General features: G+C 44.6%; 2 protein-coding genes across 2 annotated transcripts; one reads left to right on the forward strand and one right to left on the reverse strand.

Moving 5' to 3' along the window:
- Window positions 1–30084: 30084 nt before the first annotated feature.
- TMEM182 (transmembrane protein 182) lies at window positions 30085–46465 on the reverse strand. Its single transcript, XM_035115314.3, has 5 exons — window positions 45694–46465; window positions 45238–45337; window positions 43173–43271; window positions 36774–36911; window positions 30085–32464 (listed from the first exon to the last, which is right to left on the reverse strand). Exons 1-5 carry the CDS (start codon window positions 45832–45834, stop codon window positions 32241–32243), a joined length of 702 nt encoding a protein of 233 aa, XP_034971205.1. The 5' UTR covers window positions 45835–46465; the 3' UTR covers window positions 30085–32240.
- Window positions 46466–48664: 2199 nt separating this feature from the next.
- SLC67A2 (solute carrier family 67 member 2) lies at window positions 48665–60329 on the forward strand. Its single transcript, XM_035115310.3, has 6 exons — window positions 48665–48997; window positions 49913–50000; window positions 53943–53986; window positions 55007–55136; window positions 56613–56822; window positions 57278–60329. Exons 1-6 carry the CDS (start codon window positions 48773–48775, stop codon window positions 58066–58068), a joined length of 1488 nt encoding a protein of 495 aa, XP_034971201.2. The 5' UTR covers window positions 48665–48772; the 3' UTR covers window positions 58069–60329.
- Window positions 60330–60948: the final 619 nt, after the last annotated feature.

Consider the following 60948-nt stretch of genomic DNA (forward strand, 5'->3'; position numbering starts at 1 on the left):
TATTTTGTAGAAGCCGCCCAGAGTGGCTGGGGAAACCCAGCCAGATGGGCGGGGTATAACTAATGAATTATTATTATTATTATTATTATTATTATTATTATTATTATGACGACTCAAACTTTGGCTTGTTAATTCCTCCTCTTGAGAGCCCAGTTTCTGCCACAAGCAAAAGATCCAAACACATATGATTTGGGTACACATGTATATTCTGTCATGTTTAATAATCTATTTTTAAGAGCTCCATACAATTGCAATAGTGAATTCCATAGGTTAAGTGGGGTTGCCATATTTTGAAGAGCAAAAAAGACACTATGACGACTCCATTTTAAATACCCCTACTATATGTAGGCTATAGAAGCTGTGATATATTGCTGGGGGGGGGGGGCAGGAGAGAAGAGGAAAGCAAGTCTCCAGCCACCAGTTACGTCTATCATCCAGAAAGTATAGCCTAATTTTAAAAATCCACCTGGACAGAAATTTTAGCCCTGAAAAGGAGGATATGTCCTGGGAAAAGAGGACACATGGCAACCCTAGGAGTGGTATAAAAAAGTACAATGGTACCTCGGGTTACAGACGCTTCAGGTTACAGACTCCGCTAACCCAGAAATAGTATCTCAGGTTAAGAACTTTGCTTCAGAATGAGAACAGAAATTGCGCAGCGGTGGCACGGTGGCAGCGGGAGGCCCCATTAGCTAAAGTGGTACCTAAGGTTAAGAACAGTTTCAGGTTAAGAACGAACCTCCAGAATGAATTAAGTTCTTAACCCGAGGTACCACTACTTCTTTTTGACAGTACTGAACTATTGCTAATCAGCTTCAGTTACCATTCTATATTTTGAGGGACAAATTCCTTCTCTCCACAAGGGTCATAGATGTATAAATACCTGTCACTCCTCACCATTGTTGGAAGGACAGAGAGCTTGTGGCCCTGCAAATGTTTTTGGCCTTCAGCTCCCTTTAGCCCCAGCCGGCATGACCACTGGTCAGGAATGATGGGATTTGTAGTTCATCAAAAACTGGATGGTCACAGGTTCCCCTCCTCTGTTCCAAACTAACATGCTCAGAACTCTTTAGTCTTTACTCGTTAATTTTAATAGTCTTTTTTTGTATCATTTCTAGCTGTGTGAGATGAAGAAACCAGAATTCCAACAAAAGTGCATTTAACGCCAAATAAAATCAAATTAGAATGCATGTGGTTGCTAGATTTGTTAAAGTCCTCTTCTTGACTCAATCTAACGTGGGTTATGGCACCAATGCAACGTTGGCCACTGATCTTTTGATGAAAAATTAGACAGAGTTTCAAATCCCTGCACTTTTTAGGAATTTAGAGCATTTAGACCCAGCCGTTTTATAAACCAAACAATGCAATTGAAGAGGAGCCAGTGTTGAGACTGTAACAGAGCAAACAATTTATCACACAAATTTGTTGTGAATAATGTCTTCCCTTCCTCACTTACTACAATATTCACTGTTATTTTCCTCCCGCCCCGCCATGCAGATTGATTTCTGAACAGTTATCTGCTGGCATTCAATTGCTAATTATACTTGCGCGTAACACAGATTATAAAGGTTGCGTTAAATTTTCCCCTTAAGCAAAGGAAGAATGTTTTCTATCTCAGGAACCATATGAGGCAGAAAGAAAAGGAAAGCCACAGGAAGTGTGAAAAAAGCTCATATTCTCTATCCCCCCCACCCCCGTAGACTTTACTCCTTCCTCCACATCAAATTAGCAGACAATGAAGGCCTTTTGAATGTCTGATATATGTACATTCCTGACAAATTACTCTAAAATTTAATTGAACCTCAGTAGACCTTCACAAGGCAGGGACGTGGGTGGCGCTGTGGTCTAAACCACTGAGCCTTGGGCTTGCCGATCGGGAGGTCGGCAATTCGAATCCCTGCAATGGGATGAGCTCCCGTTGCTCAGTCCCAGCTCCTGCCAACCTAGCAGTTCGAAAGCACGTCAAAGTGCAAGTAGATAAATAGGTACCGCTCCGGCGGGAAGGTAAACGGTGTTTCTGTGCGCTGCTCTAGTTCGCCAGAAGCGGCTTAGTCATGCTGGCCACATGACTCAGAAAAACTGTCTGTGGACAAACATCGGCTCTCTCGGCCAGTAAAGCAAGATGAGTGCCGCAACCCCAGAGTTGTTCACAACTGGACTTAACTGTCAGGGGTCCTTTACCTTTACCTTTTTAGACCTTCACAAACATGTGTTTGGAACTCCACGGGAGGAAGGGAGGGGGAAAGCCACTTGGGGGACAATTTGGGTTGAGGAAGCTGTCCATATGCACTTGGTGGTTGGGGGTGAGGTTACACCTGTCAGGGCAAGGTTAACACCTGTCAAAATGAAACACAGTGTTTCATAAGCAGTGGAGCACATGAAGAGCACACACCTAAGGACTCACCACGATGTTCAAAGGGGCTAAATTTCAGCCTAAGTGGCATTATGGTTTGGCGAGTATTACGTCCCATCTAAATTCCCCTCCTGATACTCCCGTTGTCACTGGGGATGGGGGATAAATTGGCTTCTGGTCTCATTTAAAGGTGAACCTATGCAAATTGCACTTCCCGAAACATTATACAAACTGAATTGCAGCCATCTTTCAAAATTCGCTCTTCTCCAAATTTCTGCAATGCAGTTGTCCATCCAAGTAACGGGTACAAAGAAAAAACCCCACAAACGCCTGTTGGTGTGCATAAAAATGTGGAAAATAGTGTGCAAAATACGCATTGCACTAAGGGAAATTGTTTTGCAGAAATGATTATATTAGGCAAGGTTACACAAAAATGTGTGTATTGGGAGAAATACATACCAAAAGGTTTATTATTATTATTATTATTATTATTATTATTATTATTATTATTATTAAAATAGCAAACTGATGTGGAAATGTCAAGAACTGGACTGAAGATTCTAAAAATAAGAAACTGAGAGAAACCAAAATGAATGGATTCGCCCATCACTTGTGGTCATTTCTCTGATGAAGCCTGTTCTCCAAGTCTGTTTTTCTTGTCTCTCCTTGGTCCTGACTGGGTCTGCTGTCCAGTTCTGTCTGCCCTCTTCTTTAGCAATGGAAACAAAAAAGGAAATTGAGGGCAGGGCAGGGCAGACCACTAACAGTTTGCACAGAGGGGCTGTGTGAGGATCGTGTGCTCTGAAACTTTAAAATAACATAGTAGTTTAGCGGTGGAACAGAGAGGAGAAACAGTTCTGGAGAGGACGAAAGGAAACATATCTGCTATAGAAGCATATCTCTTTTCTTCTAGAAAATATTTACTGAAACATAAGCTAAAATGCAAGTGTTTATAGACACTGCAAGGATGGAATTTCCATGGATAACGTATCCTTGCTGAAAGAACATTGAAACCAAGAGTTTGGATTGCTCTGTTAGGCTGCAGTCCTCTTCACAATTACCTGAACTCAGTGGGGCTTACTTCTGAGTAGGCATGGATTGGATTGCACTCTAAATGGAGATAAATTTGGTGCACAATGCTGAGTTGGTGTTAGCCGCCCTGAGCCCGGTTTTGACTGGGGAGGGCGGGGTATAAATAAAAATTTATTATTATTATTAATGCATGTGTGCAATCCGACCCACGGAGGGATCTCAGCTGGAGTGAACTGGCCCAGGCGAGGTAAACCTTGCCGACCCCCAATGCTGAGTTGAAAGCCTAGGCCTTGGTGCCCTAGAATCTAATTTTTCCTTAATTTAAAATGAAAATTGAATATTCATACGGCACAGACTTTTCACGGCCTGTTTTGCACTGTATGACAGGCATCTTTTCCATGAAGCATCCACAAATAATTTCATAAAACTGAAGCTACGTTCAGGTCACTGTGAACCCTTTGAGCCCAAATTGGGGAAAGGATGTGAAAAGGTATCCTTCTGAACTCTTAAACCAACCAGGTACAAAATTCCATTTTGCAAATGTTCTTTGAAATATGTCCTACCAAAATTCGGGAAGGAAATTTGCAGAACGACTTTTAACCCAAGCTTTGTGGCTTTATGGCCCACACCTCAAAAAGAGAACAAAGATTATATAGACCTTAGGAGTTTGCCATTAATTATACAGTAATGTGTCTCACCTCATGTCCTATATATAAAAAGCAAATTATTCTGAGCAAATTGGAGGAGGTATCTGTATGGATGGATGGATGGATGGATGGATATGTGCTCCTAAACCAGCAAATACACACGCAGACAGCCTTTTTGTAAAGAAGTTTAGTTTCACTTGAGATTTGGCTCCAAGAAACTTCTAAAAGTCAGGAGTATATGAATGCACATCATATAGTGATGCTATGACCATTTAATCGTTTTTTCCATAAGAAAAGATTAAAATGCTTTAGTTATGCTAGATTAAATGCTTACTCGATAATTGCAATGGACAGTATGCTTTCAGAATAGGAGAATTAAATTAAAAGAAAGACAACTGCGGCAAATGTACTAGTGGTAGAATTAGAGAGTGTTTCATCAGCTCCCGATGCCTCCACTGTAATGAATCTGTCAAAAGATAATAATATTTTAGTGAAAGGTGTGATTGGATAAGTCACGTTATTTATTAACTGTTACCTTAAAATATCACTTTTGTCTTATTATTAAAGAGTGGTTAGAGTGCAGCAGGGAGGCCTGACATAAAGCATTAAAAGCGGATTATGGTTATAACAGGCCTTAGAGTATATTCACTGTGCTGTAAACTCTGTAGCAAAACTTGCTAATACCTGATGACTAGGGGCAGTCAAAGAATTGTAAACCAGCCGAGACTGTATCAGACTTCCTTAGATTGCTACCATAATTCATCCAGTGCATTTAGAGAGTTCCCTGGAGCTGGATTTGTCACAACTGTTTTAAACCAGCCAACATCAACATCCTCAGCTTCTCCTAACCTTGATTTTCAAAGTGCCGCAATTAAATGCACCCTTTTCTGCTTACAGAGGTGGGAGCTGATAGAAGGGGAAAGGAAATCGCGCCGTGGAAAAGGCAACTCGGAGGCTGCAGAAAAGGCATCCATCCTTGGCTCAACGAGTCTGAAAACCCTGAGTGGATCTTTAGGAGTCCAACAAGGGCAGATAGAAATGTTTCCATGCGGAATGTTAGAGCACTGAAATAACCATCTGTTACAGTGGTACCTCGGTTTAAGAACCGTCCGGTTTAAGAACGATTCGGTTTAGAAACTCCACAAAACCAGAAATAGTGTCCCGGTTTGAGAACTTTACCTCGGTCTAAGAACGGAATCCGAACGGTGGAGGGGCACCGGCGGCGGGAGGCCTCATTAGGGAAATCGCGCTTCGGTTTAAGAACGGTTTGGTTTAAGAACAGATTTCTGGAATGGATTAAGTTCGTAAACCGAGGTACCACTGTATTTAATCATAAGTGTAATAGGCAAAAACATAGCGAGAACTACAAACAGGGGGGAGGGATGGTCTTGTGAGTTACTCTCTTCCTCCTCCCTTAGTAGGCAAGGGGACTCTAGGTGGGCTGGTGGCACATGCTGGCCCTGGGTGTCCTAAGATGTGCCCTCACCTGGCAACTGGCCAGTCTTGGGACCACCAATCTTTAGGGGGCCAGTGGGCACATTTGGAATTTTGAAATAATGCTGTATCCACTAGTCACAAAATGGCTGCCATGGTGAGTGTGGTATGACACAAAATGGCTACTTTGGCTTTGTGGCATATCACCAAGTGGGTAGCAAATTTAAAAGAGCAGGGGGGGGGGGTATTTCATGAGGCAGTACCTGTAACCACCATCACAAATCACTTGTTTCATGAGCAATTAAAATCACAGACCTGGTGTTTTCTAGAGATTCCATGGCACAAAAATATAAATTCAGATGTAGATTAGGGTCCCCATAATTTTAACAAGGAATCTCTTCAAAACCACCATCCAATTCTACGTCACCTCTGTATTCACAGATGCGTTCTGTGATTGGTTAGTAGTTTCGTTGTCATAGGAAAAACAAAATCATGAAGGTTCCTGAGGGGTAAAGCCTCGGAATCAAGCTTTTGGGTGCTGGCAAGCTGTGGTGAAATCTTTAATTTTATTGTGGGGGTTTTAAGGACTGTGTGTAAAAGCATGCCAATTCGCAAGGACCTGGTTTAATTCCACCAGAGTCCATTTTCACCCACACCCTATGGAAAAATCAATCTGTGTTTGTATGTGAAGTGTGCACGTGTTGTGTAGGAGTGTGCTTTATTTCTATCTATTGGGTAGGAAAAGAGAAATAGCCAGAAGGGATGGTTCTCTCAGACTTCCAAATGTCCCCCTGGAATCAACAAAGTTGACAGCACTTTGTTTTAGCTCTAACTCTGGGTGACTTTCTCCAAACAGCTTCCTGAAGGTCTTTAAAAACATCTGGGATGAGATGGACCGCAGTGGCCATGGTTGGAAACACGAGTCCTGCAATTCCACTTTCTCCCTAATGTCACTGCAGAATAAACTCGAACCACCACAACACTCCCTTCCAGTCATACCCTGGGCTAAGCAACTCAGAAGACTTACCAAGGCAAATAGAAAAGGAAACAGAAATTGGGTGCTCCCTAACAAGAGGGCATGTGTTGTGGTGGAACCTGTCAATCAGACCCTGTGTTGTGGGTGGGAACTTTGGACTGGCCACAACACCCTATTGGTGGTCCCTCGATCTTGGGAGCAATTGGCCTAGAAGGACACCAGTCAAAGTGATTGAGGGACCACTACTTAACCCACTGCACGTGTCTCCCTATATTTAGGGCTTGCGCTTGACCTTGCTATGCCGTCATGTGTCGTTGGGACAGGGGCACGCCAGGAATTTCCCCCACTTGGCTGATTGGCTGGTGCCATTTGGGTTTCGTCTGCCACGTAGCAAACCGGCCCAATTTGTAAGGTTGCGGATAGGCTCTGGTTCAGGTGGATAGGGGTGGCAGGATGCCTAGCCATCCCTATGCGTTGGGTATTCCTTTAAGAAGGAATCCACAGACGCATGGTTGGTCTTCCCCGTGCGGGGTTGTACCCTGAGCTGAGTCCAGAGCTCATCTGGGTGGAGGCTGAGCAGACCCCCCTGTTCGCCACTGTCCCAGGTGTTCACCCAAGACTGGCTTATGGTTGCTGCCCAGGGCTCCTCGCTGCCTGCAGGGCTGCAGGTAGCTAGTCAAACCAGAGCCTATGCTATGCTATGCTATGTCATCAATAAAGTTGTGGCCTAAATTCTGCCAAAAACCAAACTAAAAATTTGAGTCTGTCTGAATTTATTTCTTGGGGGATGGTTAAAAGGTCTCCACACGCAAGTGCCAAAATTTCAAGGCCGCAAGTCACTTTTTCTCCTGATTTCCTTCCCACACAAAATGGCATTGGAAAGTGCATATTGATTAATAATGACATTCGTGGGTTGTTTTTTTTTTAAAAAAGAAAAAGACTGAGTGGTGCTGAGATTAAATTCTCAGAGAAAACATTATATTTTAGTGCTTTTTCACCTCACACTGAGACACTGAATTCTGAGTGATACATTCCCTCTCTCTTTCTCTCATCACTGCCGCCACCATTTCGGTCGCAGGCAGCCCACACCCCCTGGTCTATCACAGGGAAATCTATACGAATGCATAAGCAACTGAGCTGCCAGATTGTATATGTTAGAGGGGGAAGCAGCACACTGCAAGAATTCCTGATGCTCTCGCGCTCATGTGTATCTCTTTAGAAGGGGGACATTCTGCAGTATTTTATACATGTGTCAGTGGAGATGGGTGGGGGAGAAGGATATTTTACAAGGAGACTATAAAATAGTGACATTGCTATGTCCATGAGCAGGGATTGCTCTAAATGGCAGACACTTAGGTTCCTAACAATGTAGCCAGCTAGTCAAACAAAGCCTTGAAAAATGGTTCCGTGAGTTTTGTCCTTTTCGAGGTTAGAGAACTCGTCCTCATTCTCTTTAGCAAAAGCAATATTCTCACAGAACTCGGTACACTTGCCCTTCAGTCAGTCTGCAGGCAAGAAAAGGGTTAGCGTAAGTGATATTCCTCCTCATATTATTGTCGATTTGAAAAGTTGTAATTGGGGGGAAGAAGCAGAAGAGCAAAACAAAAAACAAAAACCCAAATACATGACAGGAAAGTGGAGATATGCCCACTGACAACACCCCCCCCCAGGACCATGTGTACAGTGTTAGTGAGAAAGAGGACTTTAAGATGTGTTCAAAGCATGTGACGGGGGTCATATGACTATCCCTAACGCGTCTGAATATAGGTGAATGGTCTTCATCCTTACTTTCTCAAGAGCTGGGACCCTTCTGGAAAATCATCCTGGCAAAATGGAACCCACTTCCAGAATCTCATGAAGTCGGGGGGCGGAGCTAGTGGGAAAGCATCATACCCTGTGTACAATACATTTGATATATACATTTCTAGGCACACTTTGCTTGGTATATGTGTTTTGTTGACTGCAAAATTCAGACAAGTGTGAATTTCAATGGATGGCTGTGGTTCTGTTTGCATGTCAGGATGCTGGCAGCAGCTCCCGGCTGGTTGCCCAGGAAAGTTTCTTACAGTCCTTTTTTATTTCAATCTTTTCAGAGAGAGGCTACAGAACTCAGCCTCTTGGATAATGGTGTTGTCCTGAGTGAATCTCCACCACCACCCCGTCTCTCCCACTTCCTCATTTGTCATCATCATCTCCTCATCTACGGGTCCTGATAAGTGCCCTCTGTCTTTGAGCTCTTTGCTCTCCTACTTTCAAGGCTCTCCAGGTTCTGGGAGATGGTGGGTCTGAAATGCTTTCTAATGACAACATGTCAGCCACCTGCTCTCGCTCTCCCACGATTTTCCAGCTCTCCCCCTCATCTGCCTCTGAGCTGTGACCTGCCTCAAACCCCTGTTGCAAATCTAAATTGTCTTACTCTTCCTCCTCCCTGGAAGGATCAGGATGGAGAGGCAGTCTCCACTCCTCCTTCTCTGCCCAGCCCCTGATATCACGGTTTCTTTCAGAAAGTGCGAATTTGGTAATTGCTACTTACTACTCCCCTGGTGTAGTAACCACTGAGCCTAGGGCTTGCTGATCAGAAGGTCGGCGGTTCGAATCCCTGTGACGGGGTGAGCTCCCGTTGCTTGGTCCCAGCTCCTGCCAACCTAGCAGTTCGAAAGCACGTCAAAATGCAAGTAGATAAATAGGAACCGCTACAGCGGGAAGGTAAACGGCGTTTCCGTGTGCTGCTCTGGTTCGCCAGAAGTGGCTTTGTCATGCTGGCCACATGAACTGGAAGCTGTACGCCGGCTCCCTCGGCCAATAATGCGAGATGAGCGCGCAACCCCAGAGTCGGTCACGACTGGACCTAATGGTCAGGGGTCCCTTTACCTTTACTCCCCTGGTGTACTACATTCCCTGCAGGATGCCTAGGTACTTTTAAAGGAAGTGAGCAAAGCGGACAGGAAGCACACACTTTCCACAACAAAGCACTGTTACCACAGGGGCTTCTTTTGGCCAAGCCCTTACTCCACAACATATTTAGCATAGTGGTTAACTCAGGGATAACGCCAGACCGGGTGCCAATGCTTTCCTCAACAAGTCTAAATAAACCCTGTAATTCTAATTTGGATGAGTTCCAAATAATTTGTTTAGGTGTGGGAGGATTTCAAATGGAATGACAGTACAGTAGTGAAACCAACCTTCCAAATCGAGTCTGGATCTCCTTCATATATTTTCTCTCTTTCAGACGTAACACACTTCAAATAAAATTTCTATTAACCGAGGCTCTAACCACAGATTAAATATTTCTTCTGACATTATTTGACTGATAATATCAATTTCAAAGTTCAAATTTTAATAAGGTATTACAAAGCATGGGAAGAAACAAGCTAATCAAGCCAAGTTTCATATTTCCTCCCTTTGTATAAAATGATAATTGAATTTAAAGCTATGCTTTGTCTCTTTAATATCTGCTAAATATGGATGAATTACTGAATATATATTTATTCTCAGACTCATTTGAAGGCAAATATTTACAAGGCTTTTCTCTTGTAATCTGATTTTAATATCTCAACTGAAAATGATTCATAACATGTGGCATCAAATACCCCGTAGTTAAGGAGGCCAAAAATTAATTAACTGATTCCAGCATGGGTTTCTTAAAACTAATGGTGCCATTTGTCTGATTATTTTAAATTATTGTTGCTTTCATTAGGTGGCAACGACCTGTAACTATCCTGCTCTGACTTTTGATGCTCCTCTGTGATGGCAGAAATATAGTGGTTCTTCCTCTTCCACCCAGGCACTGCACATTCTAGTCTTCCATCCGTGCCTCTCTGTTCAAAAAAGCTGTGGTTCTCCATATTTAGGAATTTCCAAAATGTACTGATGTTCAGGATGGAATGAGGGTTGGAATTAGAGCCAGGCCTGAAAGTGGGCGCCATAAACAGCAGCATCTTTTTTTAAAAAGGGGATTTTTTCCAGCCAGAACTTGCCGGAACTCGGTTCTGGCACCTCTCAGGTGAACAAGAGAAGTGAACAAGGGAAGTGTTCCTGGTGAGTTCCGGTACCTCTTTTTCTAGAAAAATAGCCTCCTTCATAATCATCATCAACATGTGGCAAACCATTCCACTTTCAGTATTAATGCAATATACAAGGTGGTGACTGGAAAGTTCGGTGAATGGTCACAGAAATCGGACAGCGAGAAATATTTGAATTTACAGACCTTACAGACCTTCAAAGGAGGCCTCCTCTGATACAAGGCAGTTCGCAAAACTGTTGGAAACTTCTGGAGAAGTCCTCTTTTCATACTGCTTTCAGTTCCCTCATCACAGCAGCTTGGACGTGTGAAACGTTGGGAAATTTGTGCCCTTTCAGTTCAGATTTCAGTTTTGGGAAAAGATAGAAATCTGGTGGGGCCAAATCAGGAGAATATGGAGGGTGGGACAACACAGTAACCTCAGTAACGATTTCACGTGGAATGTGCAATTCTTTCGCTGTTATTCGGACATACAAATGCTGATCCCGCATCAATAACTCATGAACTCTGTCGACATTTGCCACTGTTCTGCTCGCTGACGGTCTGCCAGACCGAGGGTCATCTTCGATGGTTTGCCACCCTTCATGGAAACACTTAAACCACTCACACACTGTCTTTTGAGTTGCACCTTCATCTCCGTACACAATTGTGAGCATTTTGTGGGTTTCCGATGCCGATTGTATGTTCAAATATTTCTCGCTGTCCGATTTCTGTGACCATTCACCGAACTTTCCGGTTGCACCTTCTATTTCTCTTTTGCTGCTGTTCCTGCTTTCCAAAAGACAAAAAAGTGCCCTTCTCACATGAGTGTGCTGCTTTACGCGAGGAGGTTTAAAAGTTGCTCGCTGTTTAACATGGGGGCTGTGTCAAAATAATCAGCAGCCGTAGATAGAAGCCTTAAACTACCTTAATTTATATTGTGGGGAACTTTGAGACAACAATTAACAAGAGCCCACGTTGTGAGGCTGGAGCCGCTGCTCTTCCCCCCTCCCTTCCCCCAACAGAAGCACTCTTGGCCAAGACAAAAGCAACTCTTCTGCCAAACCCTTTCCACAGCAATCTCAGACGGAGGACAAAGCAAGGTCTCGCTCTTGCAATCGTACCCAAATTGCCCTCCGTCAGTCAGATAAATAAAGTTTGGTTTTCCTAATGGTTTGTAATGTTCTGCTGGAGGTTTTATTGCTTCCCGCTACATTCTGCACATCTCAATGTTCTCCTTGAAAACCTCTTCGGAACATCGATGCAAGCAGGCTGAAGAGCCAACATCACCATAGATAAGGGGGCCTAACACAGGATGAAGCCTTATACCAGGCATCGCCAAACTTCGGCCCTCCAGATGTTTTGGACTACAATCCCCATCATCCCTGACCACTGGTCCTGTTAGCTAGGGATTGTGGGAGTTGTAGGCCAGAACATCTGGAGGGGCATAGTTTGGGGATGCCTGCCTTATACAGAGTCAAATCATTGGGTCACCTAGCTTAAAACTGTCCACACAGACTGGCAGCAGATTTTCAGGATTTTAGACAGAATTTGCAGCCCTGTTCTACCTGGAGAGACCAGGGATTGAACTTTCCTTCCTTCCTTCCTTCCTTCCTTCCTTCCTTCCTTCCTTCCTTCCTTCCTTCCTTCCTTTTAGTTTTTATGAAAGACTTTCTTGTGTTACAAAACAAACAAATAAACAAGGAAAAGTGCATACAGCCGTACCTTGGTTTTCGAATGGAATCCATTCCAGAAGTCCGTTCGACTTCCGAAAACATTCGGAAACCAAGGCATGGCTTCCGATTGGCTGCAGGAGCTTCCTGCATGCAATCGGAAGCTGTAGAAGCCGCGTCGGACATTCGGGTTCCAAAGAACATTCGCAAACCGGAACACTCACTTCCGGATTTGCAGCGTTTGGGAACCAAAACGTTTGAGTCGCAAGGCATTCGACAACCAAGGTACGACTGTATTGCATATCCATTTTCGATTCATAGAGTCTTTTTCACAGTTGGTTTACATTCGGTAAGAGACACTGTTGTCATATACATGATGTGTTTGTGGGGAAAGAAAGGAGAGGGAGAGAGGGAGAGAGATGAGGCTGATGTTCTTTCATTCTATTTCATAGTATTAGTGTAGGGCTTGAATCAGCATCACATGGATAGGTCCGTCATTTATACATTTATTTGTTCGTATTGGCATTGCGAGAGATTAGGGGATCCAGGACTTGATTGGTTGTGTTCAGTTGGTGCTGTGTGGCTTGCTTGTATCTGTGAGGGGGTCAGGTTAGCCATATTGATTCATATACTGTTCGGGGGGGGGGATAGGTCATTGTCTTGTTGTGCTGTATATGTGATAAAGGGGAGCCACACCGGGGTGATGGAAGAGCAAACTAAGTCTGGAAGTAAGAGAAGAGAATCAACCTGTCTTTCCTTTTCCATTGCTCCTCCCCGTGCTAGTTTATGTTTGTTGGTAAGCATTTCAGTACCAGTGGCCTACGTTCTCTCCTGATAGGTCCCTCCAGCGACTTTCTGCATGCCGAGCAAATGTCCTTGCCCCGCCCCTCCCGTGCCAGCCAGGCACGGCAGTTGGCTGCATGGCGGCATCACCCTCCACGACGGAGTCTCTGGCGCGCCTCTCGGTGGGCCGCCCGGCTGCCCTCCTGCTCGCCCTGCTCCTTGCCTCCCTCCCTCCTGTTGCGGGTTCAAGTCCCGGCCTCGGCCTGGCAGGTTGGGGGCATGAGGAGGATGAGAGGCCAGACACTGCGCGGCACCGCCCCCCCCCAGCAGAGGCCTCCGTGCCAGAGGAGGCGGCGGCAGTGCCCCGGAGGACGACCAGGAAGCCCGCCCCGCCCGCTGTGGCACCCCTGAGCCTGGCCCGCCCTCGGCGCCCGGCCTGCCCATGCCATGTCCCTCCTCTGCATCTGCAGTGAGTTGGGGGGACGGCGGAGAGACCTTTGCACCATGGCGTTCGATGTGGTTAAGACGGGCCTGATCCCTGGGAAGAGGGATCACTTGTTCAACCACTCTGAGAAGCATAGAGAGAACTCCTCGGGGCCGAGGTCCCTTTGCCCCTCCCCCCCATAAAATTTTTGAGAGGTCCAGGCCCCTGCAAAGTTGATGGACATTGCTGTTCAAATGCAGCATGTGTGCCGTGTCTTGTGGCCAATTATGCAACATTCTCCAGTATTCCCATGACTGCTCAAAGTGGTGCAATACTGCTTCAAATGCATTGTGTAGATGAGTCCTTAATGGCAGTGGGAGAACTCTGGTTGTTCTTCCATTTGTCTTTTTTTTCTTTCTTCCTTAACCATGGCACTCTCAGCAGCAGCCACTTCTACCCCCTAAAATCTCGCTTATTGGACAAATGGGCCAGGTTTGAACGCGTCAGAAGGAATGATTGGCGTCGGCAATGAACTCAGGCCTGCTTAGATTCGTGGGCAAAAGGGCACAAAAGGCAGGGATAGGAGCGACAGCTCTCAAAAGCCCCCAAATGTAACTTGTCAGTGTATAAGTGGCATGCGTCTTGCCGGGGAGGGAAAGGAGGAAATGGGCAGGGGCAGACGATAGCCCTGGAAAAGTTTCCAAAGCGAAACGATAATGTTAAAGCATCCTCCCTCCTTCTACTTTTGTAGGATAGGGTTGATAACAACAACAGCAAGGGAAACTATCCAGTTCAAAGCGCCATCCGCCACTTAATCAGCCACAGCTCTGCCCGAAATGTGTTTTGTCCCACACTTGCCATTTCTTCAGTCCATGCTGCCACCTGGTGGCCAAGTGTTAGACAAGCAGGCGCCTGATCCCCCGCTGCTAAACCCAGCAAGGGGTTGTGGAGTGCAAAAGGAAAGACGCCGGGGCAATCAAGCAGATTGATTCTCTTCTCTTCCTACCAGACTTAGTTTGCTCTCTCATCACACGGGAAGAATATCTATGCCGGCATGATTAATACTCCCCTCTGCACAGTCTCGCAGTCTTCAGTACCAGTGGAAATATTTCAGTCACATACCTGTGTCTGAGGCCCATAGGTCAGGGAGATGGTCAAATGCATATGTATGAATTATTGTTTTTGCTGCTGCTGCTGCTGCTAATATTAATTTTACTATTACTGCCCACCCTTCATCCTACTGTAAGATCCCAGCGCAGGTTATAACCATTTGAAATACAAAACAAGTTTTCCAAACTCACAATCAGGGCTTTTATTTTTTTCAGTCAGAGCTCACCAGAGCTCAACTCCGGCACTTCTCAGGTGGGCGTATCGCCATTCCAAGAGAACAAGGGAGACGTTCGTGGTGAGCTCCGTGCAGGAAAGGACCGTGTCTGCATGTGTTTTCCTGTGCTGTGTGTTTCTTGCTTCCCTTCCCCACAATAACAAGATAATTCTGCTTCTGATATTAATCTTTTCTCCTTTTTTTGCCCTCTCCACACACACACCACGTGCACACCAATTTCTGGAAGACTGGGGCTGCCAAGTGGAGTGTGTCAGCTTGGCACTGCGGGAGCGGTGGCGTTGCCCAATAAAAACATACACTTACAAAAATGGCGCCGAAAAGGAGTGGTGCAGAATGGGAAGATCTTACCTGTGTCCGTCAATGGAACCCCAGTGTAAGTGGCTTCCACAGGGGAGCTGCAGAAAGAAAGTGGTCGGTCAAAGGAGCCGTGGACTCCAAAAGGTTGAAGACCACTGGACTAAGGTTTCCACCCAATGCCTTCTCCAGCCTTGGCCACGCCAGATGTTTAGACTGCAACACCTGTGCCATCAGCAATATGCAGCAGGAACTACTGGGAGGTGTCCTCCAAAACAGCTGGAGGGCCACCCAGTTGGGGAAGCCTGTTTGAAACGGCTTGCAGTGCTGGCCTCTGCAGGTTCAACACACAAGGAAGTTTTATGGATCAGAGTTTGCTGTTTAAAACAGGAGTAGTGTGTACACCGTGGTGGTAGCATACGATAGGGGGGGAATGGGGAGCAAAGGATTTTGAGGTGCCCAAATCTGATCTGATTCCCAGACATAAAACATGGCAATCACTCATCCCACACACAAATACCGCACTCACACACACCTAGATTCATAGGCTTCCAGTCTTGGTTCTTGACACGTCAAGCCCCCCAGGTGTTGTTCTTCATCAAGCCCTTCTGCAAGATAAAGGCTTGGCTGGCCCCTATAATTTCAAATTGCATTAAACTACCCTGCTGTCTACTTAACCTTTGTGCTAACTGCTGTGCTGCTGCAATGTTTCCACCCCACCCCCCCAGCTTTCCTCTTCGCAATTGAACTGTTCCCTGGCCTTCCAGTATTTTCGCTCTCGTGTGCAGTTAATCCTGGGGAAGGATGTTCCTGATGCCCCCTTGACAGAGAGTTCGTTAGAGGAGAGGAGAGGACATTGATCAAATGCTGCGTCAGTGTCGATGCAAACGCAGAGCATGTGCACCAAAACCGAAAGCCGCCGCCTCCTCTGCGCGCTACGTCTTCATTTAGGAGAATGATGACTTTGGGAGACAAGTGACAAAGTATTTTAAAATAAATGACAACTATCACCATAGATTTCACTTGGCAGGGTAGTAATTTATCTGATCTGTTTTCGCTGTGAGGAATTAGGGGCGAGGGGGGGAACCAGTTAAACGTAAACAGAAAGAAAGCTTTGTCAGTTACGGAATTTCATGAAAATGTATTGTCTTGAAAGTATGAGCAAACTGAGGGATTACCCGAAGAGATTTCTAAAGCAGGGGGTCTTTTATCAGATGGTTTATTCTTTATGTTGCTGGTGACGTCTTCCTACCCTGCTAGGACAGAACACACTCATGCAACACACACACAAACCATACACACGGAGAGGAAGTTCTTTTGACAATTGTGTTTGTGAATTTGAAATTTTATACACAAACCAAGCCAGTCAAAGCCGTTCCTTAGGCTGTGGTTGCTGTCTCATGCTTCTGGGAGCCACAGGTGAGAGCTGAGTTCAGGATAGGGACCAAATGTGGTCAACTACCCCAGAAGGAGCACAACGTGCCCCCCCACCAAAAGTACTACCCCTCCTTTAACACCCTATGCACCCCCAGGCAAAATGTAGAGTTTTGGATTCAACACTCAAAATGGCAGACCGTCATATAAACATCTGGGCATTTCCACCAGGAGATGATAGCATACTTGCTCAATTAGACCAGGTTTTGTCTAGTCAAATGGTGGTCAGCCACAAGAAGGGTACAAGTAGGGATGAGGGTGGTGCTGCGGTCTAAACCACTGGGCCTCTTGGGCTTGCTGATCAGAAGATGGGTGGTTCGAATCCCCGTGACGGGGTGAGCTCCCATTCCTCTGTCCCAGCCCCTGCCAACCTAGCAGTACGAAAGCACACTAGTGCAAGTAGATATATAGGTACCGCTGAGGTAAACAGGAAGGTAAACAGCATTTCCGTGAGCTCTGGTTTCTGTCACTGTGTCCCATTGCGCCAGAAGCGGTTTAGTCATGCTGGCCACATGACCCAGAAAGCTGTCTGCAGACAAACGCCGGATCCCTCAGCCTGAAAGCGAGATGAGCACTGCAACCCCAGAGTCGCCTTTGACTGGACTTAACCGTCCAGGGGATCTTTACCTTTTACCTTTTTTAGGGTACAATAACCCATTGTTTGTCTGCAGCATCTGCTACTCAGAGGTATACTACTCAGAGGTATACCACATCTGTTCATAGAAGTTTAACTCAACTGTCTTGACTAATAGTCAATGATAGACCAATTATTTAAAAACCCACCCCTCTGACCTAGTCATAAGGAGCCCTTTTAAGGCTGGAAGCCATATTACCCTAGTAGAAATCTGTTGCAGGACACATCCAAATATCTTTCTTCCATCTTCACTTGCTATTTCCATACTGCTCGAGCCATATCCTGCCCCATCTCTCCATTTTTTCCATTTCTCTGAGGAAATGTGATGCACCAAGAAAATGAGACACCGCAGCTTCTATTTTTGCTGCTGTAAGGAAGCAGTATTAGGGGGCTGGTTGAAATGCCTGCTGGCTACCCACCAGAAACCCATTTTTTTAAAAAAAAACAACCTAAAGCAGTGGTGATCCTCAAAACCAGTGGTGAACACAATGAATTCCACAAATTAAGTGTGCATTAGGTGAAGACTCAGTGCCTGATTTACGTATAAGCTAAACGAGCTATAGCTTAGGGCCCCACTCTCTTGGGGGGATTAACATATAGCATATATTCAACACAAAAAACAGCGACAATTTGTTGATGACAAAGGACAGCTGGACATATAAAGGGCCCCATTACCTTCAGTAGCTTAGGGCCTCATCAAACCTAAATCCGGCCCTGGGTGAAGTATCTCCTTCTTTCTACGGTGAACCAATCAGTCTCATTGACTTATAATATTTCACACAGTAAAAAGGTAAAGGTAAAGGGACCCCTGACCATTAGGTCCAGTCGTGACCGACTCTGGGGTTGTGGTGCTCATCTCGCATTATTGGCCGAGGGAGCCGGTGTATAGCTTCCAGGTCATGTGGCCAGCATGACAAAGCCGCTTCTGGCGAACCAGAGCAGCACACGGAAACGCCGTTTACCTTCCCGCTGTAGCAGTTCCTATTTATCTACTTGCATTTTGACGTGCTTTCAAACTGCTAGGTTGGCAGGAGCTGGGACCAAGCAACAGGAGCTCACCCCGTCACGGGGATTCAAACCGCTGACCTTCTGATCAGCAAGCCCTAGGCTCAGTGGTTTAGCCCACAGCGCCACCTGGGTCCCATTTCACACAGTACACCCTCTCTATTCCACACATAGCTTTGCAGTCATTCATTGGATCCCGAACGCCTAGCAAGTTGAACGTTATGGCTCCCGAATGCCGCAAACCCATTTCTGAACATTTTGGAAGTCGAACAGACTCCCCAGATTCCATTCGACTTCCGAGGTATGACTTTATAGACCTCTATCACATTTCTGTCCCCCTTTTTCACTATCATGTTTTATTTCCTAGACTTAAAAGAACCAGACTTCTTAGCCTTTCCTTGTAGGAAAGATCCTCATGCCCCTTGATCATTTCTGTTGTCTGTTTCTGTACTTTCCCCTCACCAAATCCATGATTTGCGATGTGAAGAATACACAGCATGTGGTTATGGCATACAGAGTATTCAAAATGGAATTCTGACACTTCTTTCTCATTTTAAAACAGTAGTCCAGCAATGGCCCCCTCCCCAGATCTATATAACCAACCACCCAAAGATCTCCACCCATGATTATTATATAAACTAAGAGAAACAGGCCTGTGTGTTTGGAAGCTGGCAGAATTCTCTAAGTCATTCACAAATACCCTTGACAGTTCATTTCATTCTGTTTAGCACTTCTTCTTTTTTATTCTCTGCGGTCTATAAGCTCTTAAGCAAATGTAAGAGGGAGGAAAAGCTAATGTATCTGATAATTCACTATATCTGACTGACAACCTTGCGGAATTTCCCCCGTGGTGCTAGCAAAACACTGTTCCAAAAAGTAATAACATACCAAAAAGAAAAGGAAGGGGGGGGAGAAGGATCATAGGGCTCATGCCGTCAAATTTAATTTTGGAGAACAAAAATGTGTAAGATGATTTCTGTTTAGATCAGTCGCATGCTAGTTGGGGAAGCCGGTGCCAACTGCTGCAATGGGGTAATGTGATCTGAGCTTAAAATAGCTGCCAAATATACCATGTGGTGACTGGCACCATTAAATGTGTTGCAGTGCGAATGATCTCTTTCAAAGCAGAGCCACATAACATCAAGCCACGCTGGTGTAGAAAGGGAATGTTTTTCCATGGAACTCCCCTAAGGTTCGCGCTCCTGTACTTTTTCAGTCTTCCTCAAGAGCTGGCCATTTAATTCAGGCAAATTGTTATTTCTCAGGGCTGGGCTTCAGTTCCCACCTCTCGGACAAAGCCTTGCACAGCACAGGGGTAGAGCTTGCACACTGCGTACAGAAAGTTCCTAGGTTCAGTCCCTAACATCTCCAGCTAAAAGGATCAGGTAGGATCTTTGAGTGTACCTGTCCAGACAGGGATGCGGGTGGTACTGTGGTCTAAACCACTGAGCCTCTTGGGCTTGCTGATCAGAAGATGGGTGGTTCGAATCCCCGCAACGGGGTGAGCTCCCATTGCTCTGTCCCAGCTCCTGCCCACCTAGCAGTTCAAAAGCACACCAGTGCAAGTAGATAAACAGGTACCACTGTGGCGGGAAGGTAAACGGCGTTTACGTGAGCTCTGGTTTCCATCACGGTGTTCCGTTGTGCCAGAAGCGGTTTAGTCATGCTGGCCACATGACCCAGAAAGCTGTCTGTGGACAAACGGCGGCTCCCTCGGCCTGAAAGTGAGATGAGCGCCGCAACCCCAGAGTCGCCTTTGACTGGACTATACAGTCCAGGGGTCGTTTACCTTTACTTTTTACATTGGACTAAATGGACAAATTGCGTCTGACTTTATATAATGCAAGTTCCTATGCTCTAGGGAGAAATAGCATGGCCATACCCTCCAACATTTCTGCAATGAAAATAGGGAAGTCCTAAGGAAAAGCAGGACATTCTGGGATCAAATCAGAAACCAGGATGGCTTCTGTAAATCTGGGACTGTTCCTGAAAAATAGGGAACTTGGAGGGTCTGCAGAAGTAGCCACAATGCTGGGCGGCGGGGGGGGGGGGGAGTTGTCTAAGAACTGGAGCACAGAAAAGATTTAAAGCTGCAATCCTATGCATTTTGGAACTAAATGGGATTTACTTCTGTTATGTACTGAGCTGAATCCTAGAACAATAGGATTCAGAATCAGCGGGAGCTACCCAATCCAACTCCAGGTGGAAGTGAATCCGCAACCTGATTGGCCTGCTGGAGCAGCCAATCAGGCGGCTGGCAGAAGTGAATCTGCTACCTGATTGGCCTGTAGGAGCAGCCAATCAGGCTGCAGGCAGAAGTCAATCCACAATATAATTGGCCCACAGGTGTAGCCCTGAAGTAGCCAATCACGCAATGCCCATTGTGTAAATAATGTATATAAGTAGATGGTTTTGGGAAAAGAGCCATTCTTCTTCTCCTCTTCTCCTTGATGACTATGAGCTGAATAAAGAGCATGAAATTCACTCTCGACTCCGAGTACATTTCACTGGCGACGAAGGTGGGATCCTGCTGAGCTGACCGCCACCACGCACTGCACCGCAGCACCGCCACCTGCTGCACCGCTGCATCGCACCGTTCATCCAGGCTTCAGCTCCAGGACCCAAGGAACCCAGAATGGCAACCGACAGCAGCTTCTCGCCATTCAAACCAGCATCAGGAGACTGGGAAGGGTACGCCGCCCGTTTCAACTTCCTCCTGCAAGCGAAAGAAGTCACCAACGATGCCATGAAGAGGGCGACATTCTTCAGCGTCTGTGGAGAGGAGACGTTTGAAATCGCCCGGGCTCTCCTTGCACCTAGAGATGTCGCTACCGTCTCTTACAAAACAATAATGGAACGGCTGAAGGAGCACTTCTCACCACAGCCCTCGGTGGTAGCTTGCCGAAATGCCTTCTACGCAAAGCGGCAAGCCCCGGGGGAAACCATAACTGGGTTTGTGACCTCCCTCCGCCAAGCCGCCCGGCTATGCAACTTCTCAGAGTTGGAGAACATGCTTCGTGACCGCCTCGTTGGTGGCCTGAGGGACGAGATGTTGCAACGACGCCTCTACGCCAAAAAAGACCTCACGTTCCAGATTGCTCTGGAGGAAGCCCTGGCAACCGAAGCCGCCGAGAGGTCAACGCAAGAGGCACGACCGGCCCAGCCATCCCAACCGAGGGTCTACCACGAAGACCTCACCGACGAATCCGAATCTGACAGGGAGGAAGTACACCGAGTACAGCGGCGCACTCAAGCAGCACACACACCACAGCAGCCTTGACGAGAAGGAGGGAACTGTGCAAGCTGCGGGGAGAACCACGAGAGGAGGACCTGTCGTTTCCGCAACGCAGAGTGCAGGCAGTGCAGAAAATTGGGACACATCACCCGGGTGTGTCGGGCTCGACTCACCCGTCGACAAGCATCAGATGACCGACCCAGGAGCCCCAGGTCACACGGCACCATGCACCAAGGCAACTCGACGGAGATCACGGACTACCAGGTATTCCAGTTGCCCCATCCCAGCACAGAGAAAATTTATATAGAGGTACAGATAGAGGGAGCCCCATGCCGCATGGAGCTGGACACGGGTTCAACTCTATCCATAATCTCGGCCCGAACATTAAGGGAACTGTGCCCTAATGGGGGTCCCAAACTAAGGCCGGCCCCATTCACCCTCCGGGACTTCCAGAAACGTAAGGTCCCTACAATGGGGGTAGGGACCTCCAGGGTGCAATATCGAGGGCAAAAGCAACAATTGGACTTGCTGGTTGTTAAGGGCCCCTACGTTAGCTTACTGGGACTGGCATGGTTTGGACCTCTGGGGCTAGCCGTTACCGGGGTGAACCGCACTAGCTTACAAGTGGACGTGGACGCCATATGCAAAGAGTTTCCAGGGGTTTTCGATGGGGCATTGGGACGATATACAGGACCCCCCATTGCCCTACAGCTAGACCCCGCTGTACGACCCATCAGGCACAAGGCCCGCCGGGTCCCGTTCGCCCTGAAACCCAGCATAGACGAGGAATTGGACCGGCTCGTGGAGCAAGGAGTGCTGGAGCCGGTGCCCAACGCCCCCTGGGAAACTCCAATTGTCACACCCGTCAAGCCTAACGGTTCGGTCCGCATCTGTGCAGACTACAAATGCACCATAAACAAGGCTCTCACGGCCCATGCATACCCAGTGCCAGTGGTCAGCCATGTCCTCGCCACCCTGGCTGGGTCAAAAATCTTTGGCAAACTGGACTTGGCCCAAGCGTATCAACAGTTGCCTGTGGACGAAGCCACAGCAGAGGCTCAGACGATTGTGACGCACAGAGGGGCATTCAGAGTAAAGCGGCTGCAATTTGGCATTAGCGTGGCACCAGGCATATTCCAGAATCTAATGGACTCTCTCCTTAAAGGGATTCCTGGCGTCACCCCCTTCTTCGATGATGTACTGATCGCCGGGCCCACACCAGAGGAATTTGAGGACCGCCTCCGCTCCGTCCTGCACCGTTTCCAGATGGCGGGCCTCAAGGTGAAGCGGGAAAAGTGTTTACTGGGAGTGCCGCAGGTGGACTTTCTGGGATTTAAGGTGGACGCAGAAGGGGTCCATCCAACCGGTGACAAGGTACGGGCCATTTGTGAGGCCCCAGCGCCCAAGAGCAAGCCCGAACTTCAGTCATTCTTGGGACTATTGAACTTTTACCATGCCTTCCTTCCCCATAAGGCAGCGGTAGCGGAGCCCCTACACAGACTCCTAGATAAAAGGGCCCCTTGGGTGTGGGGCCAGCGACAAAGGGCCACATTCCAGGCAGTCAAGGACTTGCTCGTCTCGAACTCGGTCTTGGCACACTTCGACGAGAGGCTGCCAGTGGTGCTGGCATGCGACGCCTCTCCCTATGGCATCGGCGCTGTCCTGGGACACCAACTCCCGGATGGAAGAGAGGTGCCGGTGGCATACTTCTCCCAGACGCTTGCTGCAGCCGAACGAAACTACTCACAGATTGACAAGGAGGGTCTGGCAATCGTGAAGGGCGTAAAAAAATTCCATGATTTCTTGTACGGGCGGCCCTTTACCATAGTGACTGACCACAAGCCGTTGCTTGGCTTGTTTGCCCCCGAGAAGCAGACCCCCCAAGTGTTGTCTCCACGTGTCCTCAGGTGGTCAATTTTCCTTGCCGGCTACCAGTATGCACTAATCCACCGCCCTGGGAAGGCGATGGGCCACGCAGACGCCCTCAGCAGGCTACCACTACCAGAAACAGGCCCCGACCCAGCGCCTGCGCAAGAGGTTATGACCCTGGAGCTGCTTCCCGACCGACCCATTCAGGCACAAGAAGTTGCGCACCATTCCACAAAAGATAGGATCATCTCCCGGGTCCTGGACTGGGTGTGGCGAGGATGGCCCAGCAGCAGCCCCGGGCCAGAATTCGCTGGCTACACAAACCGCAAACATGAACTGTCGGCCCACAAGGGGTGCCTGTTATGGGGAAGCAGGGTTGTTGTTCCCCAGCCCCTCCGCAAAAGGGTCCTCACAGCCCTACACGAGACACACCCAGGGGTAGTGAGGATGAAGGCCCTTGCCAGGAGTTATGTGTGGTGGCCAGGGATTGACAGAGAGATAGAGGCCTGGGTACAACACTGCCAGACCTGCCAAGAATCCCGCCCGGATCCCCCAAGGGCCCCAGTCCAGCCCTGGGAGTCCGCCCGACATCCATGGTCACGCTTGCACGTGGACTTCGCTGGCCCCTTCCAGGGAAAAACATTCTTCATAGTGGTGGATTCCTACACCAAATGGCTGGAGGTCGCACTGGTACCGTCCACTTCTACGGCGGCAGCCATCCGGGTACTACGTAAGCTTTTTGCAACCCACGGGCTCCCTGACACCCTCGTCTCGGACAATGGAACCGCATTCACGTCAGAGGAGTTCCAGACCTTCACAGCGCAGAACGCCATCCGCCACATCCGCTCAGCACCATTCCACCCTGCCACCAATGGCCAAGCGGAGCGCATGGTGCGGACCACCAAGGACAGCCTCCGCCGCATGACACAAGGGGACTGGGAATACCGCCTTGCCGCATTTCTTCTAGCACAGCACAGCACCCCAAGCACAACGACGGGCCGGAGCCCAGCTGAACTACTAATGGGCCGGCGCCTTGCAACTAGACTGGACCGACTTCACCCCGACAGAGCTCAGGATGAGGTAGTGGTGGGGAAAGGCAGGAACCCCCGGACATTTGTGGCCCAGGACGCAGTGTACGCAAAGAATTTTGGGGCAGGCCCAGCATGGGTACCCGCCACAGTCACCAAGGTGACCGGTCCCGTGTCGTACGAGGTACTAACGGAAGGGGGGCAATGTTGGCGCCGCCACTGCGACCAGCTACGGCGACGATTCCCAGGAGGAACCCGGGAGGAGAGCGGGACAGAGGGGTCCCAAGGGGACAGCAGGGCAGTGAGGCCTGTAGAGCGAGAGGGGTGGGCAGGGGAAGCAGAAGCAGTAGGCACAGAGGGGCGCCCCGAGGCTGGAAGGACACCGGAACCAGAGCCACAACCTAGTGGTTCAGTGGCGCCAGACCAGACAGCCCCGGCACAGCCAGCAGCCTCGGAACACGAGCCAGAACCAGAACCCCTGACCAAGGAACACCCCAGGCCACAACGCACTCGGAGGTGGCCAGCAGACTTTGGGGACTACGAATGCAACTTCCCGGGCAGGACTGGAACTTAGAGGGGAGGGGTGTTATGTACTGAGCTGAATCCTAGAACAATAGGATTCAGAATCAGCGGGAGCTACCCAATCCAACTCCAGGTGGAAGTGAATCCGCAACCTGATTGGCCTGCTGGAGCAGCCAATCAGGCGGCTGGCAGAAGTGAATCTGCTACCTGATTGGCCTGTAGGAGCAGCCAATCAGGCTGCAGGCAGAAGTCAATCCACAATATAATTGGCCCACAGGTGTAGCCCTGAAGTAGCCAATCACGCAAGGCCCATTGTGTAAATAATGTATATAAGTAGATGGTTTTGGGAAAAGAGCCATTCTTCTTCTCCTCTTCTCCTTGATGACTATGAGCTGAATAAAGAGCATGAAATTCACTCTCGACTCCGAGTACATTTCAACTTCCAAGTTGGGTTAATCTGTAAGTGATTCGAGATCAAGTGTTTCGCAATACTAGAACCATCTCTATCCTGCTCAAGCTGTCCCACTGCAATCTGATGGACCATGGGACATCTGCTTTAATGCTTCTATGCCATGCTTAGCCAGTAACAAAATACACAGGGCGTTCCCATTAGGAGCAGTGCCAACTGCTTGTATTTGGGACTGGTGCTCCTGTACTTTAGTGAACAGTTACAGTTACAGGGACCCAGGTGGCGCTGTGGTTAAACCACTGAGCCTAGGGCTTGCTGATCAGAAGGTCGGCGGTTCGAATCCCTGTGACGGGGTGAGCTCCCGTTGCTCAGTCCCAGCTCCTGCCAACCTAGCAGTTGGAAAGCACTTCAAAATGCAAGTAGATAAATAGGTACCACTACAGCGGGAAGGCAAACGGCGTTTCCATGTGCTGCTCTGGTTTGCCAGAAGCGGCTTTGTCATGCTGGCCACATGACCTGGAAGCTCTACGCCGGCTCCCTCGGCCAATAATGCGAGATAAGCGCGCAACCCCAGAGTCGGTCACGACTGGACCTAATGGTCAGGGGTCCCTTTACGTTTACCTTACAGTACATTAGATTGTAGCTGGAACCAGAAATGAGGAGAGAGGCAGCCTCAGTGATGATGGGGAAACCTTACTGTCACAGAGCCTGCTTCTTACCAGTGCATGGGATTGTGGCATGGCTGTTCGCTTGACTTATTTTGACCCTCATCTCTCAGCACTTCCGAAGTGCTTTAAAAGTCTGTAAACAAGATGTGTTGGGGTTCTGTAAAGGGGGGGGGAGAATATGTTGACTTTATTGGTAGAATGCTAGAAATACTTGCATTTTCTTTTTACTCGAGCAAAACCAGCAGAGGGGAATTCTAGATGCTATTATTTCACTTTAGTTAAAAATAAATAAAAGCAAGGCATCTGTGTGGTGTGAAAACACCACTGATATCATTGGAGTCATAGAACCATATAGTTGGAAGATACCCCCAGGGGTCATCTAGTCCACCCAGGGATCTCAACATGTGGTCTCCCTTCCAATGTGAAACCACACCAGACCCTGCTTAGCTTTGCCAAATGTGCTAACAGATTTATTGCTGCACTACTAGGAGTCCTTCTGTTAACAGTTGAGTAGCATAACCTGGGGCATTTGGGGGATTTCACAATTAACAGACACCCTGATGAAGTTAGACCGAGAAACAATAACTTTCCAGCTTTCTTCCCTGTTAAATTAGATGAGTCCCTTACCTTTTTCACTTATGCCTCAATAAATTACCAGGAATTTAATGAAAGACTCAGCAAGAACTCCAGAAGAGCACCTAGAAGTTAATGAACCGAGGGAAATACTTTTGAAATCGTCTACAAGGTGTCAGTGACTTTCTTATGAATCAATAAATCTGTGACTATTTAAGAGGGCTTATTTCCACTGGGAGAGAGAGGCAGTATTATGCACAAGTACTTGCGCTAAGCAGATAATGGGTCACAAACAATATGAGCTCCAGCCAATTAGCAACAAGGGCATCATCTGATCCTGCCACTTTGTCGAAGCTAAGAACATAGGAAGAGCTTGCTGGATCAGGCCAATGGCCCTTTTAGTCCAGCATCCTTGTTCTTACAATGGCCCAACAGATGCCTATAGGAAGCCTGCAAGTGGCTGGAAACAGATGCATGAGGAATAACAAAGTTATCAAATAGCCTCGATATATTATATGGCCATGCGCTGCACTGAGTTAGCAGAATAATTGCAAAATCATGTTAGGCCTCTGTGAAATTATTTTCATGACTTTGTGATTACCACCTCTGAGCTGTGTTCTAAAGCAAAAGGAGCTAATCTTGAAAATGGAATAAATAGTGGGGGGAAAGTTCTGGATATTTCCCAATTGCAGAATGTGCTCGGTTGGGAGAGACATCCCAGCTAGCTTACCGCCACTCTTAGGTGGTCGCTGTTTTGCTGACTTCACTATTCAGAACAGCTGTGGAACGAAGCAGAGTTCTCTACAAAAACCAGCATAATATCATGCAAACTGTGTAACTTTATCACATTTTCAGATCGGCTCAATTTTAACCAGAACCATCGTCACGCACATGACGTCGCACAACGTCCTCTGAATATTGAGGGGGCCCAGTCCCCTAAAAATAAATTTGGGGGGGGGCTGAAACTGCCTCGGTCGCAAGGAGTCGGCACCTATGTTTCCAGCTGGTGGTTGGTATCCTGCATTGTCTTGTGCAATTTTCCACACTGGCAATGCCCAGAAACAGCTGTGGGGGACAGAGTTTGGCTTCATAAGGGGCAGCTGATTTGGGGTGTCATGAAAAGGTACCAGATTGCTCAATATTTTATTATTATTATTATTATTATTATTATTATTATTATTATTATTATTATTATTTTACTGCAGTGAAAGAAGTGAGGCACTTGTGGGATCTTTTGCCTCATAGGTTGAGACAACTTGACCAGCCTTAGAAGTGTACCTTGGAAGTATACACTTAGTAAACAGTGGTGCCTCACTTAGACGAATTTAATTCGTTCCACGGGTCAATTCTTATAACGAAAAATTCATCTAGCGAATCCCGTAGGAATGCATTGAATTTTTATTTTTATTTTTGCCCATAGGAACGCATTAATTGAATTTCAATGCATTCCTATGGGAAACCGCGATTCGCTAGAATTTTTAACAAAACGAATTCGTCTAGCGAGGCAGCCTCCGCTCGAAAAATCTCTTCGTTAAGCAAAAAAATCGTCTTGCAAGGCGTTCGTCTAGCGAGGCACCACTGTACACTTAGAAGGTACACTTAGATACAAGGTACACTTAGAAGTGTTCAAATCTCGGCAATTTCCCATAGTGTTCCCCCCCCTTTTGTTATAACGGTTTTATTTCTGACTTATTTATAGCATGTTTTTTTCCCCTGTGTGTAGATACACCCCTAGTGTGGAAGATGGGTTTCTCATTTGGTAATCCACCTCCAACAGCAAAATGTCTGGCTACACTAGCACAAGATGCTCCTTCCCCCCCCCCCATCTGCCACACACCTACTGCCCTTCAAACTAAGAATATGAGAGAGGGAGCCATAGCACCACACTGCATTACAGTAGACCTGGGCCACTCCCCTTCCTGACTGAATTGACTCTCTAAACCCCCAGGCTGCGAATCGTAACTCATAGCTTAAGAGCCAATGCCAGCAGCCCAAACCCTGAAAACATTATGTGAGTGAATATCATGTATCGAATCAGGGCTCAGAATCCTAGTCCAGACTCAAGCTCAGGCGAACGCAGACCACTGAATAGGTAACACAGACCATTGGTCCATCTAGTTCAGTACTGACTACACTGGCCGGCAGATGCTCTCCCGGGTTTCAGAGAGGGATGTCCCCCTGGAGATGCCAAGAGTTGACCTTCTGTGTGCAAAGGCAGATGCTCCACTGCTGAATTATTGACCCTCCTCAATGTGACAGAAGAGAGGGGGAGGCAGGAAGGTGGCAGCTACGCAGCTGCAGCAAAAGGAAGGAGGAGATCCAGCCTGTCACATGCCTGTTCACCCAATGCAATAGGTAAGTATAATAATAATAATAATAATAATAATAATAATAATAATAATAATAATAATAATGTTCTTTAGTCATTTTCTCGTGTCCGACTCTTCATGACTCCATGGACCAGAGCACACCAGGCACTCCTGTCCTCCACTGCCTCCCGCAGTTTGGTCAGATAATAATAATAATAATAATAATAATAATAATAATAATTATTATTATTATTATTATTATTATTATTAATACCTCGCTCATCTGGCTGGGTTTCTCCAGCCACTCTGGGCAGCTCCCAACATATTATTATTATTATTATTATTATTATTATTATTATTATTATTAATGTGATAAAACATCAGACATTAAAAACTTCCCTATACAGTGCTGCCTTCAGATGTCTTCTAAAAGTCAGATAGTTGTTTATTTCCTTAACATCTGATGGGAGGGCATTACATCTGATGGGAGGCCACTACCGAGAAGGCCCTCTGCCTGGCTCCCTGTAACCTCACTTCTCACAGTGAGGGAACTACCACAAGGCCCTCAGAGCTGGACCTCAGTGTCTGGGCTGAACAATGGGGATGGAGACACTCCTTCAGGCATACAGGGCTGAGGTCATTTAGGGCTTTAAACATCAACATCAACACTTTGAATTGTGCTGTATGTCTAGATGTGGCCAGTCACTGAACAGGAGATGGCTTGGAAACACTGGACACCACCTGGAAATTCATGGGGGGGGGGGGGTAAGATAGAATATAAGCATAACAACTAAAATTAACAAAGTACACAGAGAAGCAAATGACAGAGTGCGCTAAAATAATGGAATTCAACTTCATGGGTTGGCGGGAGGGAGTGATGGGGAAGAAAGCTTCCTTTGTGCTGATCTTTTCTTAATTAACTTTTTATTTTCTTAAAAAAGTAGAACATATCAAGCCATTTTTACATAAAAACACATCATATAGTTATATGTTTAAAGGTATCCAGTCATCATGTATTGCTGAAAGAAGGAGTCTGAAAAATCTGTGTGAATTTGGATGTGTATTTGGCAGACTTGTGAGTTGTTAATCCCATCCTCCTGGGACAGATCATGCAATAAATATAAAGCTGATGAGGATCTGAAGCTCGCTCTCTCTCTCTCTCTCTCTCTCTCTCTGGCTCTGATAGACACAAATAGAACTTCTGGACATCGAGATTCCCCAGTCACTTCAAAGGGAATAAGCTCTTGGGAGACCGAGGAATGGAGCTGCGTGGAATTCCTGGACTGGGTCACAGGACTTCCACAAATTTGTTTATAAGTAAGTCATATTGTACATCATCATACATTTTATTTGCATACTGCCAGGAGATTTTTTTTTGATCAAGTGGGTTATCAGTTATCAGAATTTGAAGGGAGCAAATAATAATAATAATAATAATAATAATAATAATAATAATAATAATTTTATTATTTGTATCCCGCCTATCTGACTGGGTTGCCCCAGCCACTCTGGGCGGCTTCCAACATATATAAAAACATCATAAAACATTACACATTAAAAATCTTCCCTATACAGGGCTGCCTTCAGATGTCTTCTAAAGGTTGTATCATCTTCACATCTGATAGGAGGGCATTCCACAGGGTGGTCGCCACTGCCAAGAAGGCCCTCTGCCTGGTTCCCTGTAACCTCACGTCTCTCAGTGAGGCAACTGCCAGAAGCACCCCGGAGCTAGACCTCAGTGAACGATGGGGGTGCAGATGCTCCTTCAGGTATACAGGGCCATGTAGTCGCACTCAACACAGCAAGCATGACTCCTCTTTGGACAAAGTACGTAGCCTCTGGTGGGTCGCCTTCCCTGTCAGTGGGCCCTGGTGGGCTTGCAATGGCAGCCCACTGAACAACAAGGCCTAGTCAGCCTTTAAATTTCTCTCAATGCCCCAGAAGAGTGCTACACCAGAAGCATCATGGGAAATTAAAAAGGTGGCAAAAGTGTCAGACGAGGGAAAAATTGGGGGGGGAGGCAGGGCACACATAACCACACTTCCTGCTTCTTCAGAGGTCCAAGCATCCATGTATGGTGGGAGTGGCAAGCTTCTCACATTGTCAGCAGGTTTCAGATACCCTTTTCACATTGTGAGATTTCACATATCCGTTGCATGGTTCCCAGATTTCCTTGTATGTCAAAAGTAGAAAGCAGGCTGGCTGCAAGAAGGTGACTGATGGACACTAGTCAAGATGACTTGGCCAAACAAGTCAAACCATAAAGTACAGAGGGAAGCAAAAATTATATATAACAGACAACAGAAAAGCATGTATTGTTGTTAAGCTCAGGGGGCAAAGAGGAATCTGCTATTGCAGAGAACTGAACTAAATGATCCATAAACTTCTCAGTTCCATTACACTGATTGTTTATGACTTGGACCACATGAAAGCATACAAACAGTTCCATATTCATAGCAGCATCACAGCACTAATTCAGTGACCTGGCCCTCTGTACTACTGCCACATTGGCTGAAGCAATGCATGGGCAACTGCACTCTATTTTTAAGAGCAGAAATATTTGTTCATATTAAAGCTAATGCCAAATACCGAAAGAAGAAATAACGAGGGATTAAGGGATTCTGTGGACACTTGCTTTGTTCTGCATAAGCAGAACCAGGACTAATTCACACATTTCTTTTCCTAATGAGGGAACACACATGACCAAGTTTACTTTTGCTTAGGTTATCCACAGGGAGATGGGAATAGGCTTCATTCTTCCAGGAAGCAATGCAGTTGCTTGCAGATGGGAGTTACAGCATTCACTTTCCCGTTGCCTTGCCATGACCAGATCCTGCGCTCATCGCAAACCTAGCCAGCTTGCACCTCACTTACCGACCATGACGATTCCTATCGAAGCACACAGACCTTCCCCTTGGAAGGAGACTCTGAGGATGGAGGAATACAATTGTAAAGTAGCTATTGTTAAGGTGAGCCAAGCACTGTCACTTGAAGAAGCTAGATTTGTGGCAGGCAAGGGGCAAGAGTTCTGGCCTTGCTGAAAAGAATGGCACATTGGCACAAGGTGAATGCTAGGCGACTACTGGAAGGGTGATCTACAGCTTGTGCTGCCCATTCCCTTCTTCTGTGGCTAATATATATGAGCAGGAGGTGTGGTTTCATTGCATATTCCTTCATTAAGATGATAATGGTTGAATTGGCCATAAGCCAAAATTCTTATATGAATCATTTCATATTTTTATCTGTCCCACAGTGCGTTCAACACAGAGATGTGAAGTTGCAAAATATCTCATGTGTTGCATGCAGTTCATCAGGATCTGAAGGAATTTGAACAGTCTCATTTATGTCACTATTCCTTTATGACAAGGATATATAACTGAGACCGCAAATCCTATAAGGACATACCTGGATATAAGCTTCGCTGAACTCAGTAGGACTTACATCTGAGTAGATATGCATGGGATTGCATTAACTACGTAAGCAGATCTAGAATAGCACCAGCAAACACACGGATATAAGAGGGATAATGTATAAAAATAGCTTTTCAGCAAAACCTCGCCATAATTCCAACATTTCAAACAGCTGACATCTGATTAATCGGAGTGCAGATAAATTGTACGCCCTACCAGTAGAAACAGCATTCCTGAAAACATGGTAAAAAAAATTCCAACTGGAGCCAGTATAAAAGACCAGCCATAACGCACATAGACGGAAAAACCAGGACAGTCTGTTTTCTTCATATTCACATAGTTTTCAAGATCAGCCATTGCCTGGACCCAGATGACGTAAAGCACTACCACCAATGTGAAGACAATACCTGAAGGAAGGAGGGAAAATATAAGTTTTAGTAAAGATATATGATGGCTAAGTTTGCTTGAGAAATGCTTGGTATATCCAGTGAAGGACAATGGTCGGGTTTCCCCCTAACACTAAGCCAAACCAAGCCTTAGCACAAATGGTTTCTCTCCACCAGACAAACCATGAGCTGCAAAGCCAAGAACAAAACTTCCTCACAGCTAGTGGTTTGTGTGGCACCCATGCTCAGAGGCCGCCCGAAGCCAAACCATCGCTTAGCTCATGGCAGCACAGCAACAAGAGCACCAAAGGAAGAAGAAGAGTTTTGATTTGATATCCTGCTTTATCACTACCCAAAGGAGTCTCAAAGCGGCTCACATTCTCCTTTCCCTTCCTCCCCCACAGCAAACACTCTGTGAGGTGGGTGGGGCCGAGAGCCTTCAGAGAAGTGTGACTAGCCCAAGGTCACCCAGCAGCTGCATGTGGAGGAGTGGGTAAGCGAACCCGGGTCACCAGATTACGAGTCTACCGCTCTTAACCACTACACCACACTGGAGGAGGAGAACGGCAGCCACGATCATCTCTCTGGGAGCCTGCACACATGCAGGTTTGCAATAAGTCACTGTCAAACTGCATCCCACAATTAGCTTGATATCGGTGTGTCCTCAATAGCATTGAAAGTTGGGGGAAAATGTGGTGAATAGGGACGAATATGGACATGAGCAGAGTTCAGATGAAGTGCCATACAGAGCAAGCGCACATGTGATAGGGTCATATCCCACCAGACATGCATCCAGTGTCATCTTTGTAAAACTACTATTTAGGAACTAGCATTCAGTCACATCATAACTTCCTGAAGCCGCTTCCTGTAACCTTAAGCTATCTCTGTTTGCCTGCCTTTCTTTCTTTCTTTCTTGCCTTTCTTCTTTCAGAACGTTTATCATGCTTTGAAAGGCAGGAGAGGATCTACTGCAAGTCTAATTGCAATGTCAGTTCATTATGAAGCGGGACGTGTCAAACGAAATGTATTTATTTTGGGAAGGCTGTTCTCAGCCTCTTACGCTGACAATTGTCAGAAAGGGCCGTGTTGTCGAGCCCAGTGGCTGAGATTAACCTCATCCCTGCCATCAACTTCAAGAAGCAAGCATTTTTAGAAACATTTCAGGCTGCAAACATATTTCTTCGTTTTCAGCTTGTTAGACCTTTGCTTGGGGCACAAATATCTGTTGTTTAGTCAAAAAGGATTTTAAAAAAAGAAAAAAGCTGCAGTAAATCACAAGCAACTGGGGGCAATTATTTTTAAAACGTAAAATATATGTCTCAGAGAGATTAGGATAAATAAGCACTTTCATTCTCTTTTTTCCCCCTCTCCCCATGCCTTTTCTATTTTCCTATTTTATTTTTAAAGTAGGCCCATGTTTGATACACAGCACTGTGGAATGAGATAAGACCCAGGCTCCTCGGAGGTCAGTCATTTCTGCCATTAACATTTATTCTTTTTAATCTGTTTCATACACACACACACACACACACACACACACACACACACACACAAACACTTCTGCTCATTGCGGGAAGAGAAAAAGAATGCAGATTGCAGAACCTTTAAATATGCCTAGGAATTCAAGAGCAATTTTCAGGCCTCCCTTATTCTTCCTGCATAGCAAAATGTCTTTTGCTCGTCAGCCGTGAATGGCTGTTTATGGCACAAAGCTTCCATTGCACAGACAAGAAGTCAACAGGTGCTGTATAGAGTGACAGGAGCCTCAGGCGGGCGCCGCTGGTAAATGTAGAACTATGCTGATTTGTAAGCAATTGTTTTGCTCACAGGTTTACCTCGCAGACTTTGCTCCCACTGCGGGTGTCGTCGGGCTACGTAATATTGATACTTTCTCTACGCGAGTCAATAACCGAGAAGTTCCGCTGTTGAGACTTTTTCGTAAGATCCAAGTTACTGCAGCGAGAGGCTGGCAGAAAATCTGAGGGTGTAATTTAGCATGAGCTTAGTAGCAAAAGGAGAAGGGGGGGGAACCATCTGCACAGCTGTCTCTGTAATGATAGAGACCAATAGAAGGAACCAAAGTGTTCCACAAACAAGTGGCTGAACAGGCCTAGGGAACAGCAGGCAAGGAACGGAAACCGAAGCAGGCATTTTTGCACCGACCTCAGAAGACTTGTACGGTTGAAGGTCCTTTGCTGCCAACTCAAGTCTACACTCTGAACACAAGAACATAAGAAAAGCCCTGCAGGATGAGGCCAACGGCATCCTGTTAGCACACTTGCCAACATAGCTGCCAAGTTCCGGCCTGAGAAATAAGGGACTGGACCGGAAGTAGCAGGCCGGAAGTAGCGCTGCCGCCATTTTGGAACTGGGTGGAGCATGCTCAGAGGCTACTTTTGATGCTTCTCTGCCCTGTTCCAAAATGGCCACCGCACCAGAAGTCGCGCTGTGGCCATTTTGGAACTGGGCAAAGCAGCATCAAAAGTCGCTTCTGAGCATGCTCCGCCCAGTTCCAAAATGGCCGCCGCACCAGAATAAACCGGGGGGGGAATCTATTTTTTCGGCTGGGGACAGCTGGAAAAACGGGGGTTTCCCGGGGAATACAGGAGACTTGGCAGCTATGGTTGCCAACCAGATGTCCACAGGAAGCCTGAAGGAAGGATCTGAGCAGAACAGCGTCCTCTCCATCTCTGATTCTCAGCAACTGGTATTCAGAGGCAAAGTACCTCCAACGGTTGGGGTAAAACACAGCTGTTGTGGCTAGTAGCCATGGATAGCTTTATTGTCCACCAGCTTGTCCAACCCTCTTGCAAAGACATCCAAGTTGGTGGCCATCATTACCTCTTGTGGGAATTTGTGCTTGGCTTTAGGGTATTGGTGATTTGCACCCCATACATGAGACTTGCAGCACACTTCTGTACAGGTAAACTCAGAATGTAAATTCCATTAAATGCCATGGCTAGAGGATCTCAGTGGAAATGTTTCAAGTACAGTCATACCTCGACATGCGAATGCTTCGACTTCCGAAGGTTTCGACTTCCGAAGTCAACAACCGCGAAAAGGAGGTTGCAGAAGATTGTTAGTTTAGTTTATTATGTATTGAGATTTAGTCAAGTGTTATTATTATATTGAATTTTAAGATTTAATTAGAATAGAATTGTATTTTGAGAAAGTATAAAAGATATATAGTATTGATAAGTCATTAAGAGTATTAACAGGTTTAGATAATTATTAAAAAGATTGGAGTCAAGATTTGGAAAGTACTAAGGTAGTAATATAAAGAAACGTAGGAGGGAAGGAATGGAGGAAGTCGATAAAGACTGTGATATAAGATTGATTTGATATTTTTCTTTTATTGTTATGTTGGCATTTTTGTTTTGTTGTGTATATTTTGTGTGTTTTCTCTGTTTTTCTGTTTTGTTCTTATAAAATCAATAAATTTATATATGTTGTTGTTGTTTAGTCGTTTAGTCATGTCCGACTCTTCGTGACCCCATGGACCATAGCACGCCAGGCACTCCTGCCTTCCACTGCCTCCCGCAGTTTGGTCAAACTCATGTTCGTAGCTTCGAGAACACTGTCCAACCATCTCGTCCTCTGTCGTCCCCTTCTCCTAGTGCCCTCAATCTTTCCCAACATCAGGGTCTTTTCCAAGGATTCTTCTCTTCTCATGAGGTAGCCAAAGTATTGGAGCCTCAGCTTCACGATCTGTCCTTCCAGAGAGCACTCAGGGCTGATTTCCTTAAGAATGGATAGGTTTGATCTTCTTGCAGTCCATGGGATATGTGATTACACATATACAGTATTATATAATTACATAAAATTATTATGTGTTGCAGGAGGCTGGACTAGATGACACTTCCAGCTCTACAATTCTATTATCCTAAGATTCTATTACATTATTATTATTATTATTATTATTATTATTATTATTATTATTATATGCCCTAGACCAGGCATAGGCAAACTCCGGCCCTCCAGATGTTTGGGACTACAATTCCCATCATCCCTGAATTGTAGTCCCAAACATCTGGAGGGCCGGAGTTTGCCTATGCCTGCCCTAGACCTATTGAAATGAACCATAGATGCAACATGAACTCTTCCCCAGTGCCCGTTTTCTTTTGTGAGCCTTTTGCCAGAAAACCTCCAAAATAGCACACAGAATTCCCTTGATGGGCATTTTTGTTTTGTTCTGTTTTGTTTTTAAAGAAAACCAAACCCACAATACTAGCCCGAATGTTGCAAATGTTGTTGTTGTTGTGTTGTTGTTGTTGTTTTTTAAAAAAAGAGCAGGGGTGGTTGAATTCGGATTAAAACGTTTAACACTTACCAGCAGTGATGAAAAAGCCTCCCCCTACTTTGTACAACACGTGGCTACCAAAGGGTGCAGCGCAGATGATGAAGAAGCTCGCCACGACCACAGTGACCACTCCCAGCAACATGAGAACGGACCAGAAGCCACGATAAACTAGAGGTTATCAGAAGAAGGTAAGAAAGATACAGAAAGAGGATTTTTCAAAAACATCCTTACAACACAAGGCAATTTTACGAAGTCCCGTCCCCCCCCCCACCTCCCATTTTCATTTTCTTCATCACCAAAGCTGATCATTTATTCTAACACGGCTTCCTGTGCCTCAGTGATCTAAGACGCCATATGTCTTTCATTAGACTTGAACGCCAAATCCTATCAGATGATCTTGGAATATAATAATGTTAAGTATACGTGTATACGGTTAATAAGTACACAGTATATGTGTGCGGTTAATAAGTCCGTTTACTTGGGGAATGGAAATGGTTCATAAAATGGTGTGCTGAACTGTAGCCAAGATTCTTCTAGATAATTATACGGTTTCGCTAGATAACAACCAAGTTCACCAAAGTAGAAACAGACACAAGAAAGAAAGCTCATTTGGGCATTCCTAGGACAGGGCCAGTTTAAGGATTCGGAATCCTTCCTCCTTAAAAAAAAAACCCCACAAAACCCCACAGAGATTTCGTGAAGCTTGTGTATTTCGGGGGGGGGGGGATACACTGGTGTGTGGTTTTTAAAATGAAACTGAAAACACCAACAGGACAACCGGGGGGGGGGGGATATATCAAACGAGGAAGTCAAATTTGCCTACCACATAGCCATTCAGTTCTTTGTATATTATTCAATTCAAAGTGCAAAACTACAGAATCTCATTGAGCCAAGGGCAAGCAATGCTGAATTAATGGAAGCAGCTGGTGATAAATGGGCTGAGAGTTTTGTGACATATGGTGGCCCCCCAAAATGTTCATAACACAATAATTTAGCTGCTTAATTACACATCTATTTTCAGAGACACTTTAAAGACCGTGGCCGCGGAAATAAATTCGTTCTGTACATTGTAAAAGGGGGAATATCAATTCTTCTTGTTAGACAAATTATTTTATAGCCTGTTTTCCTAGAGCTAAAATGGAGGAGATAAGGCAAGAAAGTGTAAGCCTATGTATCACAGGTGACAGTTTAAGTTTAATAAGTGGATATCAAAAACAGTTTAATACCAGGTTTTGGTATTAATTGCATTGAACTAAGACAACCTATACTCATTCAACCAATCATATGTGACTGAAGATGTCTCATAAATGTTACAGTATATGAGAATTCTAGCAATCCACACTGCATATATTATTTTCAATGGAAGCAGACATTTGTATTTTCATTTCATAAACTGACCTTTAGTTTCCTTCATTTATAACTATTCTGCAAATAGATATAATTCTAAAATATATATTAAACAACTAGATAGATAGATGATAGATAGATAGATAGATGATAGATAGATAGATAGATAGATAGATAGATAGATAGATAGATGATAGATAGATAGATATAGAGTCATTGTAAGTCATTCCATTGTATAAAAATATATTCTTGCATGACAAGCACACACCTTGCCACACCCTGGAATTTATTACTTTGAACAAATTGTTTTTCACAGCTACTTGTTGAACTTCATTTGTGGCTACAGACAAAAATTCCATAAGGAATAACAACAACCAAACAATTGTTTGAAGTCATGAAAGTTAAACTGGTACTGCAGACATGCCCATAACGTGGTTGGCGCTGAGTAGACCCAATCCTTGATGCCCACAAACATTGTGCTCTGAGATGGTATCAGGACATTAAAACTGAAGACTGTAGGCAGGTTCAAATGTGGAGAACCTTTCTACTTTGGGGCATGCCATTTATGCCTATTTTGCACCACTAAGGTTTAGATTATCCAGAACCACGAAGGTTCTCAACTTTATAAGTCTTTTCCATTGATGGTTCATCAAAGCATGCCTTCTTTAAATGGTGTAAGAGCTTTTCATTCAATTTTATTGGTTGATCGTGTTTATTCAAACTACCAGGAATAGTGCAAGATAGAGATAAGTTAATATATTGCTGTCTGCTCTGACAACTTGACGTGGATAAGATATTACTCCAATTAAACTTAATTTTTTTTCTATAAGGTTTTACCATTTGCCCACCTATGCATGTAGAAATTGGGCTATTTATCAGTTGTCTTCAGGTGACTATGCAATCGTGAGACTGTACTTAAATACTATGGGTTGAATCCACTCACACAATGGGTCTTCTTCCTTTCCTCCTCCTGCAGCCTCCTGCAGTCTTCCCAAGATCTGCTCAAAAGGATCCACAACTCTTCAGAGCAGATATTGGGGGGGGGGCATGGGACTGCAAGAGGGAGGAGATGAAGTTTCAAACAGAGGTGGATACAACCTGATACAAATTATCTTTCATATATTAGTTAGACAGTTTAAATTATTTGCATAAAAACTTTGGTCATCAGTTGGGGTGCTAGTTAGGTCGAGGTACCTAGCAGTTCGAAAGCATGTCAAAATGCAAGTAGATAAATAGGAACCGCTACAGCGGGAAGGTAAACGCCGTTTCCATGTGCTGCTCTGGTTCTCCAGAAGCAGCTTTGTCATGCTGGCCACATGACCTGGAAGCTGTATGCCAGCTCCCTCGGCCAATAATGCTAGATGAGCACGCAACCCCAGAGTCGGTCACGACTGGACCTAATGGTCAGGGGTCCCTTTACCTTTACCTTTTATCATTATCATAGGGGAGTGGGGCATGTTGTGCAATGAAATTTTCTCTACCAAAGCAAACACAGAAACCTTTTACGTAGTATAGTTATCCCCATCTATCAGCAAGTAATGCATTTTCTCCCTGCTGTTCAAAAAAGAAACTCTCTGAAGAATCCATTTGAGAAATCCATCCCTGGGAACAGTAAAAGGTAAAATGTAAAGGACCCCTGGATGGTTAAGTTCAGTCAAAGGCGACTTTGGGGTTGCAGAGCTCAGGCAATATTCCACAGACAGCTTTCTGGGTCATGTGGCCAGCATGACTAAACCGCTTCTGGTGCAACGGAACACTGTGACGGAAACCAGAGCACACAGAAACGCCGTTTACCTTTCCGCCGCAGCAGTACTTATTTATCTACAGTGGTACCTTGGATGTCGAACTTAATCCGTTAAGGGGGTCTGTTCGTCTCTCAGAACCATTCAAAAACCAAAGTGTGGCTTCCGGTTGGCTGCAGGAGGTTCCTGCACTCAACTAGAAGCCACGGAAGCTGCGTCGGATGTTCGGCTTCCCAAAAACCTTCGCAAACCAGAACACTTACTTCTGCGTTTGCGGCATTCCGGAGCCGATTTGTTCAGGAGCCAAGCCGTTTGACAACCAAGGTACCACTGTACTTGCACTTGTGTGCTTTCGAACTGCTAGGTTGGCAGGAAATGGGACAGAGCAACGGAAGCTCACTCCGCCATGGGGATTCGAACTGCCGACCTTCTGATCGGCAAGCCCAAGAGGCTCAGTGGTTTAGACTACAGGAACAGTATGGTACATAATGCACTATATCTTCCACTGCCACACATAAACAGAAATTTACAGATATTCTAGTATGTCTTCTATACTTTTTAAAAATCAGATTTTTTTCCAATATCTAAAGTAAAGCAGTGTAGGAAAGTAGCAGAGAAATTGGACCAGGGCTATGTATTCCGTGTCTGGCTACTTTGTGTTGTTGCAACAGGATGACAGAGAATAGTTTCCATAACTTAGCTCTGCAACATTTTTCTTCATCGTGTCACAGCACTTGCTTTGGCAATGTTACACAAAGCTAAAAATATAATTGAGTCAGGACAGGACAAGGAAGACAGAACTGAATGGGCTGTACCCAAGTTTGATTTCAAACAGCAATATCATTCCGGCATCTCTCAGGTAGGCGCCATTTCCATTCTAAGCGAATGAGGGAGGTGTTCATGGTGAATCCTGGAACCACTTTTTCTAGAAAAATATTACTGCCCAGAACTAATATATTATTATTAGCACCAAATAGGAGTTAGTGGATTTTTTGTATTTTGGATTCATGATTGTTCAAAAAAGTTCTTTATGGCTGTATTTAAAAAAACAACAACAATATTCTAGACTGGCTCTTAACCAATTATTTCTTCAATCAATATGTGCTAAAAATCTCAGAGAGGACTTCTCTGAAAGCAAAGAGCAGTTTCCAGAATGGGGCACACAACTTTCAGTTGCTATTGCTCACAGCTAACAGAAACAGCTGTATTTACCAAGGGTGCTTGGTTAAAAAAAAGGGGGGCTTTTCCCCATTTGCAAATACAGAATCTGGAATGCTTCACATCAACACACATCACAAGGCAAAATGCAAGCTATAGAAGGATCACATTTGCATAGATTTCTGAGAAGATCTATCAGGTTCAGCTTCCTGCCTGCAGTTTCAGCCTGAAAAGAATTATCTGCTAACTTTAAGCGGTAGAAATAATGTTTCTGTTTTATCATAGTTGGGTAGGCATGTGGGATTAATAACACCAGATAAGGCCTGCAATCCTGCTTATGTTTACTTGGGAGTAAGATTCCTTGATTCAGTGGGATTCACCTTTCAGTAAGCATATATGTCAGGCTAGAAGACTTGTAGTCCTTGTTTTATGCCCAGTTGGGGAAAGACATTTTAAAATGCATATCACCATAGCATACCCTCCCTCCAAGATCCCACAGAAGAAAATCAGGACGTGTATATTTTGTGGCCACACTCTCATGGGAGCCAGGTGACTTGCACGAGAGCATGCCCCCCCCCAAAGCAGGCATCTTTGGGGGCCACACTCTTGTGGGAACCAAAGCAGGATATCCCGGGATCCCATCAGAAGCCGGTGTGGATTTTATAATTTTGGGGTGTCCCGCTCAGTGGGACAGTAGGCGAGTATGCTATAGCTAGCATTAAAAGATGTAATGGGAGATACGCTTAACAGAAATGGAATGCCAAGCATCCACCAGTGGCAAACAGACTGAGAAATGCAAAGCGCTTAACACTCAGAACACATATAATCTTCAGTGTGCGCACATTGTAAGCAAAGGTGACAAATACTTTGCCACAAACTTCTTGTCTTGGAAAGTACCCTGGGAAATGGGTAGCTGAGGACACGAAAATGGATTCTAAAAAGAAGAATGCAGGGCCCCAATAATATAATAATATATCAAATGCTGTATAATAATAATAATAATTGCATTACTTCTTCACTGTGAACTGACTCAATATGTGGTGGTGCCGGCTTATGGCAAATATTAGATCTAAATTTTAGAACCCCACATTTTCAATTGTCTCTGGAAAACAGCAATTTAAAATCTGAACGTTTATTTAATACTATTGCTCTGGGTGATGAAAATCTTAAGATCATAGTTAACAATGAGACTGGTCCATATGAAGAAATTAAAGATGAGCATTTCTGTGCCGTGGTGATTCCCAAGTATCATGAACACTGCAATCCTATACATTTTACACAGAAGAAAGCCCCAATGAGTTCGGTGGAGCTTACATAAGTGGGAATGAGCTTGCAGCCTAAGAATGTCTGTAAGTAAGATTGAAATAACAGCAAATTTCTAATATTTTCTTTTAGATAGGCATGACTATTTAGAATGGGTTAACAAATTGTTACTGCCTTTGAGGCTGCAATAGAACAGTCAGGAAGCTACATTTCTGTGGATCGTTTAAAATAAAAGGTAATGCAATTATGTTTTAAGTACTGAAGTCTTGGTGTGATTAGGTCAATTTGAAACAGCAACAATGTATAAACACAACACACATTTTATAAAATAGTATATGACGCCAAATCAAATCATGTGGCACAAAAGCTTACATGACAGAAATGGGACAAGGTGTAAGTAGGACTTTTTTTCAATTAAAGCGCTTATGGTAGATGAGAATCGGTTTCAATGCACAGATTTAGGAGGTGCTGCTGTATCGCAATCATTAATGAAACAGCAATGGCAAATTATATTGATTGAAACATATGAAATAGTGGGTGGAAATCAACTAAGCCAGGGGTCAGCAAACATTTTCAGCAGTCCCCTCAGACCTTGTGGGGGGCTGGACTATATTGGGGGGGGAGGGGAGAACGAATTCCTATGCCCCACAAATAACCCAGAGATGCATTTTAAATAAAAGGACACATTCTTCTCATGTAAAAACACACTGATTCCCGAACCATCCGTGGTCCGGATTTAGAAGGCGATTGGACCGGATCCGGCCCCCGGGCCTTAGTTTGCCTACCCATGAACTAAGCTTTACTCAGATTGCAGCATGGTCCTGCTAGCCTAGGATTCTGTTTTCCAACAGAAGAGCTCTCGAGCAAGTCGTGAAAGCGATAGCGCTATTGACACAGTAGTGAACAGGAAAATACTTACTAATTGCTGAGTTGTAGGCAGTTGAATTGTGCTCATCTCGGAAGAAAGGAAACGGAGAGAGATAGGCATGGGTGCAGTTTTTAGTAGGCGACTGGTTCGCTGAAAAACAGCAACCACACACATTAAAACTACTATCCTGCATTTATTGGAATCTTCAGAGGAAGCCCTGTTAGACATACCATGGCCTAGACATGTCTATCTTTACAGTGATACAGAGAAGGGATTCATCCATGGTGCAAAAAACTCCGATGGACATCGGGCAGGCAACGGATGTTGGATGCTTTTGCTTACAATTAAAAACATGCCTCTTTTCCAGCTTTCCCCAACTGTTTATATCAATTCCTAGCTTTGTAGCTATTGTGACTGATACTGATGTTTTATTAAGAAGGCTTTTGTTATATAATGTGCCTTAAAGTGCATACATTGAGGGACCAGTGGTACCTCGGTTTTCGAACGTCTCCGTTGACTAACGTTTCGGAACTCAAACACCGTAAACCCGGAAGTAAATGCTTCGGTTTTTGAATGTGCCTCAGAAGTCGAACCGGAAACACAGCTTCCTTAGTGAGATTTCCGTTTTGAGGCTACCATTTTGAGTTTTCAGTTTTCGAACGTTTTGGAACTCGAACAGTCTTTCGGAACGGATTATGTTCGAAAACCAAGGTACCACTATAGTCAGTGGTGTTTGTTTTAAACATTTGTTTCAAAAGACCCAGATTATTATTTCATATTGGCTACACCTGCACTAAGTGGCTGTTCCTGTGTTTTGTTGTTTGGCTAAAGTATTGCTACTGTTTACTGATTGTATGGTTCTAAAGTATGTTATTGCAAAGCGTTCTTGCGCGTTATATTGAAAGGAGGGCCATGCATATTTCAACCAAATAATGAATAGCTATCATACTTGAACTTCTCAAGCACTGCAAGCAGCTCATGCGCCGTCGTTTAATCTGTCCTGTCCTGCATGCCACCTGATTTGTTATTTTTAACGCTCCCAGGATAATGAGGTGCAGTACAAACTAAAAAAAAAGACCCTGTCTACCTGCCTATGCGTTTGCAATATAAATCAAATATACTTTGTGCTAGAGTGGTGCATGAGGAAAGTAAACCCAAATTCAAGTTTATTATCCGACTTGTTCAGCCTCTTGAACAAGCGGAGGCATCCGAAATGACGTAAAACCAAGTGCAAGAGCCTATGCCAACCTGGTGCCCTCCATATATTTTGGACTACAATTCATATATATATAATATTAAATTTTCTGTTTTACAATTTAAAGTACTCATTTTTATATCCTTAAGCTATCAATGACTTCCCTGCTTCTCTTTTCATGATTCATTTTGCATATCATCAATCCCTGCATATTTTACAAAAAACTATACCATTCAATATTCCATTATTACATCCATCAAAAACTTATTTACACTGCTGAATTCTTCTTAATGCTGCCATAATTTTCAACTGCACACAGTTATTTCCCATATATTCAATAAACGTTTTCCAATCTTCTCTAAACGTATGTTCTTCTCATTCGCTTATTCTATATGTTATGTCTGCAAGCTGCACATATTCTGTCAATTTAAGTTGTCATTTTCTTTGGGAGTGGGACCTCACCTGTTTTCCATTTGGGGGCTAACAAAACACAGGCCACAGTCGTAGCATACATAAATAAAATTTTTGACACCTGGGAATTTCAGTCTGAATTATCCCTAACAGAAAGGACTCCAGAGGGTTCTGGACTACAATTCCCATCAGCCGCATCTATCCTGGCTGTTGACAAATGCTGTAGTACAGCAGTGTGCGAACTCTTGTACGAGCTGTTGCAAACACATTTGAATAATGTGCTTGTTCAAGCATTTGCAGAATTGCACCCAAGGGATCCCTCTGTGATCGCTGCGAAACATCACAGCATTGTCGCTCCTAATGTGTGAGCAAACATCTATGATGACCACCACTTTAAGAACCAGGGCATTATACAAATAGTGATCTTTTGGGAAATGTAGACATACTTTAAATAAAAGCACCAATTCTACCGGTAAGTAAAATTATATTGCCAAAAAGAGGGATACTTACTGTACCAAAACTTTAACATACTGTGGGCATTCTCTTCGACATTCCCATCAAACCAGCACCTCCAGAAAAAACCCTCATGGTGGAAAGTAACACTCTCTTCCTGTATGAAAGAAACATGTAAATTGCTATTCACCAAGTGGAGCTCTACTCCCTGTGCAAATATAGACACATACAGGCAAGTAAGAAATAAGGGGGAAAATGTTAATAAAGGTTTCTGAAGATGCCTACAAATTTATGGGGAGGGGGGTTAATATCTCTGCTGGTTCTAAACGTAACTGACCAAAATGAGAATCACATAATATCATCTCCCGGACGTTAATAGGATTTAGATGAGGCTCACAGAAACCTATACAGAGTGTTTCTCATTTGTAAGAGATATTTCTGGTGAGAAAGAAGCAAGCACCTTTGTGGTCCAACTGCAAGATGTCATTCAGAGGAATAAAAATATATACTAACCCTGGTGTCATTCAAGCCTTCTGAACACCTTCCAACCTCTGTAGCAAGAAGCCAATAGTCCGTTCCAAAGGCAACCAAAAAGAACAAGATTCCGAGAGCTCCAAATAAGCCTCCAAAAAATATCCCGATTTTCAATTTCATTGCTGATTTGTTTGTTTTTTGTTTGTTTGTTGTTGTTCTTTTACAAAATGGATGTGAAAGATTTATAATATACTTTTAGTGAGAAAGAGAAACCTCCCCCGAAAAACAGTACATCGAGGATTAAATTTCCGGACCAGATGTTCTGCCGAAAGAACTGAAGTCTTGAAAGAAGTTGGGTTTTTAAAAAATCTTTCTCAATGGGTTTCCCACTTGTGCTGTGGTTTGATTAGTGCTCCATTAAAGTGCAGCCTAACGAATGGAGAGGACTTCTATTTTAGGACACTCCATGGAAGAACGAACTTGACAGGCTTTCCCTTCGCTAGGCGTGGCCAGCCCAAAAATAGCTGACCTTCCCTTAGCTGGGTATTGACTGGAAATATTGTTGCACTTGTCAACAGACCTGGAAGAGGGATGAAGTTACGGTACTGCGTGCCCTTGTTGCTCGGCGCAGGTTTGAGTTTCAACTCCAGCAAGCCATTCCAAGCATGTACGCCATGTGATCAATGTATGTATCTACCTCCCATAAGCAGCCAAGGAATGCTCAGTCTCCATCGCAGACAAACACACAAAAGCACAGGGGCAAGCTGAGACCCAGAAACATACATGCTACACTGAAAGCTTGGGCCTCATTGATCGACGAGCACATCCACACAAATATCAGTCGTTGTTACAGAGCTTTCTTGACGCGTTAAAAGTGACAACCTGTAGCAACCTCTTGCTCCACCCCACCCCCCAAAATAGGAAACTTTATGCCTTGATCCAAAATCCATAGCTAAAGTCTACTTCATAGCAGCAGAACCAGCACCAGTAGACTTGGCCCATTTGCAAAAAAAAAAGAAGAAAAAAAGGGAGCAGCAGTCATTGGCAACCATGCATGCCCGACAAGCTATTCCATTGGTGACAATGCTGTGCTTCCTTCAGGCCAAATTTCAGAAGGGAAACAGTGGGGAGGGGGGCCGTGTGGGTGCTACTGAAGACCTTTGTGGATGCTGAGCATCATGATAGTGACCCCTAATGTAAAGGACAAAGACGTACAGCTTTTTAGCCACATTTCAGAATCCTTTTTCTATTTTACGTCAAAACTATGCCTCAGATTTAAACCTCTCTAAGGCCCACATGTGCTAACTGCTTTGTTACAAATAAATATATATAGTGAACATCTAAATAAAAGAATTTCAGGCATATTCAGTATCCCTGAATCAGTGGAAATCATGGCAATGTTTTCATCTCCTTTGTGAAAGTTTAGACCTTTTAGGAAACTGAGCGTACAATTGCAATAAACTTGGTGGTGGTGGGAAACCAAAACAACTTCCTAGGACTCTCCTACAATGTCTACCACAGTTCTTCTTCTTCTTTGGTAATCACTCGTAGCCGAGTAAGATTCTCTTCCATAAACACGGTTTTAACAATGAGTCCGTAAGTGACTGTGGAGACCAATTCTGGATCAACACGTCCTTCCACAGTGGGGACATTGGTTTCCAGGCAGGAGTTGATCAGTGTGGATTTGCCAAGCGTGCCTTCCTCATAGCACGTTTCTCCCTTGCGCCCTGAGTTTGAGTGTCTTCAAACTCTCTACCTAGCACCAACATCCTGCCATTTTGTAAAACTTTTAGAATGCCATTCTTCGAAAGCTGTGCAATTCACTTTCAGAGGTTGCTGTTTCATACATTTTGCTTATGAAACTAACAAAATAAACACTGTCCACCTCACGAATCTTTGTGGGAGATCTTGCAGTGGCATCTCTTACACTAAAATTAAGTCCTGATGTTTTATTGCAAGAAATAAATCATAGCCTTTACAGCCATGGCCTCCAGCCTTATGGAAACAATTATCCACTCCCCTGATAAAGATACAATCTTTTAAGATTCAGGTTTTTTTTCTTAATGGAGAAGTTACTGGGCAAATATATGTTTGGTTAACCATACACACACTTCACATTTCCTGGGGTTCGATCTGGCATATTATGACTATCTTTCTGTTGCAATCCTATGTGCAGGCTTATGTTGAAGAAAGCTCAACTGAAAATCATAAATTGGATCCAAACTGATATGTTCACAATACCACTTTGCTTAGCATCCAGTCAGGGCCGGATTTAGGTTTGATGAGGCCCTAAGCTACTGAAGGTAATGGGGCCCTTTATATGTCCAGCTGTCCTTTGTCAACAACAAATTGTCCCTGTTTTTTTGTGTTGAATATATGCTATATACTAATTTATTGACCGAATAGGTATCTAAAGCCATTTGCACATAACAAATAGGAGCCTACACAACACCAAACACTGTTGCTATATGTAGGTTTTCTTTTATTTGTTTTTTAATCTTATATTTTGGAAATGTACATCCAGATGTTTTTTTCTTTAGTTTTTTTTTGGGGGGGGGGGCTAAGCTATAGCTTGTTTAGCTTATACCTACCGGTAGGTAGTCCAGCCGAAATGTCACAAAGCTGTGAGAGAGCTTTTTATATTTTACAAAAGGGTGAAGGGGAAAGTATTTCTGTCACAGAGTCACAGAACTTTAGCGCTGGAAAGGACGAGAGTCACCGAGTCGAACAGCTTGCTGACTACAACTCCCATCATCCCTAGCGACCAGATCAGGGACGATGGGAGTTGTGACCCAACGACGGCGGCAGCTCCGAGTTTGAGGCATCACCGGACTACAACTCCCATCGTCCCCTTTGTCGGGGATGATGGGAGATTATGCGACCCCAAACCCTGACTAGCCTATATGCCCCGCCCATCCTCCCCTCCCAACCGAATGCCGATTTCCCCTCAGAACGCCGAGCCGGCGCTGCGCAGGCGCGGAACCTCTCTTAGGCCCCGCCTTCCGGAGGCGGGGCGGAGCGGCTGCCGCTCCCCGGCGGAGCCTTCCGCCTATTCTCCCGGCCGCTGCGCCGGTTGTGTCTCCCCGTTTCCTGGTCCCCGCGGCTCCTCCACCCTCGCATGGCGAGTGGGAGGCGCGGCAGGGACCGGGGGCCGCCGGCGCTGCTCGACCCCTTCAGCTCGCAGGGGGCCGAGACGGAGGCGGAGGCGGCCGAAGAGGAGGTGGTAGTGGCGGCGACGCCGCTGCGGGTTCCCTCGTCGGCGTCGGCGTCGACCTTGCGCGGCAGCGGAGGGGTCGCCCGGCCCAGCCGCTTCGTCCTCTGCCTCTACGCTGTGGGCTTCATGGTGAGCTGGGCCTCGGCGGTCAAGGAGGCCGGGGGAGACCCCGGGGCCGGCAGGCAAAGCCCCCTGAGGGGGGAGAGAGGAGAGAGCTCTCTTTAAAAAAAAATATATCCCCCCCCCGAACTCGTGCCTCCTGCGGAGAATGCACTCTGCACATGTTCAGAGGCGCGCGCGCTGCTCCGCTGGCTCCTCGCCAGCTATAAATCCTGCCACTGAAAAAAACCTGTTTTCTTCCCCAAACTTGGGTCTCCCACAAGCTTTTGGACTACCGTTCCCCCATCGTAGCTGACCACTGGCCCCGCTGGCTAGGGATGACAGTGTTAGGGAACATTCCATAAGCACCAAATTTACACAGCGGTTTGGAACGCAGAAATAAAGTCATCAAATCTAGCTGGGGGGGTGGGGGGGGTACCTAAGTTATATAATTCGGCATTTGAATGATTGGTATTAGTAATTGTATGATAATAATGGTGTTATAATGAGACTTATTGGATTGTAATTGAAAACTAATTAAAATTATTATCAAATGTACACAGTGGTACTATTAGCGAGGATTTGAGGGGTCACATGTCCAGGACTGCTGCTCTGCAGAATCAGCAGAAAAGCCCCTCCCCCAATGCAGTAGGGCTACTTTATCACATCTGTAATTCGCACCCCACCCCAATAGTCCAGAAGTATTCCTTAAATGGGAGTTTTATAAGCAAGTGTAGTCATATTTGTTTTATATTACCGGGGCAGGTCCTTTTCTTGGGATAGAACAATAGAACATGAAGCAAAAGCAAGTGATTACACAACATAGTGGTTCCTGTGTTGCACAAAAGTTGCTGTAAAATTACAGTGACAGTATACAGTGCATAACTGGCCTGGGTATATATATATATGCTTAAGTCGCTGAAAATCTGTGTTGTCTGTTTCCAGGATTTCTTTGGTGTCAGCATGATTGTCCCCTTATTAAGCCTTCACATCAAGTCTATAGGAGCAAGCCCAACAGTTGCAGGAGTGGTAGGTGAGCACATAATCGAACCTTGTAAGCAATTGAAGGAAGTATGCCCCCCCCCCTTTTCAGTGAAAGGCTGTGGAAACCAGCCAGTCTGAAGCAGCAGGGTCTCACTCAGAAGCCTCTGGTATAAAAATGTGCAAGTTGTCATTTAAGTTAGCAAAAGTTGTTAATGGACCTCGAGAAAGAAAATGAAAGACTTCCCTATATCCTGTTAAGCAGCCAGCTGTGAGGGCCTTTGCTTGAAAGTCTGTCTGTGACATCACAAGGCTGGCTCTTGAACAATTGACTCACTTGAAAGCCTTTAGTAACCCATGTAGCTCAGAGAACCTTTCACCAGCTTGGGTTGGTGTGCCCAGCTGAGACTTCTGGACGGAGATAGTCTGGCCATAGTTACCCATACGCTTGTTACATCCCACCTGGAGTACTGCAAAGCATTATACACAGCGTTCCCTGTGAAAACGGTTCTGAAACTTCAGTTAGTGCAGGTTGTGTTGACCAGAGTTTTGATTGTTTACAGTGGTACCTCTACTTATGAATAACTCTACTTACGAATGTTTCTACTTACGAATGGAGCTCCGTCCGCCATCTTGGATGTGGTTTAGATAGGATTTTTTCTACTTACGAATTTTTAGATAGGGTTGCTTCTACTTACGAATTTTTTCTCCCAATGCATTCCTATGGGATTCGACTTACAATTTTTTTCGACTTACAAATGTGCGTTCGGAACGCATTAAATTCGTAAGTAGAGGTACCACTGTATTTGTTTGATTGTTTACTTGTGTCATATCTTGCCAACCATAGAGCTTCTCTGGCTGCCTATTGACTTCTGGGCCCAATTTAAAGTGCTGGTGCTTTTTAAAGCCCTAAATAGGTTGGAACCTAAGTACAGTCATACCTCAGGTTATACAGACGCTTCAGGTTGCATCTTTTCAGGTTGCATCCTGCGCCGAACCCGGAAGTACCCGAATGGATTTCTTCCAGGTCTCGGCGCATGCGCAGAAGTGCTAAATCATGCTTTGAGCATGCACAGAAGCACCGAATCGCAACCCACGCGTGCACAGACGCAGCGCTGCAGGTTGTGAACGCTGCAGGTTGCGAACGTGCCTCCCACACGGATCTCGTTCGCAACCCGAGGGTCCATTGTATTTGAAGGAATACCTTCCCTCCCATACCAGCTGCCCACACACTAAAGTCGCGTGGGTCAGTGCATTTCCACAGATATCACAACTGTCAGAAGTGAAGTTTGTTGTGACATGAAATATTTCCCCCCCTAGAGGTGGTTCCAGCTGTGGAATGCCCTTCCCAGAGACATAAACCTAGTGGCAACTAAGCTCAGCAAAAACATTTATTCAGACACTTTAAAATATTTTAAACCATCTGAGACTTAGCTGCTTATTATTTTGAGTGTATTTATTATTGTTCTGCTACTTAGTATTTTCATTTTTGTAAACTGTATAAGGATCTCTAATAAAAAGCAGCATATAGATGTTTTAAATAATCAGTTGCTTCAGGCATAACAAAAAGATACTTCTCTCCTCCCCCCCCCAGCTTTTCTTGACCCATAAGTTTGGATTCTATTATTCGTGAAGTCCTGTTTTGATCTGTTTCTCTAATATTTCTCTAATACTGTTTTTAATGCTGTGAATCTAATGTTTGTAGAATAGTGTTTTATTGCTTTTATGTTGTATTTTTGCAAATGGCTCAGAGATGTTTAAATATGAAGCGGTTAGAAATTATTTTAAATAAATAAAGTATCAGAGGGCTGGTTGCAGACTCCAGTTGGAGTAAGTCGCTTTTTCTTGGCCTCACAACGTGACAAGAGTAGCAGTAAGATAGGTAGGGCAAGCAATTAGAGCACAAGAGAAGGAGCTAGATGCAATTCATTGCCTCCCCAACATTCAAGGACTTTTAACATGAATTATTTCCTTTCTGTATCAAACCAAATGTTTAGGAAAATCACAAGCAAGACATAAATAAGGTACTTGGATAGTATCAGAAAGATGGCCAAGTCCCTTCATTTCAGTGGGTCTCCTCCAAGCATTACATAGTTGGATATCACCCTTTGTGATTATCATAGAGGAAACGGCAAGACTAATGACTAAACCAGTTGTCATTTATATTATGCATTATGTTACTAGTAAGGCAGGAAGAAGCTGGGCTTAATTATGCCATAGGGGGGAAATCCACTACAACTGTTGTTTAGATATTAAATCTGTAAGGAAGAATCCAACAGAGAACATGCCAGGAGTCATAGAATATCTCAGAGCTCCATCTCTAACTTCAGAGCCAATGTTGGATCCTCCCTTTTGTGGAAACATCTAACTACCACCAGAGCTCTGGCACTGGTAGAGCCAAAGGCGGGGCGGGGGGGGGGCATTGGAAACAGTTTGGGGGCATGTTGGGCAAGACCAGGAATTGGCCTGGATCCAAAACCATATTAGCAACCAAGGATGCTCCCAAACTGGGGAGATATTTCAAACTATGAATTTCCTACAGTTTCCAGTGGGAAGGAAATTGTTTGTTTTTTAAAAACAACAACCAGAAAAAGAACAGAAGAACGCAAAAGTGCTTCTCTGCCTTTGTGTCCACTCTGCTGATAAGAGGCCTGATGAGAGTTTTGTCTAAGATAATCAATCTCTGGGGCTTCCCTCCCCTTCCTTAGAATTGCAGCTTGAGTACACTTAGTTGGTGGCCATCAACTTACAGCTTATGATAGTGAAATTATTATGTTTTATGTGAAGAAATGCTTCTTTTTCTCCTGAACCTATTCTAATAATTTGCACTGATGTACAGCTTAGTCATGCTAGCCACATGACCCGGAAGCTGTACGCCAGCTCTTTCGGCTAGTGAAGTGAGATGAGTGCCGCAACCCCAGAGTCGTCCGTGACTGGACCTAATGGTCATGGGTCCCTTTACCTTTACCTGTGCTTCAGCTTATTGAAGACGATTTCTTTTTTCTTTCTCGCGACTGTTTTCACACTTATTTATATTCCCATGTGCAAGTCAAATTGAACTTGTTCCAAACTGCTTTATGAATGTCAGCACCAGGAGACCCTAAAATCAAACCGTGAGTTTATAACTAAGGACTCAACACATTATAATCACTTAATTACACAGTAAGAATAACAGATAGCCGGAAAAAATGTCAATGGTTTGCCTTTATTGTGTTCAAATACATGCCACTTGTATATATCTGACTTCTTACTTTACTGTAAAACGTCCAGTCTACTATACCGTTCCATCACATTGCCACCAAGGAGAACTCCGAATTAAACTTTTCTCATAAATAAACCTACAAAAGTTACCAGCCTGCAGCAGCCTGCTGATTTGTATGCTGCATATAGAGAAGGGGGACTTCCTTCTTCTTGTGATTGCTTAGTTTTGTGCTATGTGTGCGCCATCCCTTCTCCACCAATTTGCTCACTCACATTTGTGGAATTCCATGCGCCTGCCCTCATGCAGTTCTTTGTTGCTAGCAGACAGGTGATATACTTCAATTGCCTTTTCCAAATTGTTGCAAATTCAAACAAAAACGATATATCTGGAAGCATTTCATGTAGTAAGATTTAGAAACATGTTATTTCTCAAAGTTCTGAAGTTTTGCTGTGCACAATTCTGGCCTTTGGTATATGTAACTTTGCACTGTCCAGTATCCTGCATCCTGTCACGGCCTCTTTAAGATCAGCTGCTATCTGCCAACCATATCTGAATCAAGAATAGATAAGTTGTGGCCCTCCAGGTGTTGTTGAACTGCAACTCCCATCAACCCTGGCCCTTGGCCATGCTAGATGGCGTTAATAGGAGTTGTCTCTAAATCTGATGGGCACCATGTTGGAAATGTGTGTTTAAATGGCATTGGTTCATAGGATGTTACTGAATGGTTCAATGTTCCACAGCTGCAGAGTTCCATTGGACTCTGATTTTTAAAAATGCTTCCTTCACTTTTAGGATCTTTTTATGGCGTTCTGCAGCTCATTTCCAGTACCTTAGTGGTAAGTTTGGTCACCATTTTTAATGTCTGGAATAGTGTGATGCAGTAGACAGAATGTTGTATTTAAACGCAGGCATTCCAGGTTCAGTTTCTTGTTCAACTCTTTAGCTTATTGGGTTGCTGTAAGTCAGTATCTCTCAGCTGAGCCTGCCCAATAAGGTTACTGTGACAATACATACATATGCTGTGAAAGTGATATGATAAAAACTGATCAAATTAAAAGTGTATTTTTTGAGTGGGATGAATAGAGAAAGAGCTGGCATCTAAGAGCTAAACACTGTAGGGGAGCTTCCATTGTTGTTCAGCAAATGACCACCATATTGCAAACTGTATTTGAAACTACTCATTTTCAAAAGCAATTTGTTGTGCATTATAGGTAGCCCCTTGGGCTGCCTGTATTTTTGGAGTCTACAGAGTAATTAAACCATTACTTCAGATTAATTTTGAAATTTCCACATGTACTTCAAAATAAGAAGCTGCCCTTTCTGTAGCTGGACTTTATTTGTTTGTTTGTTTGTTTATTGCTGCTGTTACTAAAAAATTATCTAATACATTGGGTAAATGCCATGAAGTTCTTTAGCTTTTATAGGATGGGGTCCCTAAATGGTGGCTGGAACCTAATTAGGTTCTTCCTCCCCCCCCCTTAATCCCAGCCTTTAACCAAATGTTTATTTCTCCCCCTCCTTTTCTGTAGCTCCAACACCACCTTCAGTCTACCGAAGCAAAAATTTCTTGTTCAAACCAGATATCACAAAACACATTTTAACTGTTGTAACCATACCTGTGTTCAGTACCTGTCAGTGCCACTATCTATCTAAATATCAACTTCTTTATTTACCGTAGCTTAACTGTTAGCATCACACTATGTTAAGAGAGTGAAATAATTATCAGAATATATTAATGAAAAGGGTTGAGCAACAACCCCACCCCTTCAATTAATGTTATTTATAATTCCATGGAAATATGTCGGACGCTGTAGGCAGCTGTTTTGATTTGAACAGGCTCCTTCTGTATTATCCAGGGATCCTGGAGTGATGTGGTGGGAAGACCTTATTGCCTACTTGTCTGCATTATCTTCAGCGCATTGGGTTATTTTATGCTCAGTGTCTCCAGAAATGTGGTTTTATTTGCTATTGCCCGGATTTTTGTGGGTAAGTAGCTGCTTGGCTATGCGTACCCAAGCTCAGTTCATCTTTGAATCAGTAATAGATAATCATAGCTGTGAGGGGGAAAGGGTACAGAGAGGGCCCCCCCCCATCCTGAGGAGTAGCTCTTCCACCAGCAGTAGCGTCAGCGGGGAGGGGGAAGAGTCCAAGGAGGAAGGAGGAGACGGGGCTCTAGCAGCATAGGAGAGCCCCTGCTGCATGTGGGACAGGAAGTGAGAGAGGGGGAGAAGGAAAACATGGAAAGGAGACCCTTTTTCCCTCCGGTTCCGGAATTACGCAGGAGGAAACGCGGGAGGAGATTTGAGGTGCCCCGACTCTTATGTTGGAAGAGGACGCGGAGCGCGCCATTCCAGGGTTCTGGGTCAGACTGAGCGGATGTATCCTGTATAGCTCTAGCGCTGTAAATAGCCTGCACTCAATAAAAGCATGAAAAGGCAAAGGTCTGGAGAGTCATTACTCTAGAGTAGTCGCAACCATCGCCTGTGACAATAGCGTAGTGCATTCCTCTTACTTCTGAGAAGCACACATTCTGAAGAATTAAAATGCGTTATGTGTTATAGAGCCAGTTAAGCATTTTTAATACCATTTTTCCCCAATGAGAAAGCTACATTTCTCCCATTTTAATTAAGGGAGCTTAAGATTTGTAACGTGGGCCATGCTATGCCCATTCTTGCTATGAGTGATAGAATTATTCTTTATAAAGATGCCATTGTAGGGCTGTTCTTTCTTTTAGAATAGCTTTATCCTTCGAAAAACCTTCTGAGGGTAGCTTACATTTGTTGTTGTTGTTGTTGCCACAGTCAAAAGTTCCCAAAATGCTAACCTTTTAATTTCATTATGGTGTCATTGGTTAGCATTGGGAGCATCTTGTCCTCCAGCCATGTAGTAAAGCTAGCAACATTGCAAAGTATCTCATGCTGGCTGTTTGCCAAAGGTATAGGAAATCTAAACAAGAACAGAAACAGCAATCAGTTCCAAAAAGTACATCCCAGTGGGTAAAGGGCACCAGGGAGATCCGGGTTCAAATCCTCAGTCAGGATGCTGGTTAGTTAATTTTGGACCTATCACACACAACCTCAGCTGAACCTTGCTCACAGGGCCTTTGTGAGGATTTGAGGGAAAGTGAGAATAAAAATGTGATAGAAACCATGAATTGCAATATTTTTAAGGCTGATATTATAGTTTCACAATAAAAGCTATCTGATTTAAGTTTTTTAAAAATATAGTCTTGTATCAAATGTGTGATTTTCTTCTCATAACATTAATGCCAAACTTTAAAACGAGCACACAGTTAGTCACTTCTGGGGAGGAGAGGAATAGCCAGAAGTTGTAAAGAAAATTTTATTCCATTTTCAACTTTTATTTGCTTCTCTGCTGCTTTATGACATGGGTTTGACAGTTTGGAATCTGCACTTCTCTGAGCAAATTTCTTCTCTAAACACATTTCTCATTCGTTTCTAGGTATTTTCAAACACACACACTCAGTTTCCAAAGTTCTCATCTCTGACTTGGTTTCTGAGAAGGATCGCCTCCGAGTAATAGGACATTTCAACGCCGCTGCCAGTATTGGTTTCATTCTGGGGCCTGTTGTTGGAGGGTGCCTTACAGAGCTCGAGGGTGGCTTTTATATCACAGCTTTCATCTGTGCTTCCATCTTCATGTTGAATGCTGGTATGTTGCTTGGTATTTTTCTCTTGAAAGCTGTTTCCTATTATACCTCTACCATTCCCCTCCTTTTGCTATATAAATGTTGTTATTGTTATCAGTTTTTTGTATATTTATGGACTGACTGCAATAGTTGCATCAATCATGGACGGGGAACCTACGGCTCACAGACCCTCCCAATTTGTTCCCCTGGGCCATTTTGGCCAGATGACATCCATTTGCCCTACAAGTAATTGTCAGATCTACATAGGCAGCATTCTGTTGTAGCCAATATTATAGGTTGAGTGTGCACTTGGTTGTGGCATGCATATGTTGCCCACGACAGTTTCTCTGCTTTGCCCCCAAAGTTTGGCTCCATCTTACGTCGGGCCTGTGTAATACATTACGATGGGCACTAGGTTGTTTCCAGAAAATGGGCAGTGCAGCCTCAATTTGTAAAGGTGACTCAATTTCCTTTGCAGGTCTTTTCTGGATTCTGCTATGGATCGAAAAGAAAAAGCATGGTAGCGACTGGAGCATTATAAACCCAGCAAAAGGCACTTCCTTAACAGCGGCAATGCTCAGCCTGCCAAAGGACACTATACCTCGCGAAGCCACGAGGAACAGTACAAACACCCGGACCTCTTGGGCTCAGCTTGTTTCTGTGTTGAAGAGGATTCGCAGCATTACCCGTTCTGATCTGCGGGACGTCTTCCTGATCCGGCTACTGATGTCGATCTCAGTCATGCTTTACCATAGCAATTTTGTCTTGGCACTTGAAGAGAGGTTTGGAATAAAACCCAAACTCACCGGTTACCTCATAAGCTACAGCAGCGCGCTTGGAGTGGCTGCCGGCTTTCTGCTCGGACCAATTACAAGACTATATAAGCACAATACCTACGCCATCTTACTGCGGTCCACCATCGTCACCTGCGTGCTCACGATGATATATTCTCTCTCGAAGAACGTATGGGCAGTGGTCCTGTCCTCCACCTTTTTAGCATTTTCGACCACCATCGGACGTACTTGCATTACTGATCTCGAGCTGACTTTGGGGGGGGACCACGCCAGTGGTATGCTCATAGGTGTCGGTCAGTCGGTCTCGGCCGTGGGCCGCATACTTTCCCCTCTTCTGTCAGGGGTCGCCCAGGAGTTCAGCCCTTGTGGGCCCCCCATTCTCGGGGGCCTGTTGGGATTTATAGCTGTTCTCATCATGGTCCTCAACAAATCACGATACACAATCATCAGGGGTGCCAGAGTTAAAATTAGATAAGCTGTTAGTGCTACTACTTAAAAAAGGAACACAACTGAGGGAAATGAAAATGTTAAGTGTTCAGGAGGACTGTTGTTGGGACGCTTTATAACGAAACACTATAGCGTCCAGGAAAGAACAGTTCCCTTATCTTTCATCCCAACCAGTAATCTTAACAGGTAAATTTGAGGCTGGTGAAGGGGCGTTAATTCACGCAGCTAATAAATCTTGCTGGTTGTGGTGCAAAGGGAAAGTTGCTGAACATTACATCTATTCAAATAATTTTAAACGTGATTAAAATCCTGGTGTATGGGGTTTTTTTTATATAAAAAAAGTACGACAATAGGACTAGAGCCTGACTCTAGGTATCTGGTGTTTCAGATAACTGTTGCAATGATACATTACTCACATTTAGTACACCCACACAAATTCCAAAAGAAAAAAGGAGAATGAAAGTGATGTTTTCCGTTTCTGCTGTGGTCCAGTTAGACTTCCTTCAAGCCTCACACATCACTGCCAGAAGATGCAGAGCAAGGCTTCTGCAGGGCTTTAGTCCTTGTATATGCTGCTTGCAGAGGGATGAATCTGTAGTTAACATGCAATTTATTAAAGGTGGTGTTCTACTAGTTGTGCCATCTTGGTTTGGAACAATTCTAACACTGAACACTTACTGGGGAAGGGGACCTTAATGACGAATGTGCTTTAGACTTGGGAAGAATACTACCACTCAGGGTCATCGGCTGTGGGGTTTACAAAGCCGCAGCAAAGACTCAAAAGCAGGAAGAGTCCATATTGGGGGTTTTCAAGGAGTTTCCTGCCTCCTCCTTTGCTGCAGGACATTCTAAGTAAGTCGTTTTCTCTTTATTATGGTTTACTGAAGTGTTTTGTTTCAAGGAATGCACGTGTCCTTTATACTTGAAATAGTACAGGAATGGGGAAAGGCTGCTCTCTGCAGCAGACATCCTTAAAGGAGGCTTGTGACGGCGGCCACATATATTTAGAAGAGGGTTTTAACTTGCTTGGCGGCAATTTTGTTGTTGAGTTTGGGGGCTTGGAGGAATTACCTGGTCAGGAGAGATCATTCGTTTGTCAGTGAGGAGCATTGGTTTGGTACCAAGTGTAATAATGTGATGTAACATGAGAGCATTGAAGCTGAAATCTGCATTATATGTAACTCAAACCTCAAGAGCCACCAACCTTAGACTAACAGAATGCCTTTTTGAAAACAAGTAGATGGAGCTCGCTTCAAAAATATATAGATAGAGAGATGTCCCTGTTCTGTATTCATCATCCCTCTTTGATCAGCTGCTTGAAATAGAAACAATTGTCCAATCAACTCCAGCTGAAATATAATGAAATATGGCCTGCTTTTTAGTTAAAATGGCATTGGCGCAGGCTTGTACAACTTGGTCCCGCTAAGATTAATGCATATTGTAGACTGCAGTCTGAGGGAGGCAGCAAAAACAAGAACACTTGGTAGGCTGCACTCAATCCAGTGGGTCACAAGTTGTGTAGGCATCTTTTAGCATTTAATAAAACAGGTAAGGGGGGAAAAAGTGTTACATTTACAAAACAGGCAAGATAGAACTGTCTTCTGTACTATGGCTGCAATTCTAAGCGTATTTATTTAGGGCCTGACTACACATCGCACTCAAAAGCGAGGAAATGAACCTTGATGGCCTCACCATCCCGAAAAGCCAGTTGACAAGGGATGATGTTGAACATTTTCCCTGCCTGCTGCTTCTGCACTCCAGGTTGCACCTCGTCCGCTTTTACTCTCCACACCCTCCAAACGAAAGTCCAGTTGCATTTGTCATAAAATTTAAGGCTAGAATTTCAAAGCATGCAAGATGGGGATCAGAGCAAAGAGGTGGTGAGTGGGGAGCTGGTAGGTGCATTCTATTCTTGGGAACATTTGTTTGCTTTAGTGCCATCCAGTAAGAGACTCATTCCTAGGCAAATGTGCATATGGCACGCCTTAAAAGCAGGAACATTCACCCGCTCACAGTTCAAAACTGGTCTGCAAAGTTTCTTTTGAAACTGCGAGCTCAGAAAACAATCTTAACTACTGACATGATGTAGCAGAATAAATATTGAGGAATAATTTTTCGTATCTGGAGCATTTGGGACAAAGAACATCTGTAAAGAGAGTCCCTCAGGGATGCATTGTACTTTGTTGGAAGGCAGTTTTAAAATGGCTTTGCATTGTTCTCTTCAAAGTTAAGAGCTCTTGGAATTGCATAACAATGTTGGTAAGCGGAAATAAAAGGGAAAAGAATGTCCGCCTTTTCTGCTAGTCTTCAGTTATTGTTGTCTATTTGCTCATTATTCCAGCCAGAATAATTGCTGGTCTATAAATTGCACATCCCACACAGAGGCTGTTCCTAGCAGCTTCCATGTGCTGAGTATTTACACTTGTGAAGTGTTTATTATTATTATTATTATTATTATTATTATTATTATTATTATTATTATTATTATTCTGCCTTATACCCGGAGGTATCAGTGGTTCACATAACAAAATCAAAATATAAAACCACAAAAATATATAATCAAAATAAATTTTAAAAAACCACCCCTCAAAAAAAACCCCACATTTTAAAAGGGCACTTGTAGAACAACTTGCTATATGGATTATCAATTGGAGTTTTCACACTGTTACCAACCACTCCTAAGGCTGTTTGAGGTGATTGTGTCAAGAGTCCTGTGGTGGTGGCAAGCGTAAGTTTAGCCACGTTCTAAATCACTTAAACATTTCTGTACTAAATGATAAACAGTAGTTACATCACATGTATAGTGCCCAATGATGAATCTCCATTTTATAGAGAGTTTGGACTTCTTCACTTTGTCACTGCGCCTAGTTCCTCAAATATTAGTTTGTTATGTGAGGGATAAACTACC

Source organism: Zootoca vivipara, chromosome 4 (assembly GCF_965207765.1).
Source record: "Zootoca vivipara chromosome 4, rZooViv2.hap1.1, whole genome shotgun sequence".
Lineage (NCBI taxonomy): Eukaryota > Metazoa > Chordata > Lepidosauria > Squamata > Lacertidae > Zootoca > Zootoca vivipara.

Bases quoted from the DNA above. Each gene is read 5' to 3' on its own strand.
- TMEM182 (XM_035115314.3), bottom strand. From the start codon at position 45,834: ATGAAATTGAAAATCGGGATATTTTTTGGAGGCTTATTTGGAGCTCTC. The intron at 36,912-43,172 runs GTAAGTATTTTC...GATAACCTCTAG, and splicing joins TGCCTACAACTCAGCAATTA to TTTATCGTGGCTTCTGGTCC. The intron at 32,465-36,773 runs GTAAGTGTTAAA...TCCTTCCTTCAG, and splicing joins AGGCTTTTTCATCACTGCTG to GTATTGTCTTCACATTGGTG.
- SLC67A2 (XM_035115310.3), top strand. From the start codon at position 48,773: ATGGCGAGTGGGAGGCGCGGCAGGGACCGGGGGCCGCCGGCGCTGCTC. The intron at 53,987-55,006 runs GTAAGTTTGGTC...TGTATTATCCAG, and splicing joins TCATTTCCAGTACCTTAGTG to GGATCCTGGAGTGATGTGGT. The intron at 55,137-56,612 runs GTAAGTAGCTGC...ATTCGTTTCTAG, and splicing joins TATTGCCCGGATTTTTGTGG to GTATTTTCAAACACACACAC.